We start from the raw sequence: 72,089 nt of genomic DNA, 5'->3' as shown, positions 1-72,089 counted from the left end.
CTGGACAGATTGATGCTGAACCAGAAGCTCCAATACTTTGGCCACCTGATGGGAAGAACTGACTCATTGGAAAAGATCCTGGGAAAGATTAAAGGCAGGAAGAGAAAGGGATGACAGAGGATGAGATGGTTGGAGGGCGTCACTGATTCGATGGACGTGAGTTTGAGCAAGCTCCAGGAATTGGTAATAGACAGGGAAGGCTGGTGTGCTACAGTTCATGGGGTCACGAAGAGTTGGACAGGACTGAGTGACTGACCGGAACTGAAATTTCAAATGACATAGAACACAGTGACGTGATGCAACCAGCAAACTTCTCTACTATTCATCCTCCTCCGGGTGATTCTTTTTTCTCATGTCAAGGAAATGTTCTTTTTGGTCATCTGTATACATTTGAATCCATCTGTATTCAGCTAACTTCAACCCAGTGTGCCAGTAAGTTAGTTATCACACATCAAAATCCCTGCCCACTGTCAACATGAAGTTCTACAATTGAATATGATTGGTATCAATCATAAAATCTTTTGACTATGCTTAAGCTGTGATATGCTTTAGCTTAATAACTATGTTTAAGTTATGAGTCATAAAATGCAAGATCGTTCGTGTTTAACACAAAGATTCACCTAAAATAAAATATGAATTACAAAGACTGGTTATGTCATTTTTAAAGCAAAATGTAAACAAAAGTTACACACATGTATATGTATGAAAAACTAGGGAATCCATTCACTAGATATTCACTTTAAAAAAGCTAACAGCTTTAATAATGCATATTATACATCCTAAAACAATTAACTCCTGCAAAGTATATTTAGAGTTGTATAACAATTAACACAATCTGATTTTAGAATATTTCCATTGTTCCAAGAAGCCTCATGTTCATTTGCAGTTACTACCCATTCTCACCCTCCCTCCAACCACTAATCTACCTTGTGCCTCTAAAAATTTGCATTTACCAAATTTTCATATAAATGGAATCAAATAACATGTATTCTCATGTGCCTGACTTCTTTCACTTTGTATGTTTTTCAATTCAGCTATGTTGTAGAGTATATTATACTTCATATCTTTGTATTCCTAAATAATATCCTATCATATAGCTATAGCACATTTTATTTATGTATTCATCAGTTGATAGGCATTTGGTGGTTTATTAAAATACAACATAATTGTTTATGTTAAAAACCATATGGACCCTACAAGAAACTACTAGGAAAATAAATTAATCAAGGTACAGGAGTATATATCAATATTCAAGAATATATGCTTATCCTGATTTAGTAATTTTGTTGCTAAGTCGTGTCTGACTCTTGCGACCCCATGGACTGTAGCCCACCAGGCTCTTCTGTACCTGGGATTTCCCAGGCAAGAATATTGGAGTTGATTGCCATTTCCTTCTCCAAAGATAAATTTCTCCTTGGAACATGCAATCCAGAAGATGGAAGATCAATATATCTAAAGTGTTGGCAGAAAATATGACATTCTGAAGTTTTACATCAAGTAAAAATGTTTTTCAAAGATAAGCTGTGGTCTTTTCAACACATGGTGCTAGGACAATTGGATATATACAAAAAATGAATAAAATTGAACCCTACCTTGTTGTTCAGTTGCTAGGTTTTTTCTGAAATTTTGCAATCCTGTGAACTGTAGCAAGCCTGGCTTCCCTGTCCTTTACTATCTCCTGGAGTTTGCTCAAAGTCATGTCCATTGAGGCAGTGGTGCTATCTAACCACTTATCTTCTATTGCTCCCTTCTCCTGCCCTCAATCTTTCCCAGCATCAGAGTCTTTTCCAATAAGTCAGCTCTTTGCATCAGGTGGTCTAGGTATTGGGGCTTCAGGTTCAGCATTAGTCCTTACAATGAATATTCAGGGTTGATTTCCTTTCTGATTGGCTGGTTTGATCTCCATGCTGTCCAGGGGACTCTCCAGGGACTTCTTAAGCACCACAATTTGAAAGCATCAATTCTTCAGTGCTCAGCCCTCTTTTATTTTTTTTTAATTTTACTTCATTTTACTTTACAATACTGTATTGGTTTTGCCATACATCAACATGAATCCTCCACGGGTGTACACATGTTCCCAATCCTGAACCCCCCTCCCACCTCCCTCCCCATACCATCTCTCTGGGTCATCCTAGTGCACCAGCCCCAAGCATCCTGTATCCTGCATCGAACCTAGACTGGTGATTCGTTTCTTATATGATATTTATCTGTTAATATACTGTATTGGTGTTTTTCTTTCTGGCTTATTTCACTCTGTATAATCAGCTCCAGTTTCATCCACCTCATTAGAATTGATTCAAATGTATTATTTTTAATGGCTGAGTAATACTCCATTGTGTATATGTACCACAGCTTTCTTATCCATTCATCTGCTGATAGACATCTAGGTTGCATGCAAACTAGTACAGCCACTATGGAGAACAGTGTGGAGATTCCTTAAAAAACTGGAAATAGAACTGCCTTATGACCCAGCAATCCCACTGCTGGGCATACACACCGAGGAAACCAGAATTGAAAGAGACAAGTATACTCCAATGTTTAGCCCTCTTTATGATTCAATTCTCACATCTGTTTGTGACTCCCAGTTGAGAAGCACTGCATGAAACTTTTGCTAAAATCTGACAAGTTAATAAAGCACCTGTGTTTGTGAAAATTCTGTATTTCATTCAGTTCAGTTCAGTCACTCAGTTATGTCTGACTCTTTGCAACCCCATGAATCACAGCACACCAGGCCTCCCTGTCCATCACCAACACCCAGAGTTCACTCAAACTCACGTCCAACAAGTCGGTGATGCCATCCACCCATCTCATCCTCTGTTGTCCCCTTCTCCTCCTGCCCCCAATCCCTCCCAGCATCAAAGTCTTTTCCAATGAGTCAACTCTTTGCATGAGGTGGCCAAAGTACTGGAGTTTCAGCTTTAGCATCAGTCCTTCCAAAGAACACCCAGGGCTGATCTCCTTGTACTCCAGGGGAATCTCAAGAGTCTTCTCCCACACCACAATTCAAAAGCATCAATTCTTCAGCACTCAGCTTTCTTCACAGTCCAACTTTCACATCCATACATGACCACTGGAAAAACCATAGCCTTGACTAGATGGACCTTTGTTGGCAAAGTAATGTCTCTGCTTTTGAATATCTATCTAAGTTGGTCATAACTTTTCTTCCTACTCCCCCCAAATTTAGGAGAAAACACCTATTGCTCTCAGAGAGGGTGGTTCTGTGCACCCATCTGGAGTCATTTTTCATGAAGAGTGTTAACAAACTTGTTAAGAAATAAGTGTTGAGACTAAGAGAAACTACGAAAAACATGAAATTAAAAGACGCTTACTCCTTGGAAGAAAAGTTATGACCAACCTAGATAGCATGTTGAAAACCAGAGAAATTACTTTGCCAACAGCGGTCTGTCTAGTCAAGGCTATGGTTTTGCCAGTGGTCATGTATGGATATGAGAGTTGGACTGTGAAGAAAGCTGAATACCGAAAAATTGATGCTTTTGAACTGGTGTTGGAGAAGACTCTTGAGAGTTCCTTGGACTGCAAGGAGATCCAACCAGTCCATTCTAAAGGAGATCAACCCTGGGTATTCTTTGGAAGGACTGATGCTGAAGCTGGAACTCCAATACTTGGGCCACCTCATGCAAAGAGTTGACTCATTGCAAAAGACTCTGATGCTGGGAGGGATTGGGGGCAGGAGGAGAAGGGGACAACAGAGGATGAGATGTCTGGATGGCATCACCAACTCGATGGCCATGAGTTTGAGTGAACTCTGGGATTTGGTGATGGACAGGGAGGCCAGGTGTGCTGCAATTCATGGGATTTCAAAGAGTCGGACACAACTGAGAGACTGAACTGACTGACTGATTCAGTCATTCGGAGAAGGCAATGGCTACCGACTCCAGTGCTCTTGCCTGGGAAATCCCACAGAAGGAGGAGCCTGGTAGACTGCAGTCCATGGGGTTGTGAAGAGTCGGACAGGACTGAGCGACTTCACTTTCACGAACTGGAGAGGGAAATGGCAACCCACTCCAGTATTCTTGCCTGGAGAATCCTAGGGATGGGGAAGCCTGGTGGGCTGCCATCTATGGGGTTGCACAGGTTCAGACACGACTGAAGTGACTTAGCAGCAGCAGCAGCAGTCAGTCATTTCAATTCAAAACTAAACCCTTATCCAGCTGGCCTCCCCTTGCATTAATCTTCTTTTCCAATTAAAGTCTCCCATTTTTTCCACTTATCCTACATAATAGCAAACTAAATATAAAAATTTAAGATATAATATTTACTATAGTATCAGAAAATAATAAATGCTTAGTATTGAACCTAGCAAAACATATGTAAGAACTATAGACTGAAATCTATAAAATATTGTTGTGAGAAATTAAAAAACTAAGCAAATGGATATGATGTGTCTAGAATCAGAAAATTCAATATTGTCAGTTTTTCACTTCTCTTGAAATTTATCTATAGATTCAATGCAATCACCATCAAAGTCGCAGTAATGTTTGCTTGCAGAAATATAACCTGATTCTAAAAGTTTTATGAATATGTTAAGGACTTAGAACAGAATAACCTTGAAAGAGAAAAGAAAGTTACATTTTATAAAGTACCTGATATCAAGACTTATTATGAATATACATGTTATGCTATAATAGTAGGCATAAATATAACTGTAACAGAATACATACTCCAGAAATAGAAGACAACAAATATGGTGGATTAATTTTCCACAAAAGTGGCAATGATATCCCATGGGTAAAGCAACATTTTTTTTTTTTTTTTGAGCAATGGCAGGTGGATGCCTCTATAGCCATATTAAAAAAAAAAAAAAAAAAAAAACCATGACACTTAATTGACACCATACACAAAAAATAATGGATGCAAAGCAGATAATGGGCTTAACATAAAAGTTTTAAAAGAAACTTCTGAATAAAAAAATAAAGAATGCCTTTGCAGTCCTACAGTAGGCAAACATTTTAGAAAGAGCACAATAGGATGAATCACAATGAAAAATGAGACTGAACAGACACCACTAAGAAAATGAAAAGACATATGGGTAGAATACAGTAACACTACAAGTATCTGGCCAAGGAAATATATCCAAACTACATAAAGAATTCTAGTTAGTTATTCATTTAAAAAATAAATAAAACGTGGTTTAAAAATGATTTAAATAGACATTTCTCATAAGAAGAGACAGAAATAGGCATTAAGCAGAAAAGCAGATATTCAACATGATTAGCCATTAGGCAGTCACAAATTTATAATTATGATTAGATATTATTACATACCTCATACTGATAGAACAGCAAACATTTTTTAAAAGGTTAATTCAACATTTTTAATGATGTAATATGGGCTTTCCATGTGGCTCTAGTGGTAAAGAACCCGCTTGCCAATGCAGGAGACATAAGAGATGCAGATCCCATCCCTGGGTCAGGAAGATCCCCTGGAGGAGGGCATGGCAACCCATTCCAGTATTCTTGCCAGGAGAATCCCATGGACAGAGGAGCCCTGCAGCGGGCTACAGTCCATAGCATTACAAAAAGTCAGACACAACTGGAGTGACTTAGTGCACATACGCACAAGGATGTAGTGTGATGTGAACTTTCATACATACTTTGGTGGATTATATGGTGATCCAACTATTTTAGAAAACAGTTGATGGTTTTGTTACAAAATTAAATAATAACAAATTTACTTTTAAATATAAACTTACAACATGATCCAGCTATTCCTTCACAAAGCATTTAATAAAAGAAATGACATATACATCTGCAAAAATGATAAATACCCATAACAGTAATATTCATAGTAACAAAAAGTTGTATACAACCAAAATGCCCAGCAGCTGAAAACTGCATAAACAAACTGTGCTATATATACAGGGTGTAATTTTATTAAGCAATGCAAATGATAATACGTCTAATTTATGGATTAGTACAGAAAAATATATTGAGCACAGCAAGCCACACACAGTAAATGGTTCATAATTCTAATTCTATTAAGCTAAAGTCAAGAAATATTCAGACAATTGTGCATGATGACATACAATCAGGAGTTGCCTGGGGTGGTAGATTATAAGAACAGAGGAAAGTTTCTAGGAAACTTTTACTTGTTCTGAGGCTTGACTGCCGTATTGTTCACAATATTATTGCAATTATGCAATTTTATTGCATTAAAATTGTTCTCAATATTTTTTAAAAATTAATTAGAGCTAATTCTTAACCTCTTACCATGGTTCTGCCATTAATTTATTGAGTAGTTTAGATAAACTGCTTCAATTTATAGGGCTTTCCTAAACTGAAAGAAAAGAACTTAGACTAGAAAATCTCTAAAGTGTCATTTCACTTTCAGTTTCTAAAATTCTATGATGCATAAAACAAAATAAAGACAGGCAAAATAGATAATTTTAGAAGTATTCTATATGAAAAACATTGTTAAAAAAGAATGACCTCTTGCCTGTGTTATATGTTAAAAGTGGGAAAAAATGTATGATTTGAAGCAGTGATTTCAGAGAGAAATTTTAAATCTTCATGTATAAGGTTAATTTTGCTGGTTGGAAATCCACATAAATTGAGTGGAATGAGTAATATTTCTGGAGGAAACCAAACAAGTGGCATGTTTCAGTGATCTGATGACTTGCTCACTAGATGGATACAATAGCTAAAGCCATCCCAAGCCAAAAACCAAAGACACACGCTTTAGGTGTTAATCTTATGTAGGGAAAATGACTCATGTCAAGAAGGAGTTGAAATAAAAACAGATGCAAATCATGAAAATTAGTCTTATTACTTTCCATTAAAATTTCAATATAATGGGGCAATTTTCCTAGTAAATATATTTTCCAGATAGTATTTGCTCTCATCTGGTAAGTCATTAACTTCCATTTATTCAAGGCACAAACTGTTCCTTTCTCTCCTCCCTTAAGAATAGTATCCACATCAAAAAACAAAATTTAAAATTATTTCCTTTTTTTTCTATTTAATGTTATGATTATTAATAGACCAGACTGGGAAAAAGACAATAAACACCTAGAAATCTGATAGCTAACAAACTTTTCCGACAAACGATGTTGCCATGTGTTCAACTAACTTCCTTCTAGGGATCTAATACCACTTTGCTTAGAACTATTCTTTGCTTTCATGTGGAACTGGCTTTTTATCATAGCTTTTGTGATATAAAAGGAATTGGGTCTTGCCTCTATCTCTTTAATTTTTTTTTCTTCAATGTACATTATCGAGCTGGAAATAATCTGACTGACATACAGCCACATATATGTCCACTATGTCATCCCAAGCACTGAACTCCTTATCTTCTTTCACTGGGTGTTTCATCAACTTTTGTCATTTGCAGTTTTAGTCAGTTAGCAAGAGCTGATTAATGTGAAAAATAATAAGTACTTCTTAGAACTGCAAAGTGTTTTTCTCTTGATTACAATTGCTATGTGTGTTCTATGACAAAGAATTTATGATTACCACAGTTATCATTTTCTAATCAGGTAAGTTGGATAAATTTATGCTTTAAGACTTCAGCAAAATGTTTCTATAAAGTCAGGATTGCTAAATCCCATATTATCCAGATAATTTTGTCTCTTTATTCATGCTTGTAGTGAATTAAAATAGTAAATTTCAATTTACAAACACTGTTAGAACACTTTCATTGACAGGTTGCTTAAGATACACAAGAGATATACTCAAGAACTGTATACTGAGAACTATAATATGACATTTGTAGAATGGAATGGATCCATAATTGAATGCAATTCCAATTAAAAATCACAAGGGGTGTTCATAGATACTGAGAAGCTAACTGAACAATTCACACAGTGAAACAAAGATTGAGAAGCAAAAATAATCTTGAAAACTATTTTAGATTCTATAGCTGGTGTCCCCAACCTCCAAGATGGAATGCCTGATGATCTGAAGTAGAGCTGATGTAATAATAATGGAAATAAACTGCACAGCTAATGTAATACACTTGTATTATCCTGAAACCATCCTCTCCAGTCCACGGAAAAATTGTCTTCCACGAAGTGGTTCTTGGTGCCAAAAATGTTGGGGACCACTATCTTACAATGTTTCATTTCAACTTATGAGAATAATTCATTGAACAATAAAACAAAATGAAGGATCCTGAGTCTCTCTCACACACACAGTCTCAAGATGGGATTTGCTAGAAAGGACTTTAAGGAAACTCCCTGAGAGGATGAAAATATTCTCTATTTGTTGATACGTGGTGGTGTACACATGGGTTGCCAAATTCTACCAAACTGCTTATAATTGCTTATAATCTGGACACCTTACTATATATAATTTTACTTGAACTATACTAGAAAAATAGAAATAAAATGATCTACAAATGAGAAACTATGCTTTAAATGACAAACTATTAGAAAATTTAGAGAGTCTGGTTGAATTGAACTGGAATTGAAATATGGTGATGGTTTGGTCGCTAAGTCGTGTCCAACTCTTGCAACCCCATGAACTGTAGCCTGCCAGGCTCCTCTGTCCATGGGATTCTCCAGGCAAGAATACTGGAGTGGGTTGTGATTTCTTTCTCTAGGGAATCTTCCCAACCTGGGAATCGAACCTGGGTGTCCTGCATTGTAGGCAGATTCTTTACCAACTGACCTACAAGGGAAGCCCCAGAATTTAAATATAGCAATTTAAAAAAGATTTATTTTAGCAACCAATAGATTCAGTAACAAAGATAGCAGCAATATCAACATTAATCATTTTGAAAGAATAATATTATTTAAAAAGAATAACAATTTAGAAAGGAAATATTTATACTAATATGCTATATGTATCTGTATGTTTAATCATGAGTTATACATTTTTTTATTTTGAATAACATTATAGACTTCTGTTTACTTAAATCTACTTCATTCTACCAGTTGTTCATATTTGTATCAACTCTGTCTCAAATGTTCACATTTGCATGACTTTTTTTGAAGAAACTATTCTTATACCACTAATGACATTAATGGATCCCTCCTTAACTCCATTCTATCCTCACTACATAGAGAACATTAGTATCTTTAAACTGCTTTGTAATATTTCCCATAACACTCATTAACTTTGCATATATCTGTATGATTTAATACTTACTTATACATGTTTTAAACTCTTGAGTAATACCTCACTGTTATATTCCTTTCAGCATTTATTTATAGGCATGCTTACCATTACCTTACTGGCATTTCTCCATGCACAAAATTGAGTGTGATTTTTAACAAACAATAAACATTAAGTTTCTTTTTTCTTTTGACAGTGTTAGTATTCTTATTTGAACATCTGGGAGCTCAGGGTCAATATGAAACCAAAAAGACTGTCTCCATGAATGCCTGAGCCAGAATAGAGAGTAGGTTCTATATGAAGGCAATGTTCTGTTAAAATCTGGATGTTGAATTGGATTCTGGTTCATAAAGAGAAAAAAAAAAAAGCATACTTAAATGCATGCTGAGCTGTATGCTTACTATACAGCTTGCTTTGAACATAGGTATTTTTTGCTGAACACAAGAACAGCAAATTCAATTTGTCATTGAATAACAACCTCTGTACTTGTGGACAGAAAAACATTACTGTTTTTAAATACTGTGACCACTTCAGTTCAGTTGCTCAGTCGTGTCCGACTCTTTGCGACCCCATGAATCACAGCGTGCCAGGCCTCCCTGTCCATCACCAACTCCCAGAGTTTACCCAGACCCACAAATCGAGTCGGTGATGCCATTCAACTGTCGTCTCCTTTCCCTCCTGTCCCCAAACCCTCCCAGCATCAGAGTCTTTTCCAGTGAGTCAGCTCTTCGCATGAGGTGGCCAAATTATTGGAGTTTCAGCTTCAGCATCAGTCCTTCCAAAGAACACCCAGGACTGATCTCCTTTAGGATGGACTGGTTGGATCTCCTTGCAGTCCAAGGGACTCTCAAGAGTCTTCTCCAACACCACAGTTCAAAAGCATCAATTCTTTGGTGCTCAGCCTTCTTCACAGTCTAACTCTCACATCCACACATGACCACTGGAAAAACCATAGCCTTGACTAGATACACCTTTGTTGGCAAAGTAATGTCTCTGCTTTTGAATATGCTATCTAGGTTGGTCGTAATTTTCCTTCCAAGGAGTAAGTGTCTTTTCATTTCATGGCTGCAGTCACCATCTGCAGTGATTTTGGAGCCCCCAAAATAAAGTCTGACACTGTTTCCACTGTTTCCCCATCTATTTCCCATGAAGTGATGGGACCACATGCCATGATCTTAGTTTCCTGAATGTTGAGCTTTAAGCCAACTTTTTCACTCTCCTCTTTCACTTTCATCAAGAGGCTTTTTAGTTCCTCTTCACTTTTTGCCATAAGGGTGGTGCCATCTGCATATCTGAGGTTATTGATATTTCTCCTGGCAATCTTGATTCCAGCTTGTGTTTCTTCCAGCCCAGCGTTTCTCATGATGAACTCTGCATATAAGTTAAATAAGCAGGATGACAATATACATCCTTGACGTACTCCTTTTCCTATTTGGAACCAGTCTGTTGTTCCATGTCCAGTTCTCACTGTTGCTTCCTGACATGCATATAGTTTTCTCAAGAGTTTGACCACTTACTCCCCACTTTTTTCCTGTAGCATGATTATGTGCTTTTTTTTTTAGGACCAATTACAGAGAACTGTAACTAACAAACACCAACTGTTTTGTGATTTTTATTTTTTTCCTATTCCTGGCACAAGAGCCCTAGAGGGACTGATTGTGATAAACACATAGTTTTATCTTTCTGCTTATAAACCCAGTTATGAATATCAGTCTTTAATCAGCTTTCAGTCTTAAGATCAAATTGGGTCTCTAGGTATCCTTCCCTCTTCAGGTGGAGTAGTAGAAAAGGATCCACCTGCCAGTTCAGGAGCCACATGAGACGCAGTTTCAATCCGAGGGTTGAGAGGATTCCCTGGAATAGGAAATGGCAATCCGCTCTGGTATTCTTGCCTGGAGAACCCCATGGACAGATGAGTTTGGGGCGGGTGGTGGTGGTAGGGGTTACCGTTCATGGGGATGCAAAGAGCTGGCCACCACTTAGTGACTGAACTGCAACAGCAAACCCTTCCCTCACAGATAACAATATGGGAAACAACTAGCCTGATGGTGCTCCCCTTCAAATGCAACTCAGTACTCTAAGACCTTAATTTATGACTAACATACCATTAGTCCACTGGAGCTGCTGGAACAAAACACCACAGACTGTGTGGCTCAACCAATAGAAATTTATTTTCTCATAGGCTGGAAGTACAAGTCAAGGTACTTGCAGGATTGGTTTTGGTGAGACCCGTCTTTCCAGCATGCAGACAGCTGCCCTCTCTCTATGTTCTCTCATGACTATCCTTTGTGCCCATGTGCAGAGAGAAAGGACTCTGGCATCCCTCTCTTTACATAAGGACACCAATGCTATCAGGTTAGGGACTCTCTCTTAAGACTTCACTTTATTCACCTTTATTGTCTCCTGAAAGCCCTGTCTCTGAATGCAGTCACATCGGGGGTTATGGCTTCAGCATATGAATTTGGTAAGAACACCATTCAGTCCATAACACGTACACAACCACATACAGGTAAAATTAACAAAACTTACATGACTCACATAGCCCAGTCTCTGCTTTGTTTATACCACTATTTTCCTCCTGACTTACTTAATACTTACTTTAAGCGGTATATCTAGTTTAATTAAAAATTATTTTACTTTTATAACTTGTGCTGTTCTTTGTAGACTGCAAAACTGACATGAAATTTTATACTGCATTTAAGTAAAAGGAGTTATTTGAACTTAATCCAGACACTAAATGGAATTTCCTAAGGGTGACTCTATGTGCAATTAAGTAAGATCTTTTATTATGGCCATTGCTTAGGGAAAAAAAAAAAAAATTCAAGTTCAGCAAACCCTGGTTTTTGCCTATTGTTAATTTTAAATAAATGACTTTTACATAGGTTAAGTGGCTTATTTTGGAAAAAAGTTCAATCTAGATACAAAAATAATCATATTTTGTTGTGCTTTACCATAACATAATGACTTGTGAAATGGATTGGAGGAACCATCTCCAGAAACATGAAAATGGACTGGTTACTCTAGTCTGTATAGTAAATATACTAATTTTATTTCTAAAACAGTTACATTGCACGGATTTTCTAGGAACAGAGGGCAAATTTCCCAGTTAGTGTAACTGGTAGAAGAAAGTGTTCACTTAATTTTCTGCCTTTATTTATTAAGATATTTGGTGTGGTTTTATTGTTAATATTAATTGTTCTGTGCTTTTTCTTCCTGCCCTTCAGAGAATTAAGTCTGCATACTCAGCTTTAGCAATGTATCCCACTTCAGTTTCCTACCTTTATAAGGGATAATTACTAGGATAGTAAATAATTTGTTATAAGCAGAAGACTCTTAGTATCTACTTAGTAAGTATTGGAAATCAAAATACAGGTTCACGCTCTACCATATGTTGCATTTATCCTCTATTTTTTCCTGAATATCAAATGTATCTTTAAAAGCCTATATATGCATACAGAGATTAAAACCTTAGAGGTTATTTACAGTTTATATATATATACAATATTAGTAATATGTGTTACATAGCAAAATGTTTACTTAAATAATGTATATTGATATTTTAGAGAAATTATTTAGATCTTTTTATTAGTCTAAGTTTTGTGGGTACTCAGTATCCTCTAATTTGATAAATCAATAAAATTTTATTAACCATCACAAAAATTATGAAGTCTGTCATAATTTCAGAAAAGTCATCACATTTAAGCCAATTGCTTTAAAAACATACACAGAAATGTACAAATTAGAGTTACTATGGTATGTTAATATGGTATGGTTCCTCTAGGAAAACATGCTTCAAAATAAATGATTCGTAAGACAGAAAACCTACTTTTGTGCAAAAACCTTCTAAACCTCTAGAGGCAAGTCAGTAAAATACAAATATCAATAAGCATTATTCACTTTACATTGCTATTTTTATGGCATGTAAATGTCCCATAATCACTACAGATGGTGACTGCAGCCATGAAACTGAAAGACACTTGCTCCTTGGAAGAAAAGCTATGACAAACCTAGACAGTGTATTGAAAAGCAGAGGTACTACTTTGCCACCAAAGTCTGTATAATCAAAGCTATTTTTTTTTTCCAGTAGTAATGTATGCATATGAGAGTTGGACCATAAAGAAAGCTGAGAGCCAAAGCATTGATGCTTTTTGTTTGTTTGCTTTGTTTTAATATAAGGTACGGGGAGGGAGGAGGGAGGGGGGTTCAGGATGGGGAACACATGTATACCTGTGGCGGATTCATGTTGATGTAGGGCAAAACCAATACAATGTTGTAAAGGAATTGATACTTTTGAGCTGTGGTGTTGAAGACTCTTGAGAATACCTTGGACTGCAAGGGGATAAAACCAGTCAATCTTAATGAAAATCAGTCCTGCATATTCATTGGAAGGACTGAGGCTGAAGCTTAAGCTCCAATATTTTGACCATCTGATGTGAAGAACTGACTCATTGGAAAAGACCCTGATTCTGGAAAAGGGATGACAGAGGATGAGACAGTTGGATGGCATCAGCAACTTGATGGACATGAGTTTGAGTAATCTCTGGGAGTTGATGATAGACAGGGAAGCCTGGCATGCTGCAGTCCATGGGGCACAGAGAGTCAGACAAAATTGAGCAACTGAACTGAACTGCTCCATTTATAAATAAATATTTCTCTCAATTATTGCTAGTTGATCACATGATTTAAAATCAGTGTGCACACATACATAAATGCAAATTCTAAGTATTACTTCATCCTGTATATCATTTATTCCACCCCTTGCCTATTTGATTGTAATTTTACCTGTCATTATCAAATGCAAACTTGAAAATAAATAACCAATCAATTTCATAGACACAAAATAAAAGGCAAAGATAGGCCTTGTGCACAGAAGTACAACTGGAATGAATGACAAAGCATATTTATGGAGTCATATTTCAATCACATCAGAAAACGTAAGGTATATCTCACTGTACTCAGCACCTCTGGGCTTCTATAACAAAATACCACAGACTGAGTGTCTTAAACCACAGGAATTATTTTCTCACAGTTCTGGAGTCTGGAAATCTGAGATGAGAGGTCCAGTAAGGTCAAGTTCTGGTACAGGTGATGACTGAAACTTAGTATGATACTCTTTTGCATCCCAATGTCATTTTTATTTTGTTCTATTAGGTACCTAATTTAGAGAAACTAGTTTTGCCTGGTTACATTAATAAGAAGTTGAGATAATTTAAGTTTTTGACTGAAAAGTTTATCTATTTCCAGTTCACCTATATTGCTAGGGGTCCAACTAAAAACTTGAATGTTTTCTAGAGACCTTACTTCTTAGTAGGCTCTAAATTTTAATTAGTGTTCCTCAAACCTGTCAAAAACTCTGCTCAACCACAGCTGCTAAAATTGCTAAACCTGCTTGGATTTTTTTCCTCGGGGAAGGAAGCACAGCAATTACCTGGCACTGTCTCTGCTGCCCTGGACTTGAGCCGCAATCCCATACTTTATTTGCAGGTTTCTAATCTATATAACACATTTTTATAACTAATTTTCACCTCTATAAATTGTTTTCAACATTAGGATTGATCATGACAACCTAGCATACAAATACCAAAAGAATTATGTGTTAGAAATAACATACATTTGAAAGACAAGCTCTTATCTTTTGGGAAGGCAGAAATCACTTCCAATTTATCATTTTATATGTGGCCTAAATTTTCCTGGAATATAGGGAATGCACAATTCATAGCTTTTGAATGATTTGAAATATATGAAAATGTTCATTTCATTTTTCATGAGGAAAAAATACATAATACAAGAGTAGGAATCCAAGACATATGATAAAAATAGTGTTATTAAAAATGTATATTTATCTGTCCTCTTGGATTATTGTCTCATTCTTTTTAAATTAATTCTTTCGTCATTTTCTACAATATGGATTTGACAGTTCTTACAATTTGAGTTCTAGAAACAAGTTAACTTTGAAATAAAATTATGGTTTAATCATATTTCTAACTATAGCAAGAACCTTGAAATGAAAAAAAGAATTATTGATATAGTTCTCTTCTTGCTCACATTTTTTTAATTCCATAGAAGACATAATATAAATGATGGATCAGTTTTCAGATGAATATTTTTCCAATATTCTTGTTTTAAAAAGATAACACTATTTTTTTTTCCTAAGAAAAGACAAATTGGGGAAGTAAGAGAGACCTTTCAGAATATGTGAAACTCAATTAAGCACTCTTCTAAGTATTGGCTTTGTCTATGGGAGTTAATGTTCTTTAATAAATCAAGCTGAAATTTTCAAAGATGAACAAAATACTAATGGTAGCAATGGATCATCACATAATCTTAAAAAATCATCCTCCACTGTTCTTAATCATAAAATTACTCACAAAAGGAAAAGTTTTCAGTTTTCTTTTTGCATTTTTCCAATTTTAATTTTTCAAGAGCAGAAAATATTTTGTGTATAAAGACAATTTATTACAGTAAGAAGAAAAAAGTTAATTTCAAAACAACCATGTTTTATGAAAGATTGTGAGATCTACAATAAAATTTAGCATTTAAATTCCATTAGGAGTCACTCTAAATGCATTGCCAAAGTTGAAACTTTGAGAATTCCAAAAGATTCAATGCAAATTATTAATCAGTTAACCCATTTGTAAACGAATCATTTCATGTTAATCAAATATTTAGTTCAAGGATTATCTTGAATCAAATTTTTTTCTATCTGCTGTATTTTTTCTACACTATTCAAACTAACTTTTTCGCAACTTAAAATAAACTGATTTCTGGTTTCCCTAATGCAGCTTAGACATCTTAACTCCATCCTAAAAGAAACTGATTTTTCAGCTAATTCTTTTGACAGAGTTGAGGTCGCATGGCAAATCACTGCTCCCTAAACTGGAGAGACATCAAGCAGACAGAGTAGCGGTATTAACCAGGGCAGCAACTTGTGCAGTAAACTCTGTTAGGGTAAGCGAACCATAATTGAAAAACTTCTCAAGGCTCCGCCAGGCCAAGTCCAAGAGTTAAAAACACGAATCCGAGGTTTTGTGATTTTCTTTTTTTAACCTCTAGCAGGAGTTCTACAGGCCCTTGTAGCAAATATTGGAGACAAATCTCATGCATCTGGCAGGCAGAAGCGAAAAGGAACCATTTTGAAATATTCTGAGCATTCTATTCCTCTTTAGTAGGCCAACCCTCAGGAGAAACAATTTTACCAAAGCTCAATGTCGGGTTCTATTACAATCTAAATTATCAGGGGCACTATAATACCCAGCTTCCACTGGCTCTAATTTTCCTCCTGAAGGAAGGAAAATAACCTAACTCCAGACCCCTCTAGTTATCCTATCCTACTGAAATGTGAAGGAAAAAAACCTGAGAGTCACTAATAAAGTTTGCAGTTAAGGTGTACACCTGCATCAAAACACTGAAATCTAGTCACAGGACTATAGAATAATTTCCCATTCCACTACCTTCCTATGGCTTATTTACAAGGATTCATTTTACCTAGACTATCATATACACCTTACAACAAAAAAAATACCAGACTATGCTGCTTCTGCTAAGTCACGTCAGTTGTGTTCGACTCTGCGCAACCCCATAGATGGCAGCCCACCAGGCTCTGCTGTCCCTGGGATTCTCCAGGCAAGAATACTGGAGTGGGTTGCCATTGCCTTCTCCAATGCATGAAAGTGAAAAGTGAAAGTGAAATTGCTCAGTCGTGTCTGACTCTTTGCGACCCCATGGACTGCAGCCCACCAGGCTCCTCTGTCCATGGGATTTTTCAGGCAAGAGCACTGGAGTGGGTTGCCTACTAAAAGAAAAAAAGGAAAGTAAACAACAGTTTGAAGAAGCTGAACAAAAATGAATGGCAGAGTCAGACATGGTAAGAATTTTGGAATTATCAGAGGAGAAATTTTAAAAAATTATGATAATATGCTAAGCTTTTAATGGGAAAGTAGATACCAAGCAAAAATACATGGGTAACATAGGCAGAGAAATACAAATTCTGAGGGAAAAAAAAAAAAAGCTACTTCCTTATATAAGGAGCTCCGAAGTCACCACTTTGTCTTAACAAACAAAAAAACAATGGCAGAAAGAAGAGTCAACATTTTTGTGATTCACAAGGAGTTAAAAAACAAACAAACAAACAAACAAAAAAACAGAGAAAACCACTGACCCCAAGATATGACAGACAAAAAGATGAATGCTAAGAATAAAAACCTACCGGCTTAGATTGACATAGAAAGCACCTCGAAATAAAGTACCAAAGTGGGGAAGCCAGACTGAAATTGACAAATTTGTTGAACACTTAGCGTGGACGAGTTGCGATAAAAAACTCCAGGGAGACCAAATGATAGCCCGCTACCCCTGCACAGTTCTCTGAGATCTACCATGGTGAACTCAACAGGCTCACACAGTAGATACCAGAAAATAAACCCCTTGAGCTGCAGACCGTTGAAGCATAGGAGGAACTGTTTAGAAACACGCCAGAGCACTCTGGGCTTCCTCAAAAGAGGCTGCCCTCAGGAGAAGCTAGTTAACAAGCTCCTAACCACCTGGGGCATATCAAAGTCTAATTGACCTGGAGAAGGGAAATTCCCAACTCCAGGCCATTCTAACCATCCTCTTCCACCTAAGGAGAGGGAAAATTAAAATAAGAATAGGTGTCACAGTCACAGTCCAGAGGCATAGGCCCAATAAAAGGCTGAAACCTAATCACGGTACTCTAGAAGGCTTCCCCTTCCCACACACCTTAACATCCCATTAGTAAAGCCTATTTTTAAATGAAAATATGGCTAATTTACAATCTTGTGTTAGTTTCTGGTGTATAGCAAAGTAATTCATACTATATATATAGTCTGAACACATATACACACATATATGCATATATGTTCTTTTACAATAGTTTTGCATTATAGGTTATTATAAGATAATGAATCTTCCCAACCCAGGAATTGAACCCAGGTCTCTTGCATTACAGGCAGATTCTTTATCATCTGAACCATCAGGGAAGCTGGGGAATACTGGAGTGCACCCTATCCTTTCTCAGGGGAACTACCTGACCCAGGAATCGAACAGGCAGATTTTTTACCAGCTGAGCTACCAGGGAAGCCCATAGATATATAGATAGATATAGTCTGACACATATACATACATATATGTTCTTTTTCAATATTTTTCCCATTATAGGTTGTATAAGATAATGAGGGCTTCCCTGGTGGCTCAGTTGGTAAAGAATCCAGCTGCAATGCCGGAGACCTGGGTTCGATTCCTCAGTTGGGAAGATCCCTTGGAGGAGGGTTTGGCAACCCACCCCAGTAATCTTGTCTGGAGAATCCCCAAGGACAGAGGAGACTGGTAGGCTACAGTCAGTCTATGGGGTTGCAAAGAATCAGACATGACTGAGCGACTAAGCACAGCACAGCATAAGATAATGAACATAGTTCTCTGTGCTATACAGTAGGACATTGTTGTTTATTTTATATAAAGTAGTTAGTATCTGCTAATCCCAAACTCCTAACCAAAGCCTATTTTTGGCGATTTCTTCTACTAGTTACATCACATCCAGCTATCATAAAAAAATTAGAAGGCATACAAAAAATGCGAAGCAATCCCACTTCTGGGCATACACACCGAGGAAACCAGAATTGAAAGAGACACATGTACCCCAATGTTCATCGCAGCACTGTTTATAATAGCCAGGACATGGAAACAACCTAGATGTCCATCAGCAGATGAATGGATAAGAAAGCTGTGGTACATATACACAATGGAGTATTACTCAGCCGTTAAAAAGAATTCATTTGAATCAGTTCTGATGAGATGGATGAAACTGGAGCCGATTATACAGAGTGAAGTAAGCCAGAAAGAAAAACACCAATACAGTATACTAACACATATATATGGAATTTAGGAAGAGGCAATGATGACCCTGTATGCAAGACAGGGAAAGAGACACAGATGTGTATAATGGACTTTTGGACTCAGAGGGAGAGGGAGAGGGTGGGATGATTTGGGAGAATGACATTCTAACATGTATACTATCATGTGAATTGAATCGCCAGTCTATGTCTGACGCAGGATGCAGCATGCTTGGGGCTGGTGCATGGGGATGACCCAGAAAGATGTTCTGGGGAGGGAGGTGGGAGGGGGGTTCATGTTTGGGAATGCATGTAAGAATTAAAGATTTTAAAATTTAAAAAATAAAAAACTAAAAATTAAAAAAAAATGCGAAGAAAAAAAAAAGGAATTTGAAGACTCAGAGCAAGCACCAGAAATGAATGTGACAGAGATGTTAGAATTATCAGACTAGAAAATCAAAATAACTATGATTAATATGCTAAGGGTACTAATGAATAACAGCATGCAAGAACAGATGGGGAATGCAAACTGAGAGAAGGAAATCCTTAAAAAGACCCTAAAAGTAATATTAGAGATCCAAAATACTGTAACATAATTGAATGTTTTGATGGTTTTATTAGTAGATTATACATGGCTGAGGATAAAATCTATGAGCTTGAAGATATCTCAATAGAAATTCTGAAAACTGAAACACAAAGAGCACAAAAATTGGAAAAAAAAATACTACCTAAGGACTTTGAGACAAAAAAGATGTAATATAAGTATACTGGAACACTAGCAAGAGAAGAAGAGGAAACAAGAAATATTTGGAGCACTAATCACTGAACATTTTCCCAATTTTATGTCAAATACCAAGCCACAGATTCAGGAAGCTCAGAGAATACCAAGCAGGATAAATGCCCCAAACAAACATGAAATACCTTGAAATATAATTTTTAAAATACATAAAATCAAAGATAAATAAAAATCCTGAAAGAAAGATAAGAATTAAATTGGACTTCTCCTCAGAAACCATGCAAGTGAAAAGAGAGTAAAGTGAAATAGTTAAAGTGTTGAGGGAGAGGGGAAAAACCACACACACAAACACACACACACACACACACACACACTAACTTAGAATTCTGTACTGTGCAATGGTTTCTTTCAAAATTGAAGGAAAAATAAAGACTTCCTCAAACAAACAAAAATTGAGGGAATAAGTTGCCAGTAAACCCACCTTGGAAAAAAGTGTTGAAATAAGTTCTTTTAGAGAGAAGAAAAATAATATAGTTTAGAAAATTGGACTAATAGAAAGAAAGAAACAACATCAAAGGATGAGGGTAAGGTAAAATAGAAACTTTTAAAAAATTCTTAATTGATCCAACAATAGCACTTTGTTCAAAATAACAATAGCACTAATATATTCTATCACATATGTTTATGCATATTAGTATTATTCACACATATGCATACATATACATATATACAGATATGCTTATATATATGAAATGAATGACATAAATGACACAAGGGAGAGGAAAAAGGAATTAGGATTACTTTGTTATTGTAAAGTACTAACATTGCCTGTAACTTAGTATAGTACTATTTGGACCTGGATTAACTGTAAGTATATATTGCAAAATCTAGGGGAACCACTAAAGAAAGTTTAAAAAAAGAGAAGTATAATAAATATATATCCTAAGAAAATAGAGAAAATGGACTAGTATAATTACATTTTATGTAATATATATAAATAATAGTATAAATTATCCTCAATTAGCACTACAAAACGTACAAAAAGTATGGGATACAAAAAGAAAAAGAATAAGTATAGCAAATACAAAAAAATAAAAATATGGTATGTTCTAATCCAAGTAATATCTGTAATCACTTTGACTGTCAATGGTCTAAATGTGCCAATTAAAAAAAACAACTGCTAACCATATGTTATGTGTAAGACAATCACTTTATATCTAAAAACACATGTAGAGTAAAAGTAAATGAATGGAGAAAAATACCATGTGAAAATGAGTCACATGTTAGCAGGAGGGACCATATTATTTTCAGACAGAGAGGACTTCAAAGCAAGGAAAGTTACCAAGGATAAAGAGCATGATATAATGATGAAGGGGATCAATTCTCTAGTAAGACTTAAGCATCCACCATGATATATATTCCTAAAATCAGAATGTCTAACTGATGGAACTGCAGGGAGAAATAGATGAATTCACTAACACAGGTGGAGTCTTCAACATCCCACTATCAGAAACTGAAAGATCCAGCTGGCAGAAAATCAGTAAGGACACAAACTCAAAAACATCAGTAATCAACTGTAAATAATTGACATCAGAGAAAACTTCGTCTAATGAAAGCAGAATACATATTCTTCTTAGGCTCACATGCAACTCTCAACAAGATAGACCACATTCTGGGCCACCAAACTCACACTTCATTTGAAAGAAGGAAATTATGCAATGCCTGCTCCCAGACAACAATGTGATTAACCTAAAAATCAATAACAGAAAGATAACTTGAAAATCCCCAAATACTTGAATACCAAACAATGCACTTCTAAGTAACACATAGGCAAAACAATGTATCAAGAGAAATCAAAGATTACTTTTAATAAAACAAAATTGAAAATAATCTTCTAAAACTCACACAAGAAGAAATACTTAATCTAAATGCACCTATACCTGTAAATTGGATAACTAATAACATTATTAAATGGAAAGCACCAGGCCCAAATGAGCTCATTTATATATTCTACTAGATATACAAAAAGGAAAGTATGCCAGTACTCTATAACCTCTTTCAGAGGATAGAAGTAGAAGGAATGTTTCCTAACTCACTCTATAAGATCAGCATTTCCCTAATACTAATTAATTACACATGATAACCAACTATGATTTATCCCAGCTTTAGTTATTCTGATAACAAATAAGCATATGAAAAGATGCTTCACTTCATACATTATTGAGGAAATGCAAAAATGAAATAACAATGGGATACCACTATTAACCTATTAGAATGGCCAAAATCCAAAATAATGACCACACCAAGTGCTGACAAGGTTGAAGAAGCATAGAAACTCTCCTTTATTGCTGGTGGGAATGCAAAACAACAGTCATTTTGGAAGATAGTTTGGGAGGTCTTCAAAAATAAATGTATTCTTTCTTACTGCATAGCCTAGCAATTGTGCTCCTTGACAACTTCCAAAGGAGCTGAAAAATTATGTCTACACTAAAACCTGCATGAAATATTTACAGCAACTTTATTCATAGTTGCCAAAACTTAGAAGAAACTGAGATGTCCTTTGGCAGGTAAATGGACAAAATGTAGTAATAAACTATTCACAATGACATATTGGTTACTGTTAAAAGAAATATGTGATCAAGACATGAACAGATACAGAGAACCTTAAATACACTTTAGTTAGTGAAAGAAAACAATCTGAAAGTCTAGATATTGTATGATTCCAGCTATATTATACTCTGGAGAAGGCAAAACTATGGAGATAATAATAATAAAAAAATAATAGATGCCAGTGGTTGAGGGGAGATGGAAATGAAGAGGAAGAGTGCAGAGAATTTTAAGGGCAGTGAAACTACTCACTATAACACTATAATGGTGGATATATTTCATTATACATTTGCCCAAATCCATAGACAGTATAACACCAATAATAGATACTAAGATCAACTATAGACCTTGGGTGGTTACGATGTGTCAGTGTAGGTTTGTCAATTGTAATTAAAGTACCACTGTGATACAGGATGTTGATAATGGGGAAATTTGTGCAGTGTGTGGGCAGGGGCACCTTGAAACTCTATTTCCCATTCAATTTTACTGTGAACCTAAAACTGCCCTAAGAATAAATTTTATTAATTTTAAAAAGCCATCTTACACTCACTGAAACTGCTACTCTCTGTATATTATTTTTATATCCAAAGTTACAAAGAAAGGATAATTTAGTCAATTCCAATTTCTCTTTTAACATTCTCTCTTGAAACTGCCAGAATTGGTCTTTTTATGTCACTTCATGAAAATTCTCCCACCAATGTTACCATTGACCTCCATATTTTTAAATTAAGTGATCAATTCTCAGTTCTTGTTGCACTTGATTATGCAGTAGCCTTTGATACAGTTATTTAGTTGTTAGATTCTCACAGTCTCCCAGTTTTCTTCTTTACTTGTTGGTGTCTCCTTTTCATTTACTTGTTCTTAATATGTTTCTGAATTTCTTGTTTGAGTGTTTACACAATCATAATTTCAACTACTTTTATTTACCGTCTATACCTACTCCAGAGGTGATAACTAGCTTCATGTTGAAATCTACCAAATATATGCCCAGTATTGATCTTTTCTGGACTCCAGACATATGCATAATAGACATCTTTATGTTTTAAATATAATGTGTCCAATTTTGATTTTTTAACCTTCCTTTTCAAAATTATCCTTGATTTCCTCCTGTGTGATATCTAATATGTTTACAGAGTTTGATTCTTCCCAGGATATCCCCAGATTCCAATACTTCTTATCACCTCTTCTGCTGCAGCTTTGGACCAGACACCACTGTGAGTCTGATTCCAAATTTTGCTACTCCCCCACACCGCATTTTATTTTCCAAATAAAAGCTAAAATGATTGTGGTTTTTTTTTTTTCTTTTTAGAGAATTAGCCATTGCTCTGCTCAAACATCTCCAACTCAGTTAAATCAGGAAAATGTTAAGATGCTTACTTTTACCTACAGAACCCTACATAATCTACTGTTTTGTTATATCTCAGTCTCATCTTCAAATATCCTCCCCTTCACTCACTGTATCTTTTATCATTATGCTTCTTCCGTTTCTCAAATATTACAAGATGATGCCATCCAGAACCTTTGAACTTGTCCATCTTTCTGACCATAATACTCTTCTTCCAGACATCTCAGATACTCTCTGAGCTGTTAGAATTATAATAATTACTTCACTGAATCTTTCCTAATTACCCATTTTCTTCCTCAAAACTTCCTATACATTTTCTTTACTTCATTGATTCCTAAGTCTTTATCATTCACTATGCTATACATATTACATATTTGTTTCCATTTCTTGCCTAAACTTTAAGTTCTCCTAAATATAAATTTATAGTCTCTTTTATTACCTCCTATATCATGAGGTCTGGTATCTTCTCAAAATTGTATTTGAGGACAAATACAGCAATTATAGTTTAAAAATTCATTATAAAAATAATTTTGTTATTTACACCAATGATAATTTCTGGAAAATATTATCTACTAATTTAAACAGATTTCCTTCAGCATTAACTATTCTTTGGTACTAGATGGTAATTCTTCTACTATATTCTTTGTGTGAATTTGAATGTGGATTATATTTGAAGGTTTCTCCTCAATTTACATTCACAACAGAAAAAAAAGTCAAATATCCTCTAAAACAACTTACTATGTCAAATCTATTTTTGAGGAGAAAGATTTGTTTGTGTTATATTATATATGTGTCAGAAAGACCATCTTGCAAGAAATAAAATAAGATTTTAGGATTAGAATAGATTTTCATATGATCTGACTGAACAATCACATTTTTCTTGAAAATATTTTTAAACATACTATATGCCTAGAAACATAGTGCAAATCACAACTGGGCTAAGTGTATTTATTCATTCCATCCATTTCTACTGTAGCACATTTTTCAATTTTTCTAACAATTAAAGATTAAATTGCTGGGTTGGAAAGAATAGATGAAAGTTGATGGTGGTAAAAGGAAAAAAAAAAAACCTGTAATCTTCATAAAAGTTAAACTATTAAATGACCCAAATCACATGATCAATATACATAATGGCATAATGGTACTAGTACAGCAATAAAGTTCATTTTTAGGATAGCAATAAACATCACATAATGGATCCTGCCCTTCATTCCAGCCATTAAAATCACAGCAGAACACTTCCTGGGTGTATCATCATCAGCCCATATAGGGAAGGCAGATGAAATAGCGCTAATTCCTGAAGCTTATAAAGACAATGACAATTATAGTTTGGTGTTTAATGTCCATTCCTCAATTGGAGAAAATAATTGGGAAGAAAAATAGAGACAGATAAAGGGCCTCTGATATAATCTTTTAGCCTTTTCCATAGAGACAAAACATTTTATTATCATCTATATACAATGTCCATGATTTCTTCTGCCAGTGAAACCTAATTAAAATTCTAATATCAAACTATCCTGAGACTGAAGGTCTACTTACCTTGTTTGTCCCATCACTGTTAATGTAATTTCTTTGAAAATGAAGAATTGTAATCATGTTACTTAGTGGCTCAAAATGCTTCTATAGTGTCTTTGGGATTTTCATAAATTAGATTTAGTATCCCTCCTCTGCTTATCCTCCAATCTCATTTTCTCCAGACTCAATATTAACCCTTTTCTTCTTCTATATAAATTCATTTGCATAGCCTTGGATGCCTCTAAAAATTCCAATAGTTTCTCATCTTTGGCTTTTCCTCCTACCTGAAAACACTTCTCCCCTATTCCATGTCCCCTTAATTGGTTAAAGCCAATTATAACCAAGCTAAAGTATTACATTTCTTGACATCCTCTTACTTGTTTAGGAACATCCAATTTCTTGTTTATAGTTTCGCATACTTTTTTTCCTTAAGTAAAAAAATAAAAATAAAAACCCTCTCAGCAATTGGACTTTGAAATCCTGAAACAAAATTATAATAGCCTTTAATTTCCATATTCAAAATTCCCAATCATTTGCTATGTATTTGGTATATGCTAGGTGACTCATCATTTAATGAGCTGCTTAATGATTTTACCAATTACCCCAAGGAATATGCTTGTTCATATTTTCAAAAATTATATATTAGTTCTATATGCTTATCACTAAAATTCCAGGTAAAGATACAGATTTGAAGTATCTGACAAGTGTTAAACCTAAACACTCTCTCTACATATATATGAATATAAAACAATTTTCCTGACATTCAGTTCAGTTCAGTTCAGTTCAGTCCCTCAGTCGCGACCGACTCTTTGCGACCCCATGAATCACAGCACGTCATGCCTCCCTGTCCATCACCAACTCCCGGAGTTCACTCAGACTCACGTCCATTGAGTCCGTGATGCCATCCAGCCATCTCATCCTCTGTCATCCCCTTCTCCTCCTACCCCCAATCCCTCCCAGCATCAGGGTCTTTTCCAATGAGTTCAACTCTTTGCATGAGGTGGCCAAAGTATTGGAGTTTCAGCTTCAGCATCAGCCCTTCCAAAGAACACCCAGGACTGATTTCCTTTAGGATTTCCTGATATTACACATAGTTAAATAGTTTCACTTATTAACATATATGTGCAAATATTAACTACATTATTATTAGTAATAGTACATTCTATAAATGTAAGTACAAATAACAACTACAACACATTCTATAAATGTACAACTAAATTAGCAAATGCAAGCACTTTTAACCATGCTGTTGGAAATAGCTCTTTTGCTTTCCTCACAGTAATAAAATCAGTACAAATTTTTCTTAATTTCTGTTTGATCATATATAATAAAAGACTTGAACATGTAGTACTTTTACCTCCAAAATTTCATTTCCAAAAGTTGTTTCTCATCAAAATTTAAATGGATATCCTGTGAACATGTTAATTGTAAATAAAATATTAATGATGGAAATTTGGCATTGAAATTGTTTTTGATAACCATAAGAATATTAATAATTTTATAGAATCTGGATAATATTCTCACAACATAGATCTTATAATTATTACAATAGTCCATAGCTCCATCTACACTAACTCTTTATGCCTAAGATATATTGTAAAATCAACATAGTAATGTCAATAAATTATCTTATTGACTTCAGGTGGACACCAATCAAAGTCAAATCTATTTTTCAAATTATCAGAGTGAGTGAAAATAGTTTTTCCTTGGAATATACATTTTTAAATATGATCAGTATAAAATATTTCAAGTATTGAAGGTGAGTCATATAGGACAAAGCTAAAAAGTGCTTATATGAAGTGGTAATCTATAATCTTGGAGCCAAAAATCTATGCACAAGCAGGTACACAATTTATCTTGAAGGGTCTCCTTAACAAGTGGTGCTGGGAAAATTGGTCAACCACTTGTAAAAGAATGAAACTAGAACACTTTCTAACACCATACACAAAAATAAACTCAAAATGGATTAAAGATATAAATATAAGACCAGAAACTATAAAACTCCTAGAGGAAAACATAGGCAAAACACTCTCTGACATACATCACAGCAGGATCTTCTATTAGCCACCTCCCAGAATTTTGGAAATAAAAGCAAAAATAAACGAATGGGACCTATTTAAAATTAAAAGCTTTGCACAACAAAGGAAACTATAAGCAAGGTGAAGAGCAGCCCTCAGAATAGGAGAAAATAATAGCAAATGAAGCAACTGACAAAGAATTAATCTCAAAAATATACAAGTAACTCCTGCAGCTCAATTCTAGAAAAATAAATGATCCAAACAAAAAATGGGCCAAAGAACTAAACAGACATTTCTCCAAAGAAGACATACAGATGGCTAACAAACACATGAAATGATGCTCAACATCACTCATTATTAGAGAAAGGCAAATCAAAACTACAATGAGGTGCCATTTCATGCCAGTCAGAATGGCTGCTATTCAAAAGTCTATAAGCAATAAATGCTGGAGAGGGTGTGGAGAAAAGGGAACCCTCCTACACTGTTGGTGGGAATGCAAACTAGTACAGCCACTATGGAGAACAGTGTGGAGATTCCTTAAAAAACTGGAAATAGAACTGCCTTATGATCCAGAAATCCCACTCCTGGGCATACACACAGAGGAAACCATAATTGAAAGAGACACATGTACCCCAATGTTCATCGCAACACTGTTTACAATAACCAGGACATGGAAGTAACCTATCGACAGACAAATGGATTAGAAAACTGTGGTACATATACACAATGGAATATTACTCAGTTATTAAAAAGAATGCATTTGAATCACTTCTAATGAGGTGGATGAAACTAGAGCCTATTATACAGAGTGAAGTAAGCCAGAACGAAAAACACCAATACAGTATACTCACACATATATATGGAATTTAGAAAGATGGTAATGATAACCCTGTATTTAAGACAGCAAAAGATACACAGATGTATAGAAGTCTTTTGGACTCTGTGGGAGAGGGCGAGGATGGGATGAATTTGGAAAATGGCATTGAAACATGTATATTATCATATGTGAAATGAATTGCCAGTCCAGGTTCAATGCATGAGACAGGGTGCTCTTGGCTGGTACACTGGGATGACCCAGAGGGATGCGTTGGGATGGGAGGTTGGTTCAGGATGGGGAACACATGTATACCCGTGGTGGATTCATGTCAATGTATGGCAAAACCAATACAATATTTAAAGTAATTGGCCTCCAATTAAAATAAATAAATTTATATTTAAAAAATAATAATAGTGAAAAAAAATAAAACCTATAATGTATGAAAAAAAATAGAGGGAGGGACATATGTACACCTGTGGTTGATTCATGTTTATGTATGGCAGAAACCAACATAATATCATAAAGTAATTATCCTCCAATGAAGAGTAAACAAATTTTAAAAAGAAAAAAAAGAATTGAAAAGATAGAATTCATTCAATATTTACTGATAACCATAATGATAAGTATTTTTAATATTAATGATAAATATTTTTCAATATACTTTACATAATTTATTTCATTAAATCTTCATAATAGTCCTAATAGAATGGGTATTATAATCTTTTAATAGAAGAATTATGATTGCCACACAGAAGGTTACTTCCCATTTTTAGCCCTTACAAAATATTGTCTATATTCTTTGTGTTGCAAACTATTGGGTGTAAGATAGGTTTGAATGTAAATATTTTAGTAAACTCACTAGTCATAAAGAAACAATCAGGAAAATCCATATTATAGTGTGTTCCACAAACAAGCTAACCTAAACTCTTCAAAATGTGGCAACTTTGAATGAACACATAAAGATGGTTTAAGATTAAGTAAGATGGAAGAAAAATAGCAATAAGATATTTTATAAATAATTAGAATCAATTTGAATTTTAACTTATAAAATGAATTTCAGAATGAGAAAATAATTTTTAATTTAGGCTTAGAAATATTATCAGTTCAGTTCAATCACTCAGTCGTGTACGACTCTTTGCGACCCCATGAATTTCAGCATGCCAGGCCTCCCTGTCTATCACCAACCCCCATAGTTCACTCAGACTCACTTCCATCGAGTTACTGAGGCCATACAGCCATCTCACCCTCTGTCGTCCCCTTCTCCTCCTGCCCCTAGTCCCTCCCGGAATCAGAGTTTTTTCCAATGAGTCAACTCTTCACATGAGGTTGCCAACGTACTGGAGTTTCAGCTTTAGCATCATTCCTTCCAAAGAAATCCTAGGGCTGATCTCCTTCAGAATGGACTGGTTGGATCTCCTTGCAGTCCAAGAGACTCTCAAGAGTCTTCTCCAACATCACAGTTCAAAAGCATCAATTTTTCGGCGCTCAGCTTTCTTCACAGTCCAACTCGCACATCCATACATGACTACTGGAAAAACCATAGCCTTGACTAGACGGACCTTAGTCGGCAAAGTAATGTCTCTGCTTTTGAATATGCTTTCTAGGTTGGTCATAGGTTTTCTTCCAAGGAGTAAGAGTCTTTTAATTTCATGGCTGCAATCACCACCTGCAGTGATTTTGGAGCCCCCCAAAATAGTCTGACACTGTTTCCACTGTTTCCTGATCTATTTCTCATGAAGTGATGAGACCGGATGCCAGGATCTTTGTTTTCTGAATGTTGAGCTATAAGCCAACTTTTTCACTCTCCTCTTTCACTTTCATCAGGAGGCTCTTTAGTTCCTCTTCACTTTTTGCCATAAGGGTGGTGTCATCTGTATATCTGAGGTTATTGATATTTCTACCAGCAATCTTGATTCTAGGTTGTGTTTCTTCCAATCCAGCGTTTCTCATGATGTACTCTGCATATAAGTTAAATAAGCAGGGTGACAATATACAGCCTTGACATACTCATTTTCCTATTTGGAACCAGTCTGTTTTTCCATGTCTAATTCTAACTGTTGCTTCCTGACCTGCATACAGATTTCTCAACAGGCAGGTAAGATGGTCTGGTATTCCCATCTCTCTCAGAATTTTCCACAATTTATTGTGATCCACACGGTCAAAGGCTTTGGCATAGTCAATAAAGCAGAAATAGATGTTTTTCTGGAACTCTCTTGCTTTTTCCATGATCCAGCAGATGTTGGCAATTTGATCTCTGGTTCCTCTGCCTTTTCTAAAACCATCTTGAACATCAGGAAGTTCATGGCTCACGTATTGCTGAAGCCTGGCTTGGAGAATTTTGAGCATTACTTTACTAGCGTGTGAGATGAGTGCAATTGTGTGGTAGTTTGAGCATTCTTTGGCATGCCTTTCTTTGGAATTGGAATGAATACTGACCTTTTCCAGTCCTGTGGCCACTGCTGAGTTTTCCAAATTTGCTGGCATATTGAGTGCAGTACTTTGATAGCATCATCTTTCAGGATTTGAAATAGCTCAACTGGAATGCCATCACCTCCACTAGCTTTGTTCATAATGATGCTACTGTAATAAAATTATCATTTTTTTCTTTTGTGTGATAATGGCATAATGGCTAGGTAGAGAATATCATTTTTAGGAGATACATACTGAAGTATTTAGGGTTGAAGTGTACAATATGCTTCTGTGTAGGAGACAGAGAAAGGAGAAATTTATTCAGTAAATAAGATAAAGTATTAATCACTGCTAAATTTAGATAAAGCATACATGTATTTTTTTATATAATCATTTTTCTTCTTAGCTTACATATAAAAATTCCTGAAATGTATGTTTGTTATTAACTCAATATTTATACATTACAAATCATTGACATACAGAAATACAGATAAAGAATCTCATCATAATTATATTGTATAATCAGCAAAAATTACTATTTTATAGCCCTGACATAAATTCTATCATTCTATAATGCAATTTTATTCATACATAAACTGTCTTTGCCCAACTTATTCACATATGCCTTTTTAACTTTGGGCTTCCCTTGTGGCTTAGCTGGTAATGAATCCACCTGCAATGTGGAAAACCTGAATTCGATCCCAGGGTTGGGAAGATCCCCTGGAAAGGGAAAGGCTACGCACTCCAGTATTCTGGCCTGGAGAATTCCATGGACTGTACAGTCCATGGGGTCACAAAGAGTCAGACACGACTGAGCAACTTTCACTTGTAGCTTGCACTCTAGGCATAAAGTACATTTTAAATATATTTTGATTTTGTGACATTATGAGTATTTTCATTTTACATTATTTATGGCTGTATTCAAAGGCTATTAAAACTACTTGGAAATAATACTAATCTGTCCCCAGTTCATTCGTTTTCCCAGTCTCCTAGGTGAATACTGCAAGCCTTCCCTCTTAGTATCTTTAACTACCCATCTCCTATTCTCATCCTTAAATGAGGAGCTTGGTTTCTATTTCATTCAGTAAATTTAAGTGGTCAGAACAGAACATCCATGGCCACAGTTATGCAGATGTATGTGCCCATGCATATCTGCCACATACTTTATTTTCTTTATACTTGTTCTGAAGATACTGTCCACACCAAAGTCTAAGACCAATTTCTTCAATCTTGTTCTAGATCATATGACTTCTTTCCTACTCAAGGATGTTGTTTTAACAAATACCTGTCTTCTCTTTTGCATTATCACCCCTTCCTTTTACTGGAAATTTCCCATCAATCAACACATATATTCTAATAATTCTCATGACAACCTTTACCCATCAGTCTCCCCCCCAGTATTCCTCCCTTCTTCTAGAGAAAGAAAAAATGTCCATTATCTTTTGAACACTCTGTGTCCTTCATTAGCTCTTTGAAAGGTTACCAATGACTTCCATGTGGAAGTCACCCTTGTAAAAATAGACCTAAGTCCTATTGGTGGGTACTGAGGATTCACCTCGATGGACTGGTCAGCCACACTTGTTAAGGGGAATCAGTCTCTTGTTCTAATAACATTCAACTGACTTTCATAACATCATATTTAACCTTACTTTATTTCTACTTCTTGGGTTTCTCCTCAGTCTCATGTGTTGTCTTGTCTTCTTTCCCATGGCCTCTAAACATTGGCATACTCTGGGGCCTTCCTGTGCACTTCCTTTTGCTAGGTGCACTTACCTTCTTTGGTTTTTGCAAACAGTAGATATCCTCATCTGTTTACATCTTTATCGATTTCTCTCAATAACATTATATGCTATCTTATAAAGAAGTCCTATTTAACTTTGTTTAGATTTAATTCCAGAAAATTTACAGTTTTCCTGCTACTGTATTTTAAATTTTCTTTGTGTTTGTTGCCTGCATATGAATGACCATTATGAGGTTGATTGTGAAAAAATATTTCTAAATAAATGTTATTTAATTGGACTGAGTAGTATCAATGAATTAGACCAGTGTTCTATAAAGATCATTCAGTCAATTTCTGGCCTTATTCTACATTCATCCTAAAGTTTTTCACCAAGGATCAGTGTCTAAATTACATTTCATCTAAATTCTTGATATGTCGATCCCTTTTATAACTATAGGCTACCCTCCATAATGTTACAGACATAGTAGATACGCAAATTCAACTTGAAGTATGAGTGAATAGAAAAACGTGAATGAGCAGCCCTGAGAGAGCCATTTATTCATTATTTAACAATTATCTGGTCTAGCGTTTGCCAATGGACAACAGATTCTATGATAGTCATAGTTTCACCCCATAATTACACCATCCAGTGATGTAATTTCTCCTACATAGGAGTTTAATTAAGTAGTTGTCGGATTAACAAATTAAAGAAAGAAATGATATATATGATGAGAAGAAAAAATAATTATGATGATTGAGAAATAAAAATAAAGTCTCCAGAACCCACCATGTGGAAAGACAATAGAAAGTGATTGAATTTTAAGTCTGGAAGACAACAAATAGATTCAAGAGAGAAAGGATATATATGACAAGAAGAAAAAAATAATTGTGATGATTGAGAAATAAAAATATAGTCTCCAGAACCCACAATGTGGAAAAACAATAGAAAATGGTTGGATCTTAAGTCTGAAAGACAACAAATAATCATTTAAGTATGATTATCAGTAAATGCAATATGCATCTTTTATGTGTTAAATAATATATTACGTAGTTGATCTATTTTAATCCTCCAAATTCCTTTTTGTTGCAGATGTGGAAGCTTTGAGATGTTAACATGTCTGAACCAAGCAACCACAAAGAGACTGCCTTGAACACCTGTCTTTGGAGACAATAACTAGTTGTTCCCAAAGTATTTGTTTCTGGTTTGTTTAATTTTTATTTTTACTTTAGTTTACTTTACAATACTGCATTGGTTTTGGCATACATTAATATGAATCCACCACAGGTGTACATAAGTTCCCAAACATGAACCCCCCTCTCACCTCCCACCCCATATCATCTCTCTGGATCATCCCCATGCACCAGCCCCAAGCATCCTGCATCCTGCATCGAACATAGACTGGCGATTCGTTTCTTACATGATAGTATACATGTTTCAGTGCCATTCTCCCAAATCATCCCACCCTCTCCCTCAGAGCCCAAAAGTCCGCTCTACACATCTGTGTCTCTTTTGCTGTCTCGCATACAGGGTCATTATTACCATCTTTCTAAATTCCATATATATGTGTTAGTATACTGTATTGGTGTTTTTCTTTCTGGCTTACTTCACTCTGTATGATTGGCTCCAGTTTCATCCATCTCATTAGAACTGATTCAAATGTATTCTTTGTAATGGCTGAGTAATATTCCATTGTGTATATGTACCACAGCTTTCTTATCCATTCATCTGCTGATGGACATCTAGGTTGTTTCCATGTCCTGGCTATCATAGACAGTGCTACAATGAACATTGGGGTACATATGTCTCTTTCTATCTGGTTTCCTTGGTGTGTATGCTCAGCAGTGGGATTGCTGGGTCATAAGGCCACAGCAATCAGAGCAGAAAAAGAAATAAAAGGAATCCAAATTGGAAAAGGAGAAGTAAACCTCTCACTGTTTGCAGATGACATGATCCTCTATATAGAAAACCCTAAGGACTCCACCAGAAAATTACTAGAGCTAATCAATGAATATAGTAAAGTTACAGGATATAAAATCAACACACAGAAATCCCTTGCATTCCAATACACTAATAATGAGAAAGTAGAAAAAGAAATTAAGGAAACAATTCCATTCACCATTGCAATGAAAAGGATAAAATACTTAGGAATATATCTACCTTAAAAACTAAAGACCTATATATAGAAAATGATAAAACACTGATGAAAGAAATCAAAGAGGACACTAATAGATGGAGAAATATACCATGTTCATGGATTGGAAGAATCAATATAGTGAACATGAGGATACTACCCAAAGCAATCTACAGATTCAATGCAATCCCTATCAAGCTACCAGCGGTATTTTTCACAGAACTAGAACAAATAATTTCACAATTTGTATGGAAATACAAAAAAACCTCAAATAGCCAAAGCAATCTTGAGAAAGAAGAATGGACCTGGAGGAATCAACCTGCCTGACTTCATGCTGTACTATAAAGCCACAGTCATCAAGACAGTATGGTACTGGCACAAAGACAGAAATATAGATCAGTGGAACAAAATAGAAAGCCCAGAGATAAATCCGCACACATATGGACACCTTATCTTTGACAAAGGAGGCAAGAATATACAGTGGAGTAAAGACAATCTCTTTAACATGTGGTGCTGGGAAAACTGGTCAACCACTTGTAAAAGAATGAAACTAGATCACTTTCTAACAACACACACAAAAATAAACTCAAAATGGATTAAAGATATAAATGCAAGATCAGAAACTATAAAACTCCTAGAGGAGAACATAGGCAAAACACTCTCCAAGATAAATCACAGCAGGATCCTCTATGATCCACCTCCCAGAATTCTGGAAATAAAAGCAAAAATAAGCAAATGGGATCTAATTAAAATTAAAAGCTTCTTTTTAATAGCTGAGTAATACTCCATTGTGTATATGTACCACAGCTTTCTTATCCATTCAGCTGCTGATGGGCATCTAGGTTGTTTCCATGTCCTGGCTATTATAAACAGTGCTGTGAAGAACATTGGGGTACATGTGTCTCTTTCTATTCTGGTTTCCTTCGTGTGTATGCCCAGCAGTGGGATTGCAGTTCTAACGAGATGGATGAAACTGGAGCAGATTATACAGAGTGAATTAAGCCATAAAGAAAAACACCAATACGGTATAGTAACACGTATATATGGAATTTAGAAAGATGGTAATGATGACCCTGTATGCAAGACAGCAAAAGAGACACAGATGTGTAGAGCGAACTTTTGGACTCTGAGGGAGAGGGAGAGGGAGAGGGAGGGATGATATGGGAGAATGGCATTGAAACATGTATACTATCATGTAAGAAACAAATCGCCAGTCTATGTTCGATGCAGGATGCAGGATGCTTGGGGCTGATGCACGGGGATGATCTGAAGGGATGATGTGGGGTGGGAGGTGGGAGGGGGGTTCATGTTTGGGAGCTCATGCACACCCATGGCAGACTCATGTCAATGTATGCCAAAACCAATACAGCATTGTAAAGTAAAATAAAGTACAAATAAAAATTAAAAAAAAAAAGAAAAGAAAAAAATTAAAAGCTTCTGCACAACAAAGGAAAATATAAGCAAGGTGAAAAGACAGCCTTCTGAATTGGAGAAAATAATAGCAAATGAAGCAACTGACAAACAACTAATCTCAAAAATATACAAGCAATTCCTGCAGCTCAATTCCACAAAAATAAACGACCCAATCAAAAAATGGGCCAAAGTACTAAATAGACATTTCTCCAAAGAAGACATACGGATGGCTAACAAACACATGAAAAGATGCTCAACATCACTCATTATTAGAGAAATGCAAATCAAGACCACAATGAGGTACCACTTCACACCAGTCAGAATGGCTGTGATCCAAAAGTCTACAAGCAATAAATGCTGGAGAGGGTGTGGAGAAAAGGGAACCCTCTTGCACTGTTGGTGGGAATGCAAACTAGTACAGCCACTATGGAGAACAGTGTGGAGATTCCTTAAAAAATTCCCAAAGTATTTGGATTAATTTTTTTTTAATCCATTTTCTTTTCTGAATTCTTCCCATAGTCAAAGCTTAGATCAATTGACAAATAAACAGTACATCTAACCTGACTAACATGTGAATCCTTGGCCTCAGAAGTTGATTTGTTAATGTCTCTACTTATTCTCTGTACAACGTAAGCCTGAAGGGAATTCCCTTTTCAGTTGTACCAAATTTTAGTTTTAAAAAAATTATGTTCAATCTAAGACAGAAACCCTGTAAACAAGAAAGCATCCTGTTAGGACACATATATGAAAACCTAAGAAAAGTAATACCCAAATATTCTCAAATTTTTCTTCATGTAATACAAAACACTTTCTTTGATAAAAATTATGTATTTTCAAAGAATGCAGCACATACTGCATAGACAGTATTCACATATTGTCAGTCAAGACAGTTAAACATACATGCAATTTTATTGGACAATGAAACAGCTATATTGTCTTAGAATCAAAACAATGGAAAAACCACTCAGAGACATAATAACAAAGCACAGCTTAGCAAAATTTAGAATTGCAAAATAATATGCATGTTTCAGATCAGATTGGGGTAAACCTTTCATTTTTGTTTCTGTCAATCTTCTGAAAAGAACAGCTTCTCAATTCTGTCTGAGAAAGTAAAAGTGCTTTCAAGTTAATATTTCTGACAAAGTAGACCCTAAATCATTTTTTTTGAATCTTGCTATTTGACCATTAATCCTCTCTATGATTATATATTTGTAAAATAAAGTTATTGAAGATTCAACAAGCCGTAGTTTGTCTTAATTGTCAATTTTATATTCAACAATTCGTTAGAAAGCAAACACAGATTTATGGTAGTTCTAAGGCAGGCTTTTTCACATTAGTCAATGCCAAATCCAATTCAGATCACTTTCTGATGGGAAATCTGCAAGCTTTGTCCCTCCTCTGCAGTGCCCACTTAGCCCCACTGTGGATCTTTGTAAGGGTTGGCCAACATTGCCCAAGAATCTCTGAGAGGGCTCTCCACCTCAAACAGCACTCATCTCTCTTACTCCTCACTCTCAGATCAAATCTTTTCCTCTGGCTGGGCAATTCTTGGAGGTAAAACAGTATCCTGAATTTTATAATAATGTTTGTTTTGGCAGTTATTAAGAATGTTATACCTAATTTTTTAAAAAGACATTAAAATAGATGCCTGAAATGCACCCTAACTCAGGATCTTTTAACACCCAGATTTATTAATGCTGCTTACTAATTTTTCAATTTATTAGAGTTTTTTTTTTCAGACATCTCCAGCACTTATTTTCCTAAATGATTTCACCAAACTCTTTAACTAACTCAAGGGAAATGAGTGTATTTAACACTATATTAAAGAAAACAATGTTTTACTGAAACTATGTTAACCTGCTGACTTTTATAACATTTCATTCAATATAATACCTCTTGGGGTATGAGTTGTCTAAATGAGAATTTCAGTTTTCCAAATAAGTCAAACAGTTTACAATGCTTCCTGATATAATGGTTTCCTGTTTATTCATTAGGAAAAAACTGATGCAAAATTTGAAATATCCAACCAGTTTTTTTTTCTGTAAACACAGTGCTCAAAATAAAAATGTGATCCTCACCCAAGCATATTTCTTACTAATTGACCACATGAAATCAAAGAAAGTTATAGTTTCATTGTTGCCATTTTATTATTGGGGTATGAAATTTCACACAAAATACACAAAAACCATGGATGGTTAAAAATTGAAAAAGTTTCTTATTCTATGAATTAGTAAATGAAACTAATAGATCAAAAAAGGATGATAACATAAAATAATACCTACTTGAACCCATATTCCTTATTATTCCTTACTCCTATCTATTTATGTCATTCTGTATCCTCATCTCTTCAGCTATGATAATTAAACAAAAACTTTCCCTTTCACTTTCCTCTCCTGCTGTTTATATTTCAAATGAAAAGCAAGAAAGGAATAATGAAGAGGAAGTTTTGATTTACTTATCATACATGAAGGAAACAAGAATCATCTAAAATATTACTAGGAGTGAGAAGCATAACCAGTAAGAATATACTTATTGCCATATCATTAAAACTTGATCTCTCTATAATTATACTTAGAGAAAAAAAATTTTTCTACCTTTCAATTTTGTCCCATTTTATCTATTTAAGAACAAATCTGCCTTGACAAAAGAGTAATTATTTTTTTTTAATTTTAGAAGAGTTCTGAAAAAAATTCTCCACAAACATCTCTAACCCAGTTATTAGTGTTCAAAATTTAGAATATCTTTATCATCTTTACATTTTATTGACCAATGAAAAAATGACATCTCAATACACTTAATAATATATTTAATGATTTTATTGCTTCTTTAAAAGCATATTATTCTTTAACTTACATTCAAAAGTGGAAAATTTCTTCACTTTTTAAAAAAATTAGACTTTCTACCTTTTCATTCTGGCAAATTACATCCATTTGTATTTTTTGCTTGCATTTATTCTTAGAGCTATGTAACTTTTTCCTCTTTCAGGTTAAAAAAATTAACTTTATATTAATTTACTTAATTTCCTATTTTCAAGCTTGAATGAAGGGAGTGAGATAAGATATAGTTCTTCCCATTCCAGCTCCCAAAGCTACAATTACCTCATCTCATCATCTCCTTCCTTGAGCAGCAATTTCTGATCCCCCTCAATCTCGGCCAGCAGTTCTATTGTTCCCACTTTGTGGGGTTACTCAGTTGAATGATGTATACTGAACATATCACACGTCAACCTCTGTTCTAGGTTGACATGTTCTAGGAGTGGATTGTGCATTGATGGGAAAAATAATAGAATTCAGACAAAATCCTGAGCCTACTGGATACAGAATTATCATCCTACCTTTTCTTGACTAATTCTTATCTCTGACTTTAGAGTAATAGGGTGTTTGTTAATTTTTGTACTCAAATATTTTTTCTTGACCTACAATTTAACACACAAAATTCTTCTAGAGTTTTCTTTCCTAAACATTAACTTAAATGCTATGTCTGCTGATGCCACCATTAGTTACATTGCTGTCTTTCTGGATATCTAATTATATGCCTTTGGGTCATTTGGACTCAACTCTGTTTCACAAAATAAAATATAGCAATAATTTATATTATAATTAACAAATAGCAAATATTTTAAAAATATAAACCAAATTGCTGATAAAAAAAAAAAAAACTAGAGTGAGAATACAAATTTAGAATGAAGAATTAACTGATGGAACAACAGCTCCACTGTGGAGCCAGAAGGATGTGTAAACTTGACAAAGATGCAGAGACTTATCTAAAGCAGAAGAAAGGTCTCTTCCTTCAGTACAGAGAATAAGAAGGCAGAAATAACTGTGGAGGGATATTCTGAATATATGGAGTTTAGAAAGTTTTGTCTAGTGGTCTTTCTGAGATGTAGGAATTGAGTTTGTTTGCTGAGAACTAGGTGATTTGATGAAAATAGAAAACAAATTGAAAACAATTTCTAAAGAAATGGGAGAGAGTGCATACCAGACAGATTGCAAGGTTGAGTTTAGGGTCCTGTTGAGATTGAGACTCTAGGATTTGCAATGACACCAAATAATGAGGCTCTTTGATGTTTCATGGCAATCAGCTGCACTTGGCAGCTTGCTGATAGTTGAGCCATAAGAAGATGATGCAAGAAACACTTAGAAAGATGGTAAATTTCTATCTGTAACTTGGTTGATGTTTGTTACCGAAACTGAGAATAATATCTAACTTTTGTTTTCTAGAAAAAATGTAAAGTTTAAGTTAATCTATCATATGATATCAATACTTTAATAAACAACAGTATATAGGTCTTTCTGGAGATACAAATTATCACATGAGAAAAATTTGTGAGTAAACTTTTATCACAGTTAATCAGATGAACACACATACACAGAAAATTAACTAAAATAATGAAGTGATTTTAGATATTTTGACCACCAAGATGTATTCTGCTTTTGGATATTTCTTTCAGTAATAAAGCAAAACTCTGGAATATACTTAAGTTAAAATGTTGAGTTTTAAGTTTCCTGAGAAACTTGTATGCAATTCAAGAAGCAATAGTTAGAACTGGACATGGAACAAAGGACAGGTTCAAAATTGGGAAAGGAGTACAACAAGGTTGTATATTGTTACCTTGCTTATTTAACTTCTATGCAGAGTACAAGATGCTAAATTCCAGGCTGGATGCATTACCAGCTGGGATCAAGATTCCCAGATATCAACAGCCTCAGATATACAGACGATACCACTGTAATGGCAGAATGTGAGAGTAACTTGATGAGGATGAAAGAGGAGAGTGAAAAAGTTGACTTAAAACTCAACATTCAGAAAACCAAAATCACGGCATCCAATCCCATCACTTTATGGCAAATAGAAGGGGAAAAATTGGAAACAGTTGCAAATTTCATTTTCTTGGGTTCCAAATCACTGTGGATGATGACTGTATCCATGGAATTAAAAGATGCTTGCTCCATAGAAGGAAAGCTATGACGAACCTAGATAGTATTCAAAAAACAAATCATTTTACTGACAAATGTCTGTATACTCAAAGCTATGGTCTTTCCAGTAGTCATGTACTGGACATGAGAGTTGGACCATAAAGTCTGAGTGCTGAAGAATTGATACTTTTCAATTCTGCTACTGGAAAAGACTTATTGGAAAAGTCTTATGGGCTTACCCACTGGAAAAGGCCTTAATGCTGGGAAATTTTGAAGGCAAAAGTAGATGGTATCGCTAACTCATGAATTTGAGCAAAATCTAGGAGAGAGTGGAGGACAGAGGAGCCTGGCATGCTGCAGTCCATGAGATCACAGAGAGTCGGCTCTTTGCATTAGGTGACCAAAGTATTAATGCTTCAGCTTCAGCAACAGTCCTTCCAATGAATATTCATGGTTGATTTCTTTTAAGATTGACTGGTTTAATCTCCTTGCAGTTCAAGGCACTCTCAAGAGTTTCTCCACCACCACAATTCAAAAGCAAAAATTAACATTATATAAATCAACTATACTTCAATAGAAAATAAGGATTGAAAACATTTTTAAATAAAATTAACTTGTTGTAGTTTATAAGAATTTCAGCTCTTAGTCTAAAATTTTTTGCTTTATGTGTAAGTCACACTATCTATTTATTTAAAAATCTTAGACTTATGGGATATAGGCTTCCTAGAATTCCTATACTTTTCACTGAATATACTTTAGAATTTTTTTTTTCTTTGAAATCCCAGTGTATATTTCCTGAGTATATTAACAGTATCAATGTCAGAGTAAACCTAAAATATGGACAGAAGAATAAAATATCAACTAAATGATAAGAATGAATATACTCTACTTTTAAGGTACTTGGGAACTGTATTAATTTGCTATAACAAATTACCACAAATTGGTGGTTTACAACAGCATAAAAATAAATTTAAAATCTGACTATAATAATAAACTTTATTTTGAGTGTTTACTATAAAATTAACTGATATATATGAAATATTTTATCTCATTCTTACTATATAAAACCAATGTATTGTTTTCAACTCTCTCCCCTATACATACATATAGAGTATAATATATAAGTGTAATACAAATAGTTGGAATCAATGTGTATATATCATAATTATATATTACATATGTTAGATACATATATACATACCTGCAAGCACAAACACACATACATAAACACATGCTGAAAATCTGATGGAAAGCATAAACAGAAACTGCTTCCTTTTCCCACTATTAGTACTCTTCATTTCCTTCTCATTTTTATTACATTTTCACTAGAAAACATCAATTAGCAAAGATGTCTTTTTAGTTTCCAGATGGCAGGAAACAATGACCTGTCTCCTGAGATTCATTTAAAGTAGAATTTTTTTAAAGTATAAATACTAAAGTTAAAGACATATTTTTAGAGACTATCCAAATTGAAGATAGAAAGACTTTCCTTATGGTCAAATGGCTGAGATGCTATGCTCCAACTGCAGAAGGCATGGGTTCTGATTGGGGAACTAAGATCCTGCATGTCCTATGCCATGGCCAAATTAAAAAAAAAAAAATGAAGGTATTACAAAAGAATTAAAGGAAAGGAAGGAAGAAAAGAGCATCAGTGAATCATGGAACAACATTAAAGAACCTTGTAAAAATGTGTTAGTCCCTCAGCCTGCCAGGCTGCTCTGTCCATGGGATTTTTCCGGCAAGAATACTGGAGTGGGTAGCCATTTCCTTCTCCAGGGGATCTTCCTGACCCATTGATCAAACCTTTGGGTCTCCTGTATTGCAGGCAGATTCTTTACCACCCGAGCCACTGTTAATTGAAGTCCTTGAAAGAGGGATGGAGTGTCAGAAAAGCTATTTTACAAAATAATTTTGAAAATAATTTTAAATTAGATGAAAACCATAAATGCACAGATTCAAGAAACTCATCAAAATCACTCTGAGAACAATAAAGAAAACTACATGAAGACAATTAAAAATCAAATTGCCCTAAAACACTGATAACAAACCCTTAAAAACAGCCAGAGTAGAAAGACCCATTATAAAAATTGGGAAAAAATAAGAATGACAGCAGAATTATTCTTCAAAGCAATGAATATAATAAGGAAGCAGGGCAAAATGTTGAAAGGTAAAACCCATCCGTCCAGAATTCTATATTCAGTGAAAATATTTTTCAACAACAAAGGCAAGGTGAACTTAGGAGCTAGGAGGTGAAAAGAATATATCTCCAGCAGACTAACATGAAAAGGAATGTTAGAGGAAATCCGCCAGGCAGAAGAAAAATACATCAGGAAGAAATAAGGATCAAACTGAAAGAATGAAGAACAATAAAGTTTCATTGAAATATACACAGTACAAAAGCAGGAAAGAGAATAAAAAAGTATCCACCAGAGATGACATTCCAACACATTCTTTATTGAAGGAATAATAATAGATATTTATAATAAAGGAGAATTGTGAGAGAAATATTGACCTAGAGAATGTTCAAAGAGAGTGGAACTATGGTAATAAGAAGCCCTGTATATTTGGCAGAACATAAGAGAGTTTTGGAGAAGGCAATGGCACCCCACTCCAGTACTCTTGCCTGGAAAATCCCATGGACGGAGGAGCCTGGTAGGCTGTAGTCCACGGGGTCGCACAGAGTCGGACACGACTGAGTGACTTCCCTTTCACTTTTCACTTTCCTGCATTGGAGAAGGAAATGGCAACCCACTCCAGTGTTCTTGCCTGGAGAATCCCAGGGACCGGGGAGCCTGATGGGCTTCCGTTTATGGGGTCACACAGAGTCGCACACGACTGAAGTGACTTAGCAGCAGCAGTAGCAGCAAGAGTTTTAAGTGTCTAAAAGAACTTGTTAATTCTAGGACCTAGGAAAGGTATTTGGACTGAAAAAAAGTCATTCCTAGAAAGCTCTGTGTATGAAACAGTATATTCCTCTTTCACTTCACAGAAGTGTTAAGTCAGAGAAAAGCCATAAATCAACAACATAAGTAGAGAGTGCATTGTGTTTACTCACATAGGAAAGTATGGAAGCGGGTCTTTTAGAAAGGTTCAGCATACTATTAAAGATTCTGAACCCTATCTTTCCTCTAGCATACTTATCATTTGGCTTATTTTTCCCTGGTGGCCTCATGGTGGCAATGCAGTTCCAGAAACAACATTCATAGTTCAGGCAAAGAGAATGAGGGAAAAGGTGACTGGTTTACTTTAATCATGACAAAAAAAAAAAAAAAAACTTATATAGAGACTTTTTTCTACATCACATGGCAGGAATGTATATGTTCAGTTCAGTTCAGTTCAGTCACTTAATCATGTCCAACTCTTTGTGACCCCATGAACCTTAGCACATCAGGCCTCCCTGTCCATCACCAGGTCCTGGAGTTTACCCAAACCCATGTCCATTGAGTTGGTGATTCCATGTATATGTAGCCACTTCTAGTTGAAGGGAGCTTGAAAATCAAATATTTCAGCCTACAAGAATCCATATAAGAGAAAGGCAAAGGAGAAAAGTTTAGAATGACTTCATGTGACTTCTTGTTTATAAGGGCCCACATTATAAAGCAATAACCCTGAGATAAAGAAGCCAAAAATATAAAGCTGGAGAGGAAACTGATTATTCAAATAGAATAGATGATTCATTTAAAAAAAAAACTACTTACAATATTCTAATAGGTATTCTACAATCTGTCAATAAGTTGCAAAATGTACCAAAAGTTTTGTTTTGTAAAATAATGATTATAACAATAAACTATGTAAGAGTTTTTTTTAAATCTATAAAATTAGCATTTTCTGCAAGAAGCAGTCTGTAGGAAATCATCATTTCTGTAAGAAGCAACTGAAAGGACAATTAAAGAGTAAAATTATGAATAGTTTTTAGTCTAATAGATCTAGATCTTTGTTACTCAGGGGAAAAAAGGTAAACAATTCCCTTTCCTCTCTCCTTCTTTCTCTCTCTCTCTCTCTCACACACACACACATATGTGCAAATATACACAGAGTCACTCAATGCCACAAAATAAAGATTTTTCACTAAGAATGAGGCATAATTCTCACTCCTACAGATCTATGGCTTCTGTTCCTCACATGAAAGAGCTGCCAATTGCTGGTGTGACAGGAACAATCTTATTCAAAAATTATTAATAAACTAAATGGAACCATCATAGACTGAAGTAAATGATAGTGCATGATTTAAAAAGAAAATATAAAGAAACAGTGTAACCAAACTGATGGTGAAGAACACGGGGCAAGAATATAGCAGTAAGGCAATCAAAAGTCAAGATAGAAAATATACTTTTTTAAACCTGAGGGCTTTGAAGATAGAATTCAAGGTTTGGATGTAAAAATTCAGGGAAGTTATAATGGTTGATTATTGTGGCTGTTATTTGATTGCTGAGTCATGTCTGACTCTTTTCTGACCCCACGGACTGTAGCCGACCAGGCTCCTCTGTCAGTGGGATTCTCAAGGAAAGAATACTGGAGTGGGTTGCCATTTCCTTCTACAGGGGATATTCCCCATCCAGGGATCAAACACTTGTAGGCAGATTTTTTACTGTCTGAGCCACCAGTGAAGTCCATATGGGTGAGGGTAGATGAGACAAAATATTAGCTGGTAGAAATCAGGAAGAAAAAAAAAGCAAAACAAAACAACACAGAAAAAATAAACTTTCTATAGATAGTGAAAATAAATGTATAATAGAACAGGTATTGCAAAGGTAACAAAAATGAAATCTAAAATAACTTGTGAAAAATAATATGGAAATATAATAACTATAGAGGACAAATAAAGGAGAATATATATTTGTAGTAAATACCATTAAGAAAAAGATAGAGTAAAAGTATTTGAAAAAACTTTTCCAAGCAAAGTTTTGAGGGATTAATCAACATGCTAGAAGAGTTCACGTGGAAGTGAAAGTCACTCAGTCCTGTCCGACTCTTTGCAACCCATGGACTGGTCCATGGAATTCTTCAGGCTAGAATACTAGAGTGAGTAGCCTTTCCCTTCTCCAAGGGATCTTCCCAACCCAGGGATCAAACCCAGGTCTCCCACATTGCAGTCAGATTCTTTACTAGCTGAGCCACAAGGGAAGCCCAAGAATACTGGACTGGGTAGCCTACCCTACCCCTCCTCCAGCGGATCTTAAGCAATTGAATCGGGGTTTCCTGACTTCATATTGTATTGTACTGTAAAGTATTCAGATCTAATAGTATTTCCGAGGACAAGTTCTAGGAAATTTCCTGGGCTTCAGTGATAATCAAAAATGCCTTGAAGCATTCAAGCAGAAAGACTGTAACATCCGTAAACAGTGCTGTATTTCACTATTGCACCCTGACAAAGACTCACTGTGCTTGGCCAAACGACCTTACTGATGGATTGGTGGCTGTGCCATTTAAATTACCCAATACTTGAATAGCACTTCTGTGGGTAACCAGGGATGAATATTAAAAGTAAGAATGCTCTAATGTTAGATGCTTCAAAACAATAGAGAAACACAATCAAAGTTCAGAGAGAATTTAGAAAACATAATAATCTAAGGAAAATGGAAGACAGGGATAAATGATTAAATCAGGAAATAATGAATAGAAAAACAGAAAAACAGCAACACTCCCAGATAAACTCAAGAATTCAGCCTTTGAAATTTCTAATGCATAGATAAAATTCATGTAAGAAGACAAAGAGAAAATCATACAAATTTCTGAACTCATAAATGAAATTTAGGGAATAATGACATTCAGAGAAAGTTTAAAAGCATACAATATTGTAAAGTAATTAATCTCCAATTAAAATAAATTAATTTATATTAAAAAAAAAACAGTGCTCCTCAGAGATATCTTTGTTCAGTGACTCAGTCCTGTCTGACTCTTTGTGACTCAGTAGACTGCAGCTCGTCAGGCCGCAGTTAATTTTCACTTGTTAATAGTGAATGGCAGCTATTTCTAAAAGTGGTTGTTGCTGTTCTTCATTTGGTATTATCCGACTCTTTGCAGAGCCCATGGATTGCAGCACAGCAGGCTTCCTATCCTTCACCATCTCCGAGTTTGCTCAGATTCCTTGTCCATTGAGTCAGCGATGCTATCCAACCGTCTTATCTTTTGTTTTCCTCTTCTGCCTTCAATCTTTCCCAGCATCAGGGACTTTTCCAATGAGTCAGCTCTTTCCATCAGGTGATCAATGTATTGAAACTTCAGTTTCAGCATCAGCCCTTCCAATGAATATTCAGGACTGATTTCCTTTAGGATTGACTGGTTTGATCTCCTTTAGTCGAAGGTATTCACAAGAGTCTTTGGAGAAGAATCTTCACCAAAACCACAGTTCAAAAGCATCAGTTCTTTGTCACTCAGCCTTCTTTATGGTCCAACTCTCACTTCCATACATAACTACTGGAAAAACAATAGCTTTGACTATATGGACCACTGTTGGCAAAGTAGTGCCTCTGCTTTTTAATACTCTGACTAGGTTTGTCACAGCTTGTCTTCCAGGGAGCAAGCATCTTTTAATTTCATGACTACAGTCACCATCTGCAGTGATTTTGGAGCCCAAGAAAATAAAAAAATATAACGACGACACCACCCTTAGGCAGAAAGCAAAGAGGAACTAAAGAGCCTCTTGATAAATGTGAAAGAGGAGAGTGAAAAAGCTGGCTTAAAACTCAACATTCAAAAAATTAAGGTCATGGTCTCTGGTCCCATCACTTCAAATAGATAGGGAAACAATGGAAACAGTGACAGACTATTTTCTTGGCTCCAAAATCTTTGCCTAGTGTTTCATAAAAACATTTAGTGAGAAACCTGTATTCAGGTCAGGAAGCAAAAGTTAGAACTGGACGTGGAATAGCAGACTGTTTCTAAATAGGAAAAGAAGTATGTCAAGGCTGTATATTGTCACCCTGCTTATTTCACTTATATACAGAGTACATCATGAGAAATGCTGGGCTGGAAGAAGCACAAGCTGGAATCAAGATTGCCTGGAGAAATATCAATAACCTCAGATATGCAGATGACACCACCCTTATGGCAGAAAGTGAAGAGGAACTAAAAAGCCTCCTGATGAAAGTGAAAGAGCAGAGTGAAAAAGTTGGCTTAAAGCTCAACATTCAGAAAACTAAGATCATGGCATGTGGTCCCATCACTTCATGGGAAATAGATGGGGAAACAGTGGAAACAGTGGCAGACTTTATTTTTTGGGCTCCAAAATCACTGCAGATGTTGGCTGCAGCCATGAAACTAGAAGATGCTTACTCCTTGAAAGGAAAGTTATGACCAACCTAGATAGCATATTCAAAAGCAGAGACATTACTTTGGCAACAAAGGTCCATCTAGTCAAGGCTATGGTTTTTCCAGTAGTCATGTATGGATGTAAGAGTTGGACTGTGAAGAAAGCTGAGTGCCTGAGCACTGAAGAATTGATGCTTTTGAACTGCGGTGTTGGAAAAGACTCTTGAGAGTCCCTTGGACTGCAAGGAGATCCAACCAGTCCATCCTAAAGGAGATCAGTCCTGGGTGTTCTTTGGAAGGACTGATGCTAAAGCTGAAACTCCAGTACTTTGGCCACCTCATGCGAAAAGCTGACTCTTTGGAAAAGACTCTGATGCTGGGAGGGTGGTGGCAAGAGGAGAAGGGGATGACAGAGGATGAGAAGGCTGGATGGCATCACAGACTCGATGGACATGAGTTTGGGTGAACTCCGGGGGTTGGTGATGGACAGGGAGGCCTGGCGTGCTGCGATTCATGGGGTCACAAAGAGTCGGACATGACAGAGTGACTGAACTGAACTGAACTGATGAGGAAATGCATACTAAAAATATTAACCAAAGAGCAGAAAGACCTCAATTGTTTTTAGTCATAGAAGAAATAGAAAATATTTTTTTTAGTTTCCTTTCGCTGAATGCATGATTCCATAATTTCACATTTAATTTCTATCAAAACTAAAGGTAATTCATTACTCCAATGCTGTATTAAATATGTCAAAGCATAGAGAAGGAAAAATAAAACAAAAAATCTTTGAAATTCATTTCAAGTCTCCATCAAAATGTTGACCACAGAATTAAGGTACTATTTCACAGTCACAGTTAACTGCAGACCAGTCTCCTTTCTCCATATTAGAGGGTCACCGTGATGGTTCAGTATTAATAACTGTCAATAAAATTTCAGTAGTAGTAAAGAGGGGAAAATTATGGCCATTCATTCATTCAGGATAGATAAAATCAGCATCTATTTTTATTAAAAATAAACAGACTGATGTTAGACTCATTTTTCTCTCACAACCTACAATTCAATTTGTCCATAAGTCCTGCCAGCTGTCACAATCCTACTAGACTTGAACATTTCTTATCACATCTCCTGCTCGTACCATAGTCCAATCTATATCACATCATTCCTATTGCAAGAATCTCATACTTACTGCTGTCCTTATTTCAAATCTTATGCTCCTGGGTCTGTTGTCAAAACTGCAGCAAGACCAGACTCATATCTCTATTCAAATTTTCCAGTGATTTTTCATCTCACTCAGATTTTCCAATATCCAAAATCTTTACCAAGAGTGAAACACCTTAAAAGGTGACTCTCTTAGAATAGCATTGAAAATGTATATTACCACACATAAAATAGATGGCCAGTGCAAGTTTGATGCATGAAGTAGGGCACTCAAAGCCCGGTGCTCTGGGACAACCCAGAGGGGTAGGGTGGGGAGGGAGAGGAGAGGGGGATTCAAGATGGGGGGACACGTGCGCCTGTGGCTGATTCATGTCCATGTATGGCAAAAACCACCACAGTATTGTAAAATAATTAGCATCTAATTAAAATAAATAAACTATTATTACTTTTTAAAAAGTGACTCTCTTGCCCTTGGGTGATAGTGGTAAAGAACCTGCCTGCCAATGCAAGAAACATAGAGATGCAGGTTCAATCCCTGGGTTGGGAATATCCCCTGGAGGAAGGCACAGTACCCACTCCAGGATTCTTGCCTGGAGAATCCCATGAACAGAGGAGGCTGGCAGCTACAGCCCATAGAGTCACAAAGAGTTTTACATGACTGAAGCAACTTAGCACAGCACACACGCTCTGACCTTACCTCAAACTACTAATCCATTCCTCCTGTACCTCAGCTCCTCTGGTCAGCCAGCTTTAATTTTACACAACAGGAAAGCACTGTGTCAGGAATTTGGCTGTTAAATCGTCCCACCTAGAGTCTTCCCCTATATCCACATGTGTGGCAATTATTGTTAGATAAGCAGATGATATAGCCATATTTCTATTCTTCCTTCTTAGAGGAGAACTTCAAGTTGGACAGATGCAACAATAGGCCCAGCACCAGAAACACTTCCTAGAGTCTCCTAAGAGAATAATGAGTAAGCGATGCAGAGCTAACTAGTGACACAAGCAGAAACCACTGGGTACTGAGCTCATTCCCAAAAGCCCATAAAGGTTAATTGGGGATAAGTAGAGTGGTGGTCTCATCTGGCATGCACTATTGTTGATTGTTCCCTGTTCTCCCACTTGAACTATTACCATGATACCTAGAGAAAAAATAATTTCTTAAGCTCATAAGGGCATGAGTCAAGCTTTAAGAACAATGGAGCAGATATGGAAAGAATCTGGATGCTGATGCTATTGAAGCAGTCACTGAATGAGCCCTGGGTTTTCTCTTGTGTTCTTTCGGGAGTTTAAACCTTTCCAGATTGGGTTCTCTAGTCTGTAACTGAACCATTCCTAAACAGATATGGTATATAAAGCTTTTGGGACAGTCACTGGTGGTGGTTTAGTCACTAATTTGTGTCCAGCTCTTGTGACCTCATGGACTGTAGCCCACCAGGCTCCTCTGTCCATGGGATTTCCCAGGGAAAAATACTGGAGTAGGTTGCCATTTCCTTTTCCAGGACAGTCACTACTCTTTAATAGTCTCTTAAAAATATCCATGCAGGTGAACTTGCAGACCTCTCAGTCACTTGGCTGGATAAAATGACAGGTAGGTATTTGTATGAAACTGTATGATGCTACATTTTCCAAACAGTAAAGATGATAAGATCAATTAGCAAAAAAAAAAATTGCTAATAATCTTTATACATAATAACTATGTAATTAGATAATGGCAATGTAGTTAAAATCCAAATGGCATTAATATTAAGAATTCCAATGATCTGTATTAGAATTTCCCTTTTTTTACGCAGACATATGGGCTGTACCTTCTTTTTTTTAACTCTATGTAATGGGGGCAGGAGGAGAAGGGGATGACAGAGGATGAGATGGCTGGATGGCATCACTGACTCGATGCACGTGAGTCTGAGTGAACTCCGGGAGTTGGTGATGGACAGGGAGGCCTGGGGTGCTGCGATTCATGGGGTTGCAAAGAATCGGACACGACTGAGCTACTGAACTGAACTGAACTGAATGTTTAGTTTATATTGTGTTTAATCTGCCAATTCTTAAATGTGCATTCTCTATTCTGTATACCCAGGCATGTGGATAATGAGTTAATGTCAACGATGCTCACTGATAGCATCTTTGATGAATTGCTTGGTACAACTTCCCTGGTGGGCCTTTCTTATGCTTGCTTCTGGCAAGACTGAACCATGAATTTCAACTTTCATCATGATTGATACCAATTACCACAGTAAAGACAGTCTGTGTTGATCTGAATTAATCATTATGACAGCAAGACCCTTGTCCTCTGTCCATTTTCTGTCAGTACATTAGCCCTACTTTTTCTTTCCAAGCAGTTCAGAGTTGTGTTACCATCTCATGCAACAAGAGGCATTAAATATCACTGCTATTTATTTGACTTTGGAAATGAGGTTATCAAACTGATAACTAATTATATGTGTAAAAAGTACTGACAGTGCTGCTGCTGCTGCTAAGTCGCTTCAGTCGTGTCCGACTCTCTGTGACCCCATAGACAGCAGCCCACCAGGCTCCCCCTTCCCTGGCATTCTCCAGGCAAGAACACTGGAGCGGGTTGCCATTTCCTTCTCCAATGCATGAAAGTGAAAAGTGAAAGTGAAGTCGCTCAGTCGTGTCCGACTCTTATCGACCCCATGGACTGCAGCCCACCAGGCCCCTCCGTCCATGGGATTCTCCAGGCAAGAGTACTGGAGTGGGGTGCCATTTCTTTCTCCAATGCATGAAAGTGAAACGTGAAAGTGAAGTTGCTCAGTCGTGTCTGACTCTTAGCAACCACATGGACTGCAGCCCACCAGGCTCCTCTGTACACGGGATTCTCCAGGCAAGAACAGTGGAGTGGGTTGCCAATGCTACTCCAATGTTATTATGTTCTGTTTTCTTTTGATAATGATTTCTTTTGTCCTGGTAAGGAAAATTCATAAAGACAATATGCTCTTTTTTTATTTTATTAATGGATACAAATTTAGAGAACTCTAAGTTACTCAATAGCTTCAACAAGCAGGGCACAACAGTGGGGTTATCTTTGTCATTCAGGCAGCTAAGAGGGCAGAGTAATCAAGCAGGGACAGAGACACACTGTTCTGCCTAATTTTGTCATTAATCCCTTTTCAGTAATCTCCTGAATAATTCCCTTTATTTAAATTGCTCTAAGAATTCAGAGATATAGTGCCTTTCAGCCTGAAAACACATATGCCTGACATTAGAGACAATGAAATTACAGTCTATAATTTGTTTTTATGTACGTTAAGCTTCACTTCCTATGTCTGCAATTGACAATATAGATGATAAAGAGGAAAGGATTAGATTACACAATAAACAGCAAATTCTCAGCCAATTAAATATTGTTTAACAACAAAATTTATAAGCAGGGATATAAACACAAATTGTATTTTGTTGCTAAAGTGGAGGTGACCTTGAATAGAGATCCTGTAAACAGGATAAGTCAAGAGTTCAGATTTTTTTTTTTTTGAAAAGGGCATTATTTTAAATTGTACAATCAATTCAGAACTTCAATTGTATAGAGATGAGACATTTATTCCATTAGAGCAAAATAAAAGATAAGTATTTTTTCTAAAATTTTAAAATGTATTTGTCACTTAAAAAGGCAGACATACATATGTGTGCATTTTAAAGAAGTGAATAAACATTTTTTCATACTTTGCTTTCTGTTGTATTAGTTGTGTTCAAAAACTTGAACATTATCTATTTTTTCTATCTATTCTAAGGATAACACAAATGAAATTAATGATATATATGGGGAGTATAAGATTTACCTGTATAATTTTATTTTCCCTATTATTTCATTAGTTCAATTTCAGATACTACAGAAGCGTATTACTAATGGCCTACATTAGGCAATGTAGGAGAGTCATAGGTCTCTAGAAAGTGAATGTTTTTCCTTTTAACTTCTTAAAAAAAAAAAAATTCAGCACCTAGTCTTCCCTGATGATACGGTGGGTAAGGATCTGCCTGCCAATACAGGGAAAACGGATTCAATTTGTGTGTCCAGGAAGATTCCACATGCAAAGGAACAACTAAGCCCATGCACCGCAACTACCTGAGCCCATTCTCTGTAGAGCTCAGGAGCCATAACTACTGACGCCTGTGCACTCTAGACCGGTGAGCCACAACAAAGGGCCCCTGTGGTGAAACTCCTGAAGGCCAGCAAGCTGCAACAACTGAAGCCAGAGTGCTTAGAACTTGTGCTCTGCAACAAGAGCAGCCACTGCAATGAAAAGCTTGTGTACTGCAACTGGAGAGTATCTCCACCCTCCACAACTAGAGAAAGCCTGTATGCCACGACGATCCAGTGCAGCCAAAAATGAATAAATAAATTTTAAAAATTCAGCATTATGAAAATATTTCCACAGAGATTATTCAATGGAAGGAACTAAAAAGCCTCTTGATGAAAGTAAAAGAGGAGAGTGAAAAAGTTGGCTTAAAGCTCAACATTCAGAAAATGAAGATCATGGCATCCGGTCCCATCACTCCATGGGAAATAGATGGGGAAACAGTGGAAACAGTGGCAGACTTTATTTTGGGGGGCTCCCAAATCACTGCAGATGGTGATTGCAGCCACGAAATTAAAAGACTCTTACTCCTTGGAAGAAAAGTTATGACCAACTGAGATAGCATATTGAAAAGCAGAGACATTACTTTGCTGACTAAGGTCTGTCTAGTCAAGGCTATGGTTTTTCCTGTGGTCATGTATGGATGTGAGAGTTGGACTGTGAAGAAGGCTGAGCACCAAAGAATTGATGCTTTTGAAATGTGGTGTTGGAGAAGACTCTGAGAGTGCCTTGGACTGCAAGGAGATCCAACCAGTCCATTCTAAAGGAGATCAACCCTGGGATTTCTTTGGAAGGAATGATGCTGAAGCTGAAACTCCAGTACTCTGGCCACCTCATACGAAGAGTTGACTCATTGGAGAAGACTTTGATGCTGGGAGGGATTGGGGGAAGGAGGAGAAGGGGACAACCAAGGATGAGATGGCTGGATGGCATCACTGACTCAATGGATGCGACTCTGAGTAAACTTGGAGAGTTGGTGATGGACAGGGAGGCCTGGCGTGCTGTGATTCATGGGGTCACAAAGAGTCGGACACAACTGAGCAACTGAACTGAACTGAACTGAACTGAATACTTAAAGCTGAAAATAGTCTTCTCTTTGATAATGAATACAAATAGAAATAATCTTTTCTGATGTGAGATTATTCCTGTAATTTGTATTAGTTTTTGTGAAATGGCAGTGTGTTTTGTCTATAATAGTATGACTATTCTTAATTTTAAATTAAATGCTTCTGAGTTACATAGAAATACATCTTTGTCACTGGGTCCTGGTTGGTTGATTGATTAAATTGCATTGCATTTCGATAGTTAATGTAACCTATTAAGTTAAACTGAATTTGCTATATAAACACTTGGTGAAACTCTATCCCTGTGCATTCATTTTTGATGTGTGTGAGAGAATGACTCTTTATCACCTCAGAATAGAGTTTGAGTACTGCTTTTTAAGTTTATAGCTTACACATGACAGTGTTTTATATGCAGAGCTGTATTTAATTCCCAGTGATCACAGTGATAGCACTACATCTCTAGTCTACTCCTTTCAGTCAAACTAGGACAAAAATCAAATTCAATGACATCCCCCACACCTCCAGGAGAACTTTTCCCTGAGTAGATAACTAGGAAACATTCAAAGAAGGAGAGGAGGTTCAAAGAGGAATGCATGTAAGAATTAAAGATTTTAAAATTTAAAAAATAAAAAACTAAAATTAAAAAAAAATTAAAAAAAATCAAAAAAAAAAAGAGTGGTTGCAGTAAACATATTAGAGTATAAGCAAAGTAAATAGTTTGCAATTACAAATTAATAAGAATGAGGATTAGAACAGAAAGAAGTAAAATGTTTTTTTTTTAATTATTTTTTAAATTTTAAAGTCTTTAATTCTTACATGTGTTCCCAAACATGACCCCCCCTCCCACCTCCCTCCCCACAACATCTCTCTGGGTCATCCCCATGCACCAGCCCCAAGCATGCTGCACCCTACGTCAGACATGGACTGTCGATTCAATTCTTACATGATAGTATACATGTTAGAATTCCCATTCTCCCAAATCATCCCACCCTCTCCCTCTCCCTCTGAGTCCAAAAGTCCGTTATACATATCTGTGTCTTTTTTCCTGTCTTGCATACAGGGTCATCATTGCCATCTTCCTAAATTCCATATATATGTGTTAGTATACTGTATTGGTGTTTTAAAGTTAAAATTATGGTAGCAGTTATCATCAACTGTATTTTCAAATATATTAAAGTATATTTTGCCTAAATTCAAGGGATAATGCAATGTATGATCATTTTGTTTTTGTTTACAAACAGGTTAATTCTGTTTGGTAAAATTCCTATTTTCAAAAATTTGATGTATTACTCCATTGCACTGTGAAGTTTTGATTAAAAAATAATTCTACAAATTTAACTTAAGCTCTTAGGTTCACCAAGTCTTTTCACTCTCCAACAGAGCCTGATCAAGATAATTAAATTATACCTTTATGTTGTAGTGATGTAAATCCAGGTTCAAAAGCATCTAACCAATTCTGACTCTACCGTTTGGGTCAATTAGAGTGTTTAGTAATTGCAAGATATCAGGCAGTTTACAAAATTGGAAAGGACAAGAATCCTTATTGCTGTGGGTAAACGAAACTTGCTTTGACTGATTCTATTACCTATTCAGGACATGTTATCCAAACTACCAGCCAAAGTAATCAAACACAAGGTTATACAATATTGAACAAAATGCTCCTGATTTGACAATGGGAATAATAAAGTTACATGCCCAAAAGCTTGTGCCTGACAATAGATTTACAGTGTATAAAGCAGGAAATCAAGACAGTCATGGTAGCTACAATGACTTCTGACCTAACTTGCAGGAAGGAGTTAGTGTAGGTTCCACAGACTAAGGGTACAGATCCCAACAAGACTGCCCTCACTTCAGGAACCAGCTGCGAGCTTACGGGATCCTACACTATCTGTGCTTCTGAGCAATTGGCTACAAATCCTGGACTTCCTACCAACCATTCAGATACCAGTCACTCAATGTGCTATACTTATGATTATAATTTTATTATAGCAATAAGGATACAAATCTGGGACAGTGAAAAGAAGAGACAAGTATAGAGGTCTATGTGACCACATAAGAGGTCTAGGAGGGCTCAGTCTTAAAGCTTCCATATCCTCTCTCTTTGGAGTCAGGAGGTGTCATTCTCCCAGCATGTTGACTTATAGAGTATGTGCAGAATATTGTTAACCAGGAAAAAGAACTCAAGTTTCAAATTCATTTCATAAGCATGATTGATTGAATCATTGGCCAAATGTTTTAAACTCAAATTTTAACCTCTCCCAGAGGTCTTACATCACCTGGCTCAGAGCTCCACACCTCGAGTCACATGGTTATCCTTTCTGAGGAACTAGGCCTCAACCTGAGTCATCTTGTTTGCATACCCACCACTTCTTTAGCATGAACTCATCTAATCTGATGGTCTATTACAAACAACAGACACTTCTATTGCTCAAGAAATTACCAGGTTATAGGGTTTACATGCCAGGAAGTCAGAGAAAAAGTCAACAAAGTTCTTTGCTATACAGTAGCTGCAGAGCAAATTCAGACCTGTTCTCACTTTGACAATGAATGTGTCTGTAGATGCTCATCCAATTTTAATAATGATAAAGAGATGTACTTTGCTTCTAAATCATGTTTTATTATTTTATCACTGTTAGTTCCATAATAATAGTTATGTTAGGCTATTATTTGATAGAAACATAGTTTGAGTTATATTAAAACCGTTGCTCCACAAGACAGGTCAGTTTTCAAAACATGCAGGGGAAACTTTTCTCTCTTTTCATTATTTTCAAGGAACAAAACTAACTTCAATAGTTTAAAAACTATTCCTAGGGTCATAGATTCTCCAAAGATTTCTGATTTTTTGTTTTCTTTTCAATTATGCCTTTCTCTGAAAGATTTTGTTCAAATTTTTGATAGACTTGTGGCATTTATGCTTATACTTGTTTTTTTAGACCATTTATTTGTGGTGATCCAGTGACATTATCTATGAAACAACTAAAAGGAAAAAAGACAACACACACACACAAAAATCTCAAAAATAGAAAAAAAAATGGAAAAATTACTTACAGAAAAGAAATGTACCTTTTGGAGGGAATGGAACAAATGTTTTTATAAAAGAGAAATCACGAGTGAAGTGACTTAGCAGCAGCAATCTTAAGAAAACAGAAATTTCTAAATCATGTGATATGTACCATAAATCATTTTAGCTCATTTTTTAAATTTAAAACAAGATAAACTATACTAAAACCAAAATGCCTTCAGGATGTGAAAATGTTCAATTAAGATGGGCTTTTAAACTACATAGATATTTGTAATGATTTTACAATTTCTATCTTAAATTTTATTTCAAACTGCATAAATAGTAGTTATAAAAGTTATTTCAGAAATAAATGTTTATTGCCTGTGAAATTTCATAGGCAGAGACTGAGAAAGACAGTGAAAACCAGAGACAGAGAGAAACAGAGATAGAGATTGATTTATACTAATGGATTAGCTCATATCTTTATGGAGACTGGTGAATTCAAAATCTGCAGCAGATTTTGGGGCAGCAGACTGGAGACTCAGGAGAGCTGATATACAGATGATGTCCAAATAAATCTTTTGAGATTTCTCTCTTGCTTCCTCTTGTCTGGAGAGACTGATCTTCTGGGTTTTTTTAGGCCATTAGTCTGATTTGAGGAGGCCCAAGCAGATGATGGGCTTCCCTGGTGGCTCAGAGGTTTAAGCATCTGCCCACAATGCAGGAGACCTGGGTTCGATCCCTGGGTCGGGAAGATTCCCCTGTAGAAGGAAATGGCAACCCATTCCAGTATTCTTGCCTGGAGAATCCCATGGATGGAGGAACCTGATGGGCTACAGTCCATGGGGTCGCAAAGAGTCAGACATGACTGAGCGACTTCACTAAGCAGATAATACCACCCTAATGTCAGAAAGTGAAGAACTGAAGAGCTTCTTGATGAAGGTGAAAAAGGAGAGTGAGAAAGCTGGTTTAAAACTCACCATTCAAAAAGCTAAGATCATGGCATTTAGTCCCATCATTTCATGGCAAATAGATGGGGAAAAATTAGAAGCAGTGGTAGATTTTATTTCTTGGTCTCTAAAGTCACTGTGGACAGCGACTGCAGTGATGAAATTAAAAGACACTTGCTCCTTGGAAGAAAAGGTATGACAAATCTAGACAGCATATTAAAAAAGAAGAAACATAACTTTGCCAACAAAGATCTGTACAGTCAAAGGTATGGTTTTTCCAGTAGTCATGTATGGACGTGAGAGTTGGACTATAAAGAAGGCTGAGCACCAAAGACTTGATGTTTTCAAACTGTGCTGCTGGAGGACTCTTAAGAGTTCCTTGGACAGCAAGGAGATCAGACCAGTCAATCCTAAAGAAAATCAACCCTGAATATTCATTGAAAGGACTGATGCTGAAGCTTCAATACTTTGACCACCTGATGTGAAGTGTCAACCCATTGGAAAAGACCCTGATGCTGGGAAAGACTGAGGGCAGGAGAATAAAGGGACACAAATGGATGAAATGTTTGAGTGGCATCACTGACTCAATGGACATGAGTTTGAGAAAACTCGGGGAGATAATGAATCCTGGAATCCTGCACTCCATGGGGTCACATAGAGCTGGACATGACTTAGGGACTGAACAACGAATCACATTATGGAAGACAGTCTACTTATTCTAACATAAAATTAGCCAATACATTCTAAGACTAAAAAATAACAGTTATCAGAATAGATATCTTAAGGCAAATATTAACATGCACTTTCTAAATATTTTCCCATTATTAATATCTCAGTTACTAAGTCCATAGGCTTCCCAGGTGGCTTAGTGATAAAGAATCCACCTGCCAATACAGGACACCTGGGTTTGATCCCTGGCTCAGGAAGATCCCTTGGAAAAGGAAATAGCAACCCATTCCAGTATTCTTGCCTAGGAAATCCCTTGGACAGAAAAACAGTCATCCTAAAGGAAATCAACCCTGAATATGCATTGGAAGGGCTGATGCTGAAGCTGAAGCTCCAATACTTTAGATACCTGATACAAAGAGCTGATTCATTGGAAAAGACCCGGATGCTGGGAAAAACTGAAGGCAATAGGAGAAGGGGGCAACAGGATAAGATGGTTAGATAACAACACCAACTCAATGGACATGATTTGAGCAAACTCCAGGTGATACTGTAGGACAGTCCATGGCGTCAAAAAAAAAAAAAAAAACCAGACACAATTTAGTGACTGAATAATAACAACAACAAAGACTGCATAGAAGATACATTGCTATTTATATGTATGTGTGATTGTAAATTAACAGTAAATTCTCTGAGGAATGAAACAGTGAAGAAGCACTGTACTGCTTTGATTTTTACTTTTATAAGAAATATGCATTAATTTGGAGTAGGGAGTGGAGACCAACTCCAGTATTCTTGAAGGATGAAGGTGAAGTTGCTCAGTGGTGTCCGACTCTTTGCCACCCGGTGGACTGTAGCCTACTAGGCTTCTCCGTCCATGGGATTCTCCAGGCATGGAGTGGGTTACCATTTCCTTCTCCAGAGGATCTTCCCGACCCAGGAATCAAACTCAGGTCTCCCTCATTGGAGGCAGACGCTTTAACCTCTGAGCCACCAGGGAAGCCCTGGAGAATTCCATGGACAAAGGAGCCTGGTGGGCTACAGTCTATGGGGTTGCAAAGAGTCAGACACAACTGAGTGACTAACGCACATGTATTAATTATATTTTCTAATTTGTATACATATAAAGTAAAAAATAAATGCAATACTTCTTTAGAAATTGATCTAGAAGAAAAAAATTATATTCTGTATTTATTTCAGAGTTTACATACTACTTCAAGATATAACATTTTATTTGATTATCAGCTGCAACTCCATCCCTACATAATTAAGAAAAATGTAGTATAGCCAAGGAAAAAAACTTTATCTGAACCCCTAAGTCCTAGAGTTCTGCCTGGGTTCACTTTTTTAGCCCAGGTAAAACTTTGAAGAAATTATAATTTCTCTACACTTCAAGTTTCAGATATGTAGGCACAGAAATTATAATGGCAAATAACTCACTCATGGCATGACAGTCAAAGTTTATGTCTATTAAACCAGTTTTTAAACTGAGAATGCATATCAACAAATATGGGCCATATTTATTACCTGAATTCATATGACCAATAAGCAAGGAACCTAAGAAAATGATCTCAGTTCAGTTGAGTCACTAAGTTGTGTCTGACTCTTTGCGACCTCATGGATGGCAGCACACCAGGCCTCCCTGTTCATCATGAATGCCCTGGGTTTACCCAAACTCATGTCCAAGGAGTTGGTGATGGCATCCAACCATCTCATCCTCTGTCGTTCACTTCGCCTCCTGCCCTCAATCTTTTCCAGCATCAGGATCTTTTCCAAGGAGACAGTTCTTCACATCAGGTGGCCAAAGTATTGGAGTTTCAGCTTCAGCATCAGTCCTTCCAATGAACACACAGGACTGATCTCCTTTAGGATGGACTGGTTGGATCTTCTTGCAGTCCAAGGGGCTCTCAAGAGTCTTATCCAACACCACAGTTCAAAAGCATCAATTCTTCAGTGCTCAGTTTTCTTCACAGTCCAACTTTCACATCCCTACATGACCACTGGAAAAACCATAGCCTTGACTAGACAGACTTTTGTTGCCAAAGTAATGTCTCTGCTTTTGAATATGCTATCTAGGTTGGTCATAATTTCCTTCCAAGGAGTAAGCATCTTTTAATTTCATGGCTGCAGTCACCATCTGCAGTGATTTCGGAGCCCCCCAAAATAAAGTCTGACACTGTTTCCCCTGTTTCCCAGTCTATTTCCCATGAAATGATGGGACCAGATGCCACAATCTTCGTTTTCTGAATGTTGAGCTTTAAGCCAACTTTTTCACTCTTCTCTTTCACTTTTGTCAAGAGGTTTTTAAATTCCTCTTCACTTTCTATCATAAGGGTGGTGTCATCTGCATATCTGAGGTTATTGATATTTCTCCCGGCAATCTTGATTCTAGCTTGTGCTTCTTCCAGCCCAGAGTTTCTCATGATGTATTCTGTATATAAGTTAAATAAGCAGGGTGACAATATACAGCCTTGACATACTCCTTTTCCTATTTGGAACCAGTCTGTTGTTCCATGTCCAGTTTTAACTGTTGCTTCCTGACTTGCATATAGGATTCTCAAGAGGCAGGTTAGGTGGTCTGGTATTCTCATCCCTTTCAGAATTTTCCACAGTTTTTTGTGTTCCACATAGTCCAAGGCTTTGGCATAGTCAATAAAGCAGAAATAGATATTTTTCTGAAACTCTCTTGCTTTTTGATGATCCAGTCGATGTTGGCAATTTGATCTCTGGTTCCTCTGCCTTTTCTAAATCCAGCTTGAACATCTAGAAGTTCACGGTTCACGTATTGCTGAAGCCTGGCTTGGAGAATTTTGAGCATTACTTTACTAGCATGTGAGATGAGTGCAATTGTGCAGTAGTTTGAGCATTCTTTGGCATGCCTTTCTTTGGGATTGGAATGAAAACTGACCTTTTCCAGTCCTGTGGCCACTGCTGAGTTTTCCAAATTTGCTGGCATATTGAGTGCATTAGAGAAATGCAAATCACAACCACAATCAGGTACCATCTCACGCCAGTCAGAATGGCTACGATCCAAATGCCTATGAACAATAAATGCTGGAGAGGCTGTGGAGAAAAGGGAACCCTCTTACACTGTTGGTGGGAATGCAAACTAGTACAGCCAGTATGGAGAACAGTGTGGAGATTCCTTAAAAAACTGGAAATAGAACTGCCATATGACCCAGCAATCTCACTGCTGGGCATACACACCAAGGAAACCAGAATTGAAAGAGACACATGTACCCCAATGTTCATCTCAACACTGTTTACAATAGCCAGGACATGGAAGCAACCTAGATGTCCATCAGCAGATGAATGGATAAGAAAGCTGTGGTACATATACACAATGGAATATTACTCAGCTATTGAAAAGAATGCATGTGAATCAGTTCTAATGAGGTGGATAAAACTGGAGCCTATTATGCAGAGTAAAGTAAGCCAGAAAGAAAAACATCAAGATGTTATGGGGAAGGAGGTGGGAGGGGGGTTCATGTTTGGGAACACATGTACACCCGTGGTGGATTCATGTCAATGTATGGCAAAACCAATACAGTATTGTAAAATAAAATAAAGTAAAATAAAATAAAATAAAATAAAAAGTATACTAATGCATATATATGGAATTTAGAAAGATGGTAAGGATGACGCTATACGCAAGACAGGAAAAGAGACACAGATGTAAAGAGCAGTCTTTTGCACTCTGTGGGAGAAGGCAAGGATACGATGATTATCATATGTGAAGCAGATCATTGATCCAGGTTCAATTCATGAGACAGGGTGCTCAGAGCTGGTGCACTGGATGTCCCTGAGCAATGGGATGAGGAAGGAAGTGGGAAAGGGGGTTCTAGATGGGGAACACATGTGCACCTGTGGCTGATTCATGTCGATGTATGGCAAAACCACTACAATATTGTAATTAGCCTCCAATTAAAATCAATTAATTAATTTAAAAAATCAAATTTCAGAAAACTAAGATCATGGCATCCAGTCCCATCACTTCATGGGAAATAGATGGGGAAACAATGGAAACAGTGTCAGACTTTATTTTTGGGGACTCCAACATCACTGCAGATGGTGACTGTAGCCATGAAATTAAAAGACATTTGCTCCTTCAAAGAAAATCTATGACCAACCTAGACAGTTTATTAAAAAGCAGAGACATTACTTTGCCAACAAAGGTCCATCTAGTCAAAGCTATGGTTTTTCCAGTAGTCATATATGGATGTGAGAGTTGGACTATATAGAAAGTTGAGCACTGAAGAATTGATGCTTTTAAGCTGTGTGTTCGAGAAGACTCTTGAGAGTCCCTTGGACTGCAAGGAGATCCAACCAGCCCATCCTAAAGGAATCAGTCCTGAATATTCATTGGAAGGACTGATGCTGAAACTCCAATAATTTGGCCACCTGTTGCAAATAACTGACTCATTAGATAAGAAGACCCTGATCCTGGGAAAGATTGAAGGTGGGAGGAGAAGGGGATGATGGAGGATGAAATGTTAGGATGGCATCACCAGAGCTATGGATATGAGTTTGGGTAGGCTCTGGGAGTTGGTGATGGACAGGGAAGACTGACGTGCTGTAGTCTATGGGGTTGCAAAGAGTTGGACACGACGGAGTGACTGAACTGAATAAGTCTATACTGAAAAGAATAAGATATTTCAGAGTGTTTAAGGTTTGATTATAGCCTTCAAAAACTACACAAATACTAAGAAAATTTGAGATGCCATTGAGTAATATTTACATTTTGTTTGGAAGCCTGAAAATGGACAATGCACAAATAATGTTTATAATTTATTGAAGGTGTTTTCTTCTCCATCAAACATTTTTTACAGAGAAATTTGCAATGCAATTTTTTTTTTAAAACAGGGGCTAATGACAGCAAATGCATTTTATCTGGTAAATTACAGACTGTAGAAGGAGAAAAATGAGACAGGAAAGTTCCTTAAAGGAACAAATGAAGGGAAGCAGAAGAAGAATCTCTTGTTATCCTTTCTTTCCCTCCATTTTATCTTGCTTGGCTAAAATATTTTTTGGTTTAAATATGTATAAATTGGTGCAAACTAAAATTTATTCTTATTTATAAATGTGTATACATATACACATCTTTCCTTATTGTTGAGAGTTAGCTAAACTGTTCCATTGTTGCCTTGGCATCCATTTTGTTTGGCCAGTCACAAGGGCCTTAAACTGACACTAGCCCCTCAAGCAAGCCCATGGCCTAGGAGATAGCTTGCAGAGTCACAAGCAAATTTCAGTCCCTGATATGAGTTTCCCAACAGCCCTTGTGATCAAAAGTCTCCGTACCTCTTGGGCCTTCTCCTGTGTGCCCCATAGATGAGATCCCTGTGGATCTCACTAAAACCCCGCTCTTTTTAGTCTGACTTAACCAGATGTGCCTTCGCTTGGGAACCCCAAAGCACTCAACCCATGGACCCTAGTGAAGGACTCCAAGTCCTGTGGTTCTCTGTCTGCATCCTGCCTCACCTCCCCCAAGTGGCTCTTCAAGATGTTTCATGTACTTCCCCCAAGACCTGTGAGTAATAAACTCCATCTCAGTTTCTCTTGTGGTCTTCTGTTGAACCACAGCTCACCATCTGGCACCCTGTGTTCCACTTAACAAATATTTATTTCACAAAGTCATAACTCTTATTCAAACATATATAATGGTTGAAATGCATAAATGTAAATAAGTTCCTTTAATTTTGTAACTTACTTGTTATGGTAGCCCATTTATTTCATTGATCTTTTCAGCATTTATTTACTTAATAGAGCAACACAGAAAATTCCCTCAGATATTTGCAGAAAATGAAATATATTGCTTCTGAAGGCAGGTGTATCCTCAATAGTGGACAGAGAAAACACACATGTGTCAACAGAAAGCATATCTGAACATCAAAACAATGAAAAGAATGCGTAGCACAGGTGAGCTACCAACCCTATTGGGTTTTCAGCCTGCATCTGGTATGCTGAGAAAAAGGGAATGTGGATTTAGAGCATTTTTATCATTTGGGATTTTATCATTTTGTGCATATTTATCATTTGGGATTGTTAAGAGGTTGATTGTCTCATGTAATGACTTGTTCAGGTTTTGTAAGCCTCTAAACAGTGCTTTAATGTACAGCAATTAATTTTTTTGTTCATTAACATTAATTATGCTTAGAAGCCTAGAAATCTTCAAGCAATTTCAGAAAATAAGCCTGCTTACTAAACAAATTCTCCCAAGTTTTCACAAATCAGTAACACCAAAAACATAAGTATGGGCCTGATTAACAAGGAAAAAAAGAAAACCATAGAAATCTAGATAATGTATGTTAGTTTAAAGTTATAATCACATATTGAAAATGTAAAGCAAAAAAAGTATAATTGATATCATATATGCCTACTCCTCTTAATATATAATTCTCTATAATATGTCTTATTAGAGACATATTAAGTACAGAAATTTTCTAAAAATGTATTAATATCTTGAAGGAAATGTTTAAGGAGCCACCAATAGGTGTTCATATGGCACAGCTTAGTATTACCAGTGCATTTTCACTAAGGGCAACAAATATACACTTTGCTTTTATTAAGAGCTATAAGATTAACTCACATTTATATCACTGTACCAGGATAATTTTGACAAACTCTTGCATTAAACATTACTAATATGCTTAAATAATTTTCTTGTACAATTTTATTATTTGATACTGAATATGAGTGAAGCAATTACAAAGTTTTATAGTAATAATTAGCATCATTTTTCAATAAATATTTGATATCAGCATATATGTTTTAAAATAATTAACCTTCTTTCATATTCAAATAATTCAGAAACTAAAATATTTCACTTACTAAATAATAAGATATACTGAATTTTCTAGTAATCTCCTGAGGTTTTCACATTTAGCCAGTTGCATCTGTACTGAGCACAGAGTTTTACAAAGAAACATGATGATTAGTTTTTGAAAGAAAAATAAAGCTGTTTCTTTTCCCCTTTTCAGTAAAAACTCTCTGATATATCAAGATATTTTAATAAGTGTACATTAATATCAATGCCAAATGTGAGAAGTCCATAAACGAAGCAAAAAATTTTAATGGAATATTTTTTGCTACAAACTCATTATACATGAGTTAAATCTTAATATCTTCAACTTAAAATAACACTTTCATACAAAACAACACTTTCATTTAAAAACTAGCTAGATCCAGTAGACACCATAATGAAGTTCAGGAAAGATGGGAGATGAGACAGTTTAAAAAATATGCAAAAACACACAGTGGCATGTTTCTAAGGGATTTGTGGTTCCCCAGGTTTTTAGGGGGTTCTTAAATTTTTGAAGTACTTAGGGAAAGAGGACAAGATTCAAAAAATTCTCAGTCTCCAAAGTAGAGTCTGGTGAAGCTGTATGTGTTGGAAAGGCAATAAGCAAGTAACTTCATAAGGTAAAGAAAAGATATCAATAAGATGAAGCCTGGAAACTGTGGATAGAATAAGACAAGTATTTATGTTAATGTGTGTTCATATTAATATTCTAATAGCAGAAAATAAAAGCAACCTAAGTATGTGATTAGTTGTATTATTTATTTCCATGCTAAAATTCTCATGTTCCCATGATTATTTAATTATGATAAAATTCCCATTCCTTTCTTCAGGGGATCTTCCTGACCCAGGGATCGAACCTGGATCTCCTGCATTATGGGCAGATTATTTACCTTCTGAGCCACCAGGGAAGCCTCCAAGCAAGCAAACAAGTAAACACAAATCTAACAATGAGAAGGACTACAGAGAAAAGCAGAAACAAATAACCAAATCCAAACAACATAAGATAACTAAGCAATGCCGTAAATGGTGTCTTGTGGACCAATTTGATTGCATATTCAGGAAAACCTTTCTTAGGTAGCTAGATGACACTAAAAACAGGGAAATAGAAAAGATTAACCTTTTTTTTCTTTTCTTTTTCTTTTTTTTTTTTTTGCAATTGTGTTTATCTTCTCAGTTTGAATACCCCAAAGTGTAATATTTAGCTATTGCTGTTGTTTTTCATTCAGTTGTGTCCAGCTCTTTGCAACCCCATGGACTGTATGTAGCATGCCAGGCTTCCCTGTCCTTCACTATCTCCCAGAGTTTACTCAAACTTATGTCCATAGAGTTGATGATACCATCCAACCATCTCATCTTCTATCACCCCCTTCTCCTCCTGCTCCCAATCTTTCCCAGCATCAGTTTTCTCCAGTAAATTGGCTCTTTTCATCAGCATCAGTCCTTCCAATGTATATTCAGGGTTGATTTTCTCTAGGATGGACTGGTTTGATCTTCTTGCAGTCCAAGAGACTCTCAAGAGTCTTCTCCAACACCACAATTCAAAAGCATCAATTCTTTCATGTTCAGCCTTCTTTATGGTCCAACTCTCACATCAATACATGACTGCAGGAAAAAAACGTAGCTTTGACTATACAGACCTTTGTCAGCTGTCAGGAAAGTGATGTCTCTGCTTTTTAATATGCTGTCTAGGTTTGTCATAGCTCTTCTTTCAAGGAGCAAGCATCTTTTAATTTCATGGCTGTTGCCACTGTCCATAGTGATTTTGAAGCCCAAGAAAATAAAGTCTGTCACTTTCCATTTCTTCCCCATGAAGTGATGTGACCAGATGACCTTAGTTTTTTGAATGTTGAGTTTCAAGCCAGCTTTTTCACTCCCCTCTTTCACCCTCATCAAGAGGTTCTTTAGTTCCTCTTCACTATCAGCCATTAGGGTGGAATCATATGTATATCTGAAGTTGTTGATATTTCTCCCAGCAATCTTGATTCCAGCTTGTACTTCATCCAGTCTTGCATTTTACATAATGTATCCTGCATATAAATTAAATAAACAGGGTGATGATATACAGCTTTGATATACTCCTTCCAAATTTTTAACCAGTTTATCTATTTTATCTATATGAATATAAATAAAACCTCGTCTCCAGTTTTGTGTTGTTACTTAATTTCTTCACAAGGATAAAATTGTCTGTCAACATTTTATACACAATGTATAAAACCAGTGGTTGATAAACTTTCAGTTATTTCTTTATATTTTCCTCTGGTTATTAGATGCACTTTACTTATTGTTTTAACTTTTTGTTTGGCTAGGGTATTATACCAGCTGGATAGCTAAGTAATGTATTAACAAAGGTTTCTGTAGAAGTTTTATTAGCAGAATTTAGCGATGATTCAAATTACTTTTTGTTTCTTAACATCTGGCTATTGGTTTCTAAACTTTCAACACAAAATAAAAGATTCATACATATTACCATAATTTGGGAAAAAAAAATCTTTAAACTGATATCATAAAAAATTGCTTCAGAATAGAAGAAATGTGGGACTTCCCTGGTAGTCCAGTGGTTAAGATTCTGTGCTTCCATTGCAGGGAGCAGGGGTCAGTCTCTGGTCAGGAAGAACTAAGATCCCACATGCCACATGGCACAGTAAAGAAAAAAAAACACACACAAAAAAAACAACCATAAATAGAAAAGCCTTAGCCAATTTCATTATGGCTTCCCTGAACTCAGAAAGATTTATTTCCCTTGTTTGCCAGATGACAAATTGACTCCACTGCTGAAAAGTTTTTAAAACTGTATGTAAAAGTTTTCAGATATAACCAAAATAAATATGATTGTAACATATTTGTTTAATTTTGTCTTATGCATACTTATGTACTTTTTCACTCTGAAAATAGATTCAGACAAAAGGAAAATATAAGAACTCTGCTGAATTTATTTTGTGATTAACTTTATGTGTTTTTTTCATATTACATGATTTTACAAATCATACTTAAAAACCGTCATTTAACAATTTAACATTTAAGTAATGCTGCTTAGAGATCTTATTTTCCTTTTAAATGTTAAATAAAAAGCTTCTGCTGCTGCTGCTGCTAAGTCTCTACAGTCGTGTCTGACTCTGTGCGGCCCCAGAGACTGCAGCCCACCAGGCTTCCCCCGCCCCTGGGATTCTCCAGGCAAAAGTACTGGTGTGGGTTGCCACTTCCTTCTCCAATGCATGAAAGTGAAAAGTGAAAGTGAAGTCGTTCAGTCGTGTCCGACTTTTCCGCGACCCCATTGACTGGAGCCCACCAGGTTCCTCCGTCCCTGGGATTCTCCAGGCAAAATTAATGGAGTGAGTTGCCATTGCCATTGCCATTGCCATTGCCTTTAGCTAAAAAGCTAAAACACACATATTTCGATTAATGAGAGATTCATTAGATTATTTTATATATTTCATTAATTTTATATGTGAAAAATCAAATTCACCTAATTAAAATTCTTGAAGCAATTCAGATTGAAGAAATGTTCCTTCTATGGATTTCTAATTGCTTGCAACTACAACTGAGTGACTTTCATGCATTGGAGAAGGAAATGGCAACCCACTCCAGTATTCTTGCCTGGAGAATCCCAGGGACGGGGGAACCTGGTGGGCTGTCGTCTATGGGTCACACAGAGTCGGACACGACTGATGTGACTTAGCAGCAGCAGCAGCATATTAAAATATTTTCAAAATACCACATGGGAAAAAGCTGAAGATAGAGACTATTCATGGGAAAAGAAACACGGCTCTATTATGGAAAAATAATTTAAAAGTAATTTTTTCTATATTAATCACAAAAAATGTACATATATCAGCTTCTATTTTTGGAAAGAAGAGGTAACTCTTCTGGGAAAATACAACTTATTCTTATCTGTAATAAAATGTGTGAATAAGCCATATTGCATATTTTGTGCTTCTTTTAAATTCTTATCCATATTTAATTCAAGTTAAACTTTAAATAAATCTACCTACTGAAGTGAATCTTTTATTAGGCTATTGGAAGTAATTATTAAATGTACACCTCTTAATAAATTCACTAATCTTTCAATTTTGACTTTTTTAATTGAAGTGGTCAATGGGATATAAATATTTGAAACATGCATAATTCTATTTTTGAGGTATAATATGATCTAGCAGGAGAAGACACTGGCACCCCACTCCAGTACTCTTGCCTGGAAAATCCCATGGATGGAGGAGCCTGGTGGGCTGCAGTCCAAGGGATCGCTAAGAGTTGGAATGGACTGAGCTAGTTCACTTTCACTTTTCACTTTCCTGCATCGGAGAAGGAGATGGAACCCCACTCCAGTACTCTTGACTGGAGAATCCCAGGGACGGGGGAGCCTGGTGGGCAGCCGTCTATGGGGTCGCACAGAGTTGGACATGACTGAAGCGACTTAGGAGCAGTAGCAGCAGCATGATCTAGCAAGTACAACAAAACCTATAAAACTGAATATTAATAAAACTTTTTTAAAGATCATGGTCTAGAAAATATACAATATCTTTACCCGTTTTCTACTAAGAGCAGAGTAGTCTTCCATTAACACATACATCGTTATTAAATGTGCTCATTTTCATGAAAGCCCTGTAACTCTGTAATCTGCCCATATGATTCTCAAAGCTTGAAGTCATTTTAAAAATAGGCAACTGAACCTGATTGCTTCTAGGGTTTGTTTAGGTTTATAGAGTGGTTATGAGCATGGACTCAGGAGCCAAATGTGTAGAAGTGAATGCCAACTTCTCAGTTTAATGTATGTGTGGATTCTGATACCTTGTGAAAAAATAAGGGATCATGTTTTGAAAGTGCAGTGTGTTTATAAGGCAATTGAATCATGCTTTAATTGGGCTATGTAGCTATATGCTTTTTAATGGGTCAGATCATAGTTCTAGAAAAGTATCACAAGCCTCATTCTTTTCTTCATATGTAGCAAGAATAGCAGAAGTTTGCACTTGTTTATATCTTATTGTTGATTATTAATTGTGTGCACTTCTTTAAAATCTTTAGAAAGACTTCAAAACTGCTCATAAGCAATGTAAATCAAATGGTTTGTTTCTGAAATGTTATTTCACAATGAGTGCATAGCATTAGAGACAAATATTCTAACTCAAAATAGTGAGTACCTTTTCTAAACGTCTTTTGATATTTTTTCCTTTTTTTTTTACTTTTTAAATGAGAATAAATTAACATTGATTTTACCTAAATGAAACTCATAAAACTCATCTACATATAGTAGGTCAAAGAGTAGCAAATCACAAATGTAATATTTTTGTCTCTTTTTTAGGTATAAGTGGTTCATGCTGCTACTGCTGCTAAGTCACATCAGTTGCATCCAACTCTGTGCGACCCCATAGACGGCAGCCCACCAGGCTCCCCCGTCCCTGGGATTCTCCATGCAAGAACACTGGAGTGGGTTGCCATTGCCTTCTACAATGAGTGAAAGTGAAAAGTGAAAATGAAGTCGCTCAGTCGTGTCCGACTCTTAGCGATTCCATGGACTGCAGCCTACCAGGCTCCTCCATACATGGGAGTTTCCAGGGAAGAGCACTGGAGTGGGTCGCCAGTGCCTTCTCTGACAAGTGGTTCAGAGTAGTGTTAAAATAGAGCAAAACTGCAAATGGCACAGACTTATTTGTATGTGCCTCATGCAGCAGTAAATCCCCACTGTGTTTCCATTCAGAGTCCTATTTCAGCATCATTATCATTGACAGGACAGTGTTAAGTAAGTCAGTGTTAGCTTTTAGGAGCACATTTATGGGCTACCAATCAATTATTTACTATTCTAGAGAAAACAGAGACTTGTTTAAATGCGCACAATAGAAGCTAAAGCTATCAGTGCTGCTAAAAGAAATCAGGCAGAAGAATATGTTTTATGTTATAAAACCAAGTTAAATCTTTCCTTTGTAAATTGAGAGAATCTTGACTTTTCTGGAAACTTGTTTTTAAAAGGAAACTAAATGTTACTACTCAGAAATTTATTAGGGCTTCCCTAGTGTTTCAGACAGATGGTAAAGAATCTGCCTGGAATGCAGGAGACCTGGTTTCCATCACTGGGTGGAGAAGATCCTCTGCAGAAAGGAATGGCTACCCACCCTAGTATTCTTCCCTGGGGAATTCCATAAACAGAGGAACTCGGCAGACTACAGTCCTTGGGATCTCGGAGAGTCAGAAACAACTGAACAACTAATCCATCCACTTTCAGAAGTTAATTCACGTAAAAATGTCTTTTAAATAGAAAGTTAATAGCACTAACTTATACTTAGTTTTAAAATATCCTCACATAGATGATTTCAAGGTTTACCTTTACTAGCTAAACCAAAAATATAAGCAAAATAATTGCACTTTTTCAACTGGAACAATATTTTCTGATTTTAACTGAAATTCGCAATGCAACTTTTCAAATTTAGTATATGAATGGACTCCAAGATTAAGTAAAATAAAGTTACATAAAGAATATCTTCAGTGTTATACTTTAAAAGAGGCAATTTGGGAAATAGCATATTTACCAAACTTGAAATACTGTTTCCACACATGATAGGTGGTGGGT

Source organism: Ovis canadensis, chromosome 6 (assembly GCF_042477335.2).
Source record: "Ovis canadensis isolate MfBH-ARS-UI-01 breed Bighorn chromosome 6, ARS-UI_OviCan_v2, whole genome shotgun sequence".
In the NCBI taxonomy this organism is placed as follows: Eukaryota; Metazoa; Chordata; class Mammalia; order Artiodactyla; family Bovidae; genus Ovis; species Ovis canadensis.
Note: the sequence above shows the minus strand (reverse complement) of the source record.